Below are 60,948 nucleotides of genomic sequence, written 5' to 3'. Positions count from 1 at the left end.
GCATTGCATGTATCCTATATTAGCTTAGCAACATGCTTACGTCAATGTCTTTTGGAATCATAATTATCCTGTGCATGTGACTTATTTGTGTTGTGCACTGAGTTGCTGCCTATGTACAACATTTCATATCAGTCACTTATGAGGTTCAATGATGCGGTTAGGATGCTGCCTTAGCTCTCTGGTATAGTAGAGCAAATGTTTTTTAGGCTAAATTTAAGTAAAAGCATCTCTTAGCATATAATTAGCATGAACAGTACTTTCTTATGCACGCACCCACGCACCAGTTTCTTATATACAGACAATAAAACTCCTTTTGGAAACTTTTTGTCTTCGTTTTAAACAGCATATTTATTATTTTATAATTTCAAACCAAAAATGTCTTTGTGAAATGTTTTGCTTAAAATATTTGAATTTTTGAATTTAAAATATTTGAATTTTCTTGAGAAAAATGCTGCTTGGTTTGATCTAATGCATTGATGTGCAAACACTTTAAGCATGCAAGTGTCCAGATACTTTCTTGTACTGTTTATGGCATTTCAATGATATTATCAATGATTGGCGAGACACTCTCTTTTGGGTCTTTTGCTCCTGAAAAACCGATGTGCATGTGTTAAATGCTTCACTGAATCAGACCTGTCAAAACAGGGTCACACTAGGGTTTTCAAAGAATTGCAGATTGGAGGTGTAGATCTAGAAGAAGACACTCTTTGTGCAATGTCTTAGCAGGCATGTTAAGCGAGCGCATCTCATGCTGTTTATTTGAGTGTATCTGCCACTATTCCCACGACAGTAGAGAGAGTGCTTTCATAACCTCTCTCACATGGTTCCCCCCCCACATTCAGTTGAACGTCTGGACACACACAATGTGGACCTTGTTGTGACCGGTTACGGCTGCGTTTCAGACACTGGGTTGAATTTAATTCTGCATAAATAAAGAAAACATTTACGATTTTTAAAGGAATTCAAAGGAGATTAAATGCAGTTTGTTTGAATACGATTTTCAACCAAAAATACAAATTCTGTCATTATTTGCTCACACTCACCCAAATTAATCTTTTACAGCAGAATGTCCAAGCTGTTCTTTTCCATACAATTAAAAGGAATCGTGACAATTTCAATTTCAGTCTGTTTTTCACACAATGCTATTGCATGGCTTGAGAAGTTGTGTGGACTACTTTTATGATGTTTTATGGTGCTTTTGTTTGTCCTTTTGGAGCTCATTAAATGGAAGAAAGCAGCTCGGACATTCTGTTTGAGCTGTGCTTTGTGTTCCACAGAAGAAAGAAACTCATTACGGTTTGGAATGACATGAAGGTAAAAGAATTGAGATTTTCTTCAGGAGAACTAAACCTATAAACTTACAATTATATCTGATATGCACAGATGAGCCAATACATTATGACCAATCACACGCTGAACGTTCATAGTGCCTAGGATGACCCCTGTCCACCGTCGAAAGCACCTACAATGGGCACACGAGCATCTGAACTGGACCTTGGAGCAGTGGAAGAAGGTCGTCTGAGAGTCCAGTCTTCATTTACATCACGTTGACGGCTGTGTACATGTGCGGTATTTACCTGAGGACGTGATGGCACCAGGATGCACTGTGGGAAGACAACAACCCGGTGGAGGGCAATGTTCTGCTGGGAAACCCTGGGTCCGGCCATTCACGTGAATGTCAATCTGACATGTGCCACCTACCTAAACATAGTGCAGACCAGGTACACCCCTTCATGGCAATGGTATTCCCTGATGGCAGTGGCCTCTTTCAGCAGGATAATGTACCCTGCCTTAGTTCAGGAATGGTTTGAGGAACATGACCTCCAAATTCCCCAGATCTCAATCCACTTGAGCATTTGTGGGGATGTGCTGGACCAACAAGTCCGATCCACAGAGACCCCACCTCACAAATTACAGGACTGGAAGGATCTGCTGCTAATGTATTGGTGCCAGATACCACAAGACACCTTAAGGGGTCTTGTAGAGTCCATGCCTTGGTGGGTCAGCGATGTTTTGGGGGCACACGAAGGACCAACAGCATATTAGGCAGGTGGTCATAATGTTTAGCCTCATCTGTGTTTGAACAACGCAGGCTTCCCAAACTTTTCAGCCATTTAATTTCAATAATTCTTTAATGACCTTTCCAGTCTTGATAAGGATTTTAAATATTATATAATACATAATAGAACAATTTGCTCAGAATTCAGACACCACTTTGGCTCGCAAGCAAGTTTGAGCAGTATTTCACATAATTTAGAGCCGTGCAACACTAGAAAAATTTATATTAATTCTAGAAATGAATATACAGACATTTTAAAATTCCATGATATTTCCAGGTGCTTCATGATGGAGGGAGCCCTAGTTATAGGATAAACGACAAGTTTAGGACTGCTATTCAATTTTTTGTGATTTTTTTATTTTTTTTTACTAATTATTTAATAAATATCACTTTTCATTGATGCTGGAATGTTTCGTAAAAGAAAAATCAAGTACGTATGTTCAAAACATTAAGTGAAATTTTATTTGATTTAAGGGATCCAAATGTAAACAACTGCATGAAATTGAGAATGATTTGACAAAACCTCGGAGGAGTTTTTTTTTTTTCAGAATAACAAAAGAAAAACAAAGCATTCATCAAACTCAACAAAGAACAGGAAAACATGGCAGTAGTAACAAAGATTGCAGCAGAAGATTACAGTCCTTCTGTATTGTACATTGCTTTGAATAAAAATGGCCTCCTAAGATTATTTTGTTTCATTTAATCCCTCTTTCAACATGACATTCAATTCTGTTTTCTTCATATTTCATATAACTGTTCAGGCAAACATTGCACTTCTAATACTGTTTCTTTCCCTTTAGGCATTTGGTTACAGTTGATTTGAATACTATTTTATTAGATACCACGTTTTTAACATCCAGGGTTGCCAATTTCATTCAACACCGACGCTCAGTTTGAACATAGCTATGAGGAGAGAATATACTTCAAAAAATTGTAAGAATGGTTTTAAAATCATGACAAGTATGTATCAAAACTAGATGGAAAACATCCATATAAGTCTATGTCCCAGGACATTACAAAAACAAGCCATATACATGTTTTCTGAAACAGACATTGCACATTGTATTTCGGATCCTAGACACAAATGAACACACCCTATTTTTCAGAATAAACAATTCTTTTGGCATTCAGGAAATAAAAGACAATATTTTCCATCCAAAAATACAAAGGTTGGACACAAGCTGTCACATTGTCAAACCTAAACAATGCATATAAATAAAAACAAATGGTAGGCGATTGATTATTAAGTTAATAAATCAAATATACACAATGATTAATTCAAAAGTATGTACAAAATGATCTATACAACATCGACATCAATCTACATAGACAGTTCATTTCTTCATATAGACATTAACTTCTAAGCATAACCTGCCTGCCTTGAATGCATTAAAAAAGAGTGTAGAAAAAGAACAGAATAAATAAAAATGAACTGTTGGCAAAAGCGGGGGAACAGAGTCCAGTCGTGAACCTAATAAATGGCCGTTAAATACAATCTTCAAGCCTCAATTTTTGGAATTCACAAGAATTTTTGCTCTTTGTGGTGCAAGTTCTACAGAATAAACCAATGACTAAAGAAATTGCATGTGCTAATACAGTTTGCACATGTAGTTCAGTAAAACAATTAGGAGTGAATCTCACAAAAACAACCAAGAATATGCCCAGGTCAAATATTTGACCCTAAAACCAAAAGAAAAAATTGCGAAATCATAATTTGCATAAAGAAAATAATTATTATTTTGTAACTTATTTTTATGACAGTTAAGCACATTTTCATTAACGGTAATAGATGGAAAAATCTCATTCTTGTTACCGTAATGTGAAAAAAATATGATTTATTTTTTAGAGATATATTTTAGAGGTCGACCGATAATGGATAGCTACGGTGCGGGAAAGGGCCGATAACCGATTGATCGGCCGATTGTATGTCGAATTAATTAATAGACTATTAAAATGTTTTCATAGTTGGCACATACATAGAGGCCAGAGAGCAAAATGAATAAAATCCCAGATGTAGTTTATTTACAACCAATAATAATCCGCAAAAAAGAAGAAGATTGGGTGCATAACTCGGGACATTTAACACTAAACAAGCCTGAAACACACTGAAACACGGGGACTCTTATTTTTTAATTACGGAGACTTAGCTTCATTACAATGCTTTATTTTTAACATTTACCAAACTATATATGATTATTATTATTATTATTCAAAATATATGAAGTATGTGCTGAGGAGGGACGTTTCGACAGTCAAATTTTTCTTCGCATGCCCTCGCTTCAATTTCAAAAACGTAATTATCAAAGAAACACGGAGGAATAAAAAACTATCGCAACTATCGGCGTAGATTTGTTCAGATAACCGATAGTTCCAAAAAGCAACTATCGCCACTGATTAATCGGTAAAACCGATATATCGGTCTACCTCTGATATATTTATATCTCATATTAGTATTTGTTGTTCTGCGTTTTAATTATTCTATATATAATTAAAACTGTATTGTATTTATTTAATCAAATAATCTTTTTAAACAGTAAGATGTATTACAGTAATGAAAATCGAATTAGGATCGAACATTCAGAATAATGGAATTTAAACTCAAAATGGATAATTGTCATAAAAATAACGTCACCATAATAATGTCAAAATGCAAGAAACACAAAAATAGGCTTCATTGTCTTGAAGTATAATATGATCATTTTTTATTTCGAATTTTACAGTGAAATCTAATCAGGACATATTTTCGTGAGATTAACCCAATTAAGCGGGTTTTGGCCAAATACGTTCTCGTTCTTTTTTGTTTCTGCACAGGAGGTGACTTCAAAAAGTTAATTTCTTTTGACACTGACGCACAAAAATTTGCAACGACCAGTCTGTGGCGCACTGCACCGTGAAAATCACCCGCCCACAACACGTAGGGCCGACATCAAAACAAATACGGTCCGCCTTTGCTATCCGTTGACCTTTCGTGACGCTCTGGGGCAGTTACGTCAGTCGCGATTGTTATCAACCGCTCCTCGCGATCGCTATACGATATAGTCCATTTTGTGCAAGCTGTGTTGTGTCTCCAGTTCTCTTTGCTGTGAATCTGGGACCCTGTGCTGTGACTCCAGGTCTCGGTTGTCTCGTTTGTTCGCCCAGTGCGGGTTTTTTACATCCGTGCCGTTGGAGCTTAGCCTGTCGTCGTGGTCTACCAGCATGTAGGCGGGCTGATGCAGAAATCGTGCCTTTTGAAGCCGCTTGTTGGAGTCCTCGTCCCCTAGTCTGGAGGATTCCGAGAAATGCGTCCTGATTTTGGCGTTTACTGTATTCTTGTCTTCGCAGTAGTGCTCTTTCCCGGGCAGGCTGCCATTAGATGCGTTCTTCACGATGTGGTTCTTTATTTGATTGAGTTGCTCGCGAGCGTTGTTTACTGTGTTATCCTCCGTGGTTCCCATGGAAAACGGCGTGGCAGCGTTGATCGGTGTGGGGCTGGAGCTTTGCTTGCGTCGATGGCGAATGCACCACAGGAACACCGATGCCAGGGCCAAAACCCAGATCGCGGTCACTATGGAAACCAGCAGTGGCACCAAGTAGTCTACTGAAAAACAAAGATAGAGCAATTGAAAAACAAATTTGAGATCATTTATAATTTTCGCCATCAATCAATCATTAAACATTTTAACTAAGGGTGTTTTCACACTTGTGAATGTGCACAGTGAATGCAATAGTTAATAATGTAAAATTAAATGTTCACTTTATTTTCACATGTGTGTAATTAGCGGTTCAAGCACCCTATTGTTTTTGATTGGGTTTTAAGGGGTACAAGCACGAACAACATTTTGGGCCATAACTCCTAAACCGTATGCCTTATATTAATGGAAACCTTGGTCAAGACATACAAAGATGGTTATCTTCGATTTCCTCTCCATCATGAAAATTTTAAAATTTGAACAAATTTTGATTTTTTGGAAAAACCTTCTTTTGCAAACTAATCCCAGGCCATTTGCCTGATCAGAACCAAACCAAGGCAGAGTCCCAATATCAATAATTCTCTTAAAAAAGTTAAATATTCGATTAAACTTCGCAACACCAAAAAGTAAGTCAGGGGTGTGGTCTCTTTTACTTAAATGGTTATAAATCTTGAACGGAATGAGATATTTTGTACAAATTTAATTTCTGAGGATCCATGAAAAAATAATGGAAAACCAAAAAATTCAGTATCATCAACTATGGAACCAAGGGTCCGATCGACTTTAAAATTGGCATGCAGTGTCTTTATCCAAGGTGACACCAAGGCCTATGAGGATAGTTGCATATCTTGAAACACATGTTCGCCATCGACCAATCAGTTTGCAGCAGCTATTTGACAAGGTTAACAATTGCCGATTGGAACCAAACTTGGTGGGCATATTTGACTCTTGCCAAACACACTTAACTCATATCACATGATAGATCTCCTTATTCTGAACAACATTGCCTCCAGAACCATTGGTGCTAATCAAAAATGTAGTTACATATTTGACATTATTTAAAAAACCTATTGAACCCCAATAATTGCTGCTTTAGATAAACAATGTTTAAGAACTTCCTGTGGTCTCACCGCTTGGGTTCTGTGGTTGTCTGCGTTGCACACGGACCTCAGCAATGGAGCCGATGATACTGCTGTTAGCGCTGTGTTTGCTCACCAGATCGATGATTCTCTCAGTGATCTCTTTAACAGGCACACGGCCGTGTACACCATCCTCGGTTACGTACTACAAAATACAACCCTTGCGTTAAAATACAATTCAACTGCAATCAAATTCAGTAAACAGCTTAAAAGTATTTCTGATTTAAAACATTTTAGATTTTTGGTTAAGAACCTGTCAGAGTGTGTACATATTACTTCACTGGTGTAATTGCAGAGTAAATCACCACACCCATCGAATGCAGCAGTCGCCGTTGGACGTTTATAGTGCAGTGAGTGTATATATCCGTGAAAGATTACTTACGACAGCCACATGGATCTCGTTATTGGCGGCAGAAGAGAGCTGACAGCTCACAGAGATGGAAACCTCCGCCGAAACGTTCTTATCCACATACAGATGCCTCAACTCGCGACACACCTGCTCAACCGTTACTCCCTGATAGAAAGCAAAAGAGACTTTACTTCAACACATACACCCATCACATCCGAAGTATACAATTAAAAATGGTTTAATGTCAGAGAGTTGAGACAGATGAGTCTCCTTACCTGTGGCATAGTGTCCTTATTGAATGTGAAGGTGACGTTGGCACAGTCGCTATCCAGGTGGCACCGTGCCCGTATGGCTGGGCGGTGAGCAGACCAGCACTCACCCAGTGATGAACAGGGCTTCACGAAACACTGCTCGTCACGTACCGGTACACACAACTGACCCAGTGGGCAGTCACCTCGCCCAGAGCCAAGAATACGGCAAGGTTTTGGGCCACACCACAGCTAAAGAAGAGAACCAGCAAGTGTAAGTGTGAAATAATTAATTTAGGGAAGATAAAGGGAAATGGTGCAAATGTTTACCAATGTGAAAGATGAAAGATGGATGTGTGCAATCCTATTAAACTACTAAGAGTCCACAATTCTATCCCCATGTTGTTCCAAACGCTTTAATGATGCCTTTTCATGTTTAATAGTGCAAAAAATGAGTTCTTAAGTCTTTATTTATTTAATTAGTCCGTTTTTGAATGTTTTCCAGAAGAAATATATATAACAGCATTGTGAATCACGATTAATCGCAATTAATCATGGTACATGATGCATTACAACAAACATAAAAAATACAATCATCAATATATTTATACTTTGTCTTAAAGAACTTCAGTTTTTTTGCAGAGAGAGATGATTAGACACATTTTTACAGGTATAAATCTCAGATACAAGTAAATGCATATTAGCTATAAAACCAGTGGACATGCTGTAATTAAAAGTTGGGCAAAATCTTCTGGCTTTTTCCAGTAGACTTTTTTAATAATGGAATTAAAGGGGAAGATTCAATTCATATCAAGAGATTAAGATTCAACTTTATTGTCATTGTGCAGAGTACAGGTACAGAGCCAATGAAATGCAGTTGTTTTCGCATATCCCAACTAAGCTGGGGTCAGAGCGCAGGGTCAGCCATGAAACAGCACCCCTGGAGCAGATAGGGTCAAGGGCCTTGCTCAAGGGCCCAACAGTGGTATCTTGGTGGTGCTGGGGCTTGAACCCCCAACCTTTCGGTCAGTAACCCAGAGACTTAAGCCACCTTGCTGAGCCACCACTGGCCTAAATCGAGCTTTCATGGCAAGATAAACTTAAGTGTACATTGCCAGTGCATTATTAAACACTATACATACAGATACAATATAAATTGAATGCTTATGTTTAATTAGCTGAAGTTTAAAATCTCGAAACTACTGTTTTCTCTGGCTGCCGATCAGTCTCTATCGTACACATGCTGGGTCTCTCGCGGGCGGTTTTGCTTTTGACAGTGGTTCAGATGACAGTGAGCGTTTTCGAGCAATGTGAAGAGATGTGGCAGCTGGCCGTATCGCTCCCATGCCTGGTTAACTGCTTGCGGGTGAAGTCTCCATCCACCATACAGTAAATCTGCTCCAGTGTTTATTATACCCAGGACACGCTTTGCACATAACGAATAAGCATGCACCACTCCACATAATCAATGTCTGTGCTAGGGTGTACAGTCGAGTTTACGCCAATTTTAGTCACAGGAAGTGGGGAAAAACATAAGTGACATTTCAGGAAGTAAAAAAAAAAAATAGATAGATATAGATTCCTTTAAACAACTCCAACAATTGGGCTCACATTGACATACCTTAGTACAGGTGACAATGCCCTTGTGACAGTAACAGGTGTTGCAGTCGTCAGTCCACTTTGTTCCATCTCCAGCAATGCGACCTCCGACCACACAAGGACGTCCTGTAACTGGAAAAATAAATAAATAAATGAATCTGTCACATTCAATATTCAAGGGACTACCATCCTAAATGAACAGAAAAGCATATCAAATGGGAAATCTGGGCCATGTACCTTCCTGGCATCTGGGCCCAGTTCTGCCAGGTGGACACAGGCAGCGGTAGCCATTAATTTCATCGACACATGTGGATCCGAACGCACAGGGCGACGACTGGCACTCGTTAATATCTATGGGGTGAGACAAGAACAATATGACAATAGTCATAATTCTTCTAAGATCACCATCTCACATGTTTTTGTGACAATATTTATATTAATGCAAAATCATCAATTGTTTGCATTGCAGTGTAGCCTAGCTGAGGAGATGGTCAACCTAGCAACACTCACTGATGCGACAGTCCGGCCCTGCGAATCCACTGGCACACTCACATCGGTACCAGTTATCACCGTCAACACATGTACCACTGTTATAGCTGCACAAAGACAGTATATATGGTGAGATAAGGGGTCAAAGATCACAAGGACATACATTTCAATTATTGACAAAGATGTGATGTGTGTATTTCGAAGGCAAATTTAGTTTGAAGGTTGGCTTACCATGGTTGTGCGTTGCAATCGTTGGAATCTGTAAAACAAAATGGAGTTTGTTATTAAGTGGTATTAGCTTAAAGGAGAGTGTTTACAGAACAAAGTGAAATAAAACCCATCATATATGAAAAATACTCGGTACTGTCTCTTTAAGAAAGCTGACATATCTGTAAGGAGCGAGTGTAGACGATCGCATGTAAACAAGAGAGGATTCAAATGACTTTATCTCATCTGTGCTATGCATGATTAGAATAAAAAAATGTTTTTTATCAATAACTGACTGTAGAGAACAGAAAGGGTATTAAAAGGGAGATTTTTATTCAATGACAAATGGGTTGCGAGGATCTCGTCTTTGGACACACATTACACGGAACAACTTTTACTCTCCACACGCAGTGAATCTCACTACTGAATACTCCACCACTATACTACACAATTACTGCTGAGTGAAATGCAAACATTTATCAGCCAGTTGTCAAATGTATACATTTTAGTTGAAATTTGGTTGCAAATGCAACTGATTATCTCCCGTTTTAGTGGAGGGTTGCGCATAGAGTAAAAGATCGGTTGCGACGCATCGGAAAATCGATATACAGTAATTACCCACGCCTACTTGGTAATGCCTTTCATTTTCATAAAAAAAATAAAAATTTAATAACAGCATCTTTTTTACTGTAATACAGTAAAATGACTGTGTTATGGTAATGAGAATCATCACTGAAAACAAGGGGTTTACTTTGACTAGTAAATATAAAACGTCTGCACATGTTACAATAATGAGAATTGGGTGTTGAAATCTGCTGAAATATAATGTCCTAAAAATAATATCACAGTTCAAAAAAACTTAAAGGTCCTTAATGTAGGCTTTAAAAATGTCCTTTTTAAAAAAGTTTTATTGATTTGGGTTTAAATTAGTTCTGTCGATTTAACGCGTTAATTCAGTGCGATTAATTTTACAAAAAAATAACGCAATTAATCGAAATGCCCCCCGGACCGTAATAAGGAAGATTCCTGAGAAATTCAAGCTTGTAGTACCACCTGTTTACTCCAGAGGGCAGTAAGTGAAACTTCAGCTGTATGAGCAGCACACAGTTTATACAGTGATGAAAACACTTCAGCAGCAGAACAACACAAACATGCGTTACGCTCTTGCGTTCAAAACAATTGAAGGAGCGCAAATCTGAACTAAGAGATCTCAAGATGTGTTTAAAGATTGAGTATTAAACTATATTTAACTTGACACAGTGAACTAAACATTTTATGTTTATGAGGCAACGCACCCAAGACGCTACACAAGCATGTCTGACGCAGGTGTACATTGACGGGTCCTTAAACAAGCCCTCATAATAAATCTCTGATTGACAAATTCACTTGTGTAATGGATTACTGTGAACTGTATGCCAATGATTGACTTATGATCAATAATATGGTAGTAAACAATACATTGTATTCTAAAGCCGCTTTTTGTATCGTCTTATAAATGATGAACTCTTCTGCCACAAGAATGTAATGCATTTTAATTAAAGATAACTATGTATAATTATTTCATCATTATATATTGAATTATTGTTATATGAGGGGCTTTCTCAGCAAATATTTGTATATGCGACTTTAAATATGACCAGGACTTTTTCTTGTTTTTCATGTTTCGTAAGAATCACCCAATTACATTTTACCATAGATGCGTGGCAGGTCATAATTCCAAACTGAAATATGCAGACTTTTGTCCTATTTTCTGAACTAAATTTAGGGTTAATTATGCAGAATTATGCTGAATAGATTTAAACATGGTTCAATGTGTTCAACTACACCCGTATAGGTAGCTGTATGCATTATCAGGGCCTGCTACTAAACTAAAGAACGATGAACTACCATTGTGTATATTGTTTGGATGAGAACCTTAAGCAGTAGGTGAGAGTTGGAAACAGGAAGTAGACAGGAGTCAAGACAGGAAGTAGTAAGGAAGTGCAACAGGAAGTTTTGCCGTACTCTGGCTGCAGGTGAGACCCTCCCAGCCTTCTTTGCAGACACAAGTGAAGGTGTCATCTCGTACGACACACGTGGCTCCATTTTCACAAGGATTCGGCAGGCAGGTGCTGTTCTTAGCTAGAGAGTGAGGGAAAAAAGGATTATTGTAGCTGATTTAGAGCTTTGGTTGAAAAAATTGTGATTCAGGTTCTTAGTTGCTCACCTATATTACAGGTAGTCCCTTCCCATCCCGGGGCACACATGCATTTAAACGAATCGCCTTCGTCAGAACATGTGCCCCCGTTGTTACAAGTCGCCTCATCACATTGGCTCTCGCCTAGCAACAAAAGAATCAATCTGCTGTCAGACAAATGGATCTCCGTCAATTAGGGCTAGCCGATTGATTAAATATTAACAATACATTCACAGTGTTTTTGTTGGCGTTATAAAAGTAAGCAACGTTGTGAACTGTGTGATGATTTTAATGCTTTTGTATTTAGACATTATGTTTCCTAAAGAGCGTGCTATTAAACTTATCTCATGATATTTTCCTGTGAATCGGTTCAAACTGTCTATTTCAACGAATCAATTAAAAACTCTAATTCAAAAATGTTCTCAGATGATTTTAATACATTTGAAATATAGTTTTTTTTATTTATATTAAAATGTTTAGCTAAAATATATAATATAAGTATTATAAAATATAAAAATATTGCTGTAATTTACTGCGTATTGTTATATTGGTGCATATATTGGTGGCTTGATCATTTTTAACTAGATTTTTACAGTATTTTATTAACATTTTGAATGTAATAGTATACAGTGGCTGTTTGGGTGAATTTATGGTGCTTTTAAGCCATCTCAGAGCAATTACAAAAATAACAAGTTATCAAATATATCATAAAAAGGCTTAAAAGCATAGATACAATATATACATTTTGAGCTATATCGGCTAATGAAAGATAGCGGTTTGTAAATGAGGAGACGGTGCTTACGTGAGTGACATGTCTTTCCCTTCCAGCCGTTTTTGCACTCGCAGTAAAAGTCGTTCACCAGATCACGACACACACCTCGATCAAGACACGGGCTCATGCTGCAGTCGTCAATGTCTGTTTTGGAAATTAACAATGTTTAAATGCTAAATATAATGAAATAAGAAAATATCATATATTTTAATCATTTCACTTTCATTACCGGTAATAACATTATATACTTTTTCACATTATGTCATTATATTTTATCATTAAAATATATATATTATCATTAGTATTGGCCTAGCTGTATCCTAACTTCAGTGACAGACAAAATAAATCGATTACATTTGAACTTTCATTCATTTTTAGAAGGGTGAAATGTACTCACTGGTCTCACAGTTGGGTCCCTCCCATCCATGAGCACAGATACACTGATACACACTGATTTTATCAATACAAGTACCGCCATTACGACAAGGACTGCTTTCACAATCATTGATGTCTAGAGAAAACAAAGAGATAAAACGTGAGACAAAGTGTAAAAAAGATATTTTTTACACTTTGTTTAAAGTGTTTAAATTTACGTGAGAATAAATCGAATGAAATTTAACAAGATTTATTCTAAAAACAAGAAAAAAAACGATTTCCCAATGGGTCACTGCTACCGTAAAACTAATTCGGTGAATTTACAGTTGAAATTAAGCATGCACTGGTTGTCATATCCACACCGCATTGCACTTACTCTCATGGCAGTACGTTCCAGTAAATCCCTCCTGACATTCGCAGCTAAAATGTCCACCGGCGTGACTTCGGCAACGTCCGTGAGGACCGCACACATTAGAGGAGATGAGTCTCATGCCACCTGGAGTAGTGTTAGATGCCACAGCAACCGTGCAGCTGTCAATCACTGAGGAAGTGGAGAAGGTACAGGGTTAAATGAGGACAGATCTATCAAGTATTTTTGGCACAAATTAAACACACTAGACAAGACACTAAATGAACGACTAACGACAAACATTTGTGTACAGACTGAAGAAATGAATGCCATCATAAAATGTAACCAAATTTAGGCAAAAGATAAGCCATTTCTACTGTTGCCAATAACATATTTTTCTATAAAATTCACAATTACAACATACATTTCCATACATTTTCCCTGACAATTTTGGGCCTGAAAATCATATTTACTCTTGGTTGGTATTGGTGAGTTTGAATACAAAACCAGACTACTGACAGCTATACTTGAAGCAGTTAGCAACATGCTAAGCATTAGTGAAGTCGACATATAGTCTGAATAGCAGGGGGTTTTCCCCTCTCGGCTAGCTCACTTTGAGGTTTCATACGCATCATGTTACGAAATCCTAGCTGTTACTATGGTGACACAGCCCGTGGGGACCAATAGAGTAGAGTTAGTGATCGCTAAACGCTACGCCTTACACAATGGCATGACATCAAACACACCAAGGCCTTGAAACCGGGGATAGCCTTACGACTAAAAAAGACTTGACGTCTATTTCGAGTACTCGTTAAAACCTCAGAATGTGGCCAACCAGATTATCTTACAACCCTGCGCATGAGGGTCAAGATCTGGAGTCATAGTAGTTGAGTAGTTCATTCCATCAAAAAATGTGTCTTGTACCTTTGTCCTTTTCCAATTTTCACATGTATTTATTTGCTTTAAAGCTAAAGTATGTAATTTCTAAAGTATGCGACAGTAGCGCAACCGAATGGAATAGCAAAAATAACAATGTTTTCAAAACAGATTTCTGAATACGCCCCTCGTCTGCTGTTGTTCAAATCGTCAAGTAGTCCCACCCCCAACTCACGCCATTGGTTGAGTAACATTGTTGGAGGCAGGTCTAAACGGGTCACTCAAAACAAACACAGGAATTTTATATTATGGCCAAAATGTGAATACAAACGAGTTATAATGAGTTTATAAATTAGATAATTTTATATTATGATTACATTAGACAACAAGAGAGAATATCCTCCTCACAACTGCATAACTTGGAAACACAAATGATACACAATTCTTAAAGCTCAACTGGTTGAGCATGATACAAGCAACGCTAAGGTCAAGGGTTTGATTCCCAGGGAATGCAATGTACTGATAAAATGTATGGCACTGTTATGTAAATGTAATACACAAATTCACTGGGTTGTGTACCTTGGCAGGGTGTGGTGAGACAGTGGTCTTTGAGTTGGGAACAGTTTTTGCCCTCGTAATCTTCGGGACATTTACAGTAGTAATCTGAGGCCAAACTAAAACACTGTGCTCCATTCTGACACGGGCCACTCTCGCAGTAGTCTATGTCCAGCTAAAGACAAAATCACAACACATATTACAAAGTCATTGATCCCATGATGTCCGTGTGTTTGTGTGTGTGTGTGTGTGTGTGTGTGTGTGTGTACGTGCAAAGGAGTGTGTGTGTATTACTCACCTGACACAGAACACCTGAGAAACCAGGTGGACAGAGACACTGGAAGCCATTGACACTGTCTTGGCAGCGTCCGCCATTTAGGCAGGGTCGACTTGCGCACTCGTCCACATCTCTCTCGCAGTGTTCACCTGCAAAGCCTGGCGCACACATACACCTGTATCCATTTACCAGATCCTGAGAGCAGACAGAGGGAGAGAGAATGTGAACATTACGGCTGGACACATAATTACACGAGTATTCTACTACAGTTACGTGTTACAAAATTACTCATACCGCAATATAAATTTTGGTTGTACCATCCACAACTAGAACATCTTTTATTTTCTTGCAGAATAAGGGACTAGTAATCGAAAATGCATTACAACACATTTCATTAGATCTAATCAAACACGGGAGTGTCAGAACTAATTCGGATTTTACTTGCTGTGCTTTCATAGCTAACTGCCTCAGACAATATCCTAATGTACTCCAGATGTTTGAGATTCAGCCTACAGAGCCTACAGAGTGAGGGAAGAATACACTACAAAAAGAGGGAAAAAACAAAGAAAAGGAGACAAGAATGTCTATGGTAATCTGATATTTTTATACACCCGCTCTCTCTCTTTGACCACTTTTCTTTCTGTTCATTCTCTAACACATGACTCAGCTTTTGCTATTTTTAAATAAGAAAGGAGGGAGATGGGAACGATAGAGAAAGAGGGGTAGAGAGAGAGAAAGTCTGGGGGGTCTTTAACTTCTGCCAAAAACAATGGAAACATTAAAGAAAATGGGCTTACCTTACACAGTGCTCCGTTAAGACACTGGCCATGGCAGTCGTTGACATCTATGGGGGGTAATACATTAAAATATAATTTTACATTTCATAAATCACGGCAAGAAAGCAACACCAGGCTCCAGATCAGAGCCATTTCTTTGTAGGAAAAAATCTGTGGAATTCTACAGAATGGATTTAAACATGATAAAATGTGTTTAATGGACATAAAGGTACTACACTATTATTGGTAGCTGATTTGATAAGTATTATCAAATTATCCTAATTATAAAACAGACAGTTCCAACTCCAAGTCACATTCGAAATCTTAAAATGCAGATAACTGTAGGCCACAACAGTTGTTTTTGTGGCTGGTTGCCAGGGTGTTGCTATACCATTGCTAGGATGTTTCTGAGTGCTTTTATCAAGTTGCTATGCAGTTGCTAACATACTAGGGTGTTCTTAATGGTTAGCAGTACTGTATTTTCTGAGTGTTTTTTTAGTGCGTTGCTATGCTGTTGCTATTATGTTCTGAGTAGCTTTTAGCATGATGCGCTGCACTTGTTAAACGGTTGCTAGTGTGTAGCCTACTGAGTGTTTTTTAGTGTTACTACACGTTGATAGTGTGTACTGACTTGTTTTTAATATGTTGCTATTTGGTTGCTAGTATATTCCGAGTGGTTTTTAGCATGTTGCTTCATGATTGCTATTGTTTACAGAGTGATTTGTAACATGCTGCTACACGGTTGCTAGTATGTTCAGAGTGGTTTTTAGCATGTTGCTACATGATTGCTAGTGTGTACTGAGTGATTTTTAATATGTTGCTACCTGGCTGCTAGTATGTTCTGAGTTGTTTTTAGCATGTTGCTACACGGTTGCTGGTGTGTTCAGAGTGGTTTATAGCATGCTGCTACACGGTTGCTAGTATGTACTGAGTGGTTTTTAACACGTTGCTACATGGTTGCAAGTGTGTAGCCTACTGAGTGGTTTTTAGCGTTACTACACGTTGATAGTGTGTACTGACTGGTTTTTAATATGTTGCTATATGGTTGCTAGTATGTTCAGAGTGGTTTTTAGCATGTTGCTTACAGTTGCTTGTTTGTTCTGAGTTGTTTTTAGCATGTTGCTACACGGTTGCTAGTATGTTATGAGTGTTTTTTGCATGTTGCTATGTGGTACCTACAGTGTTCTGGGATGATTTTAGCATGTTGCTATCCGGTTGCTAGCATGTTAGGGTATTCTGAGTGATTTGTAACATGTTGCTACATGGTTGCTAGAATTTTCTGAGTGGTTTTTATTGTGTTGCTATGCAGTTGCTAGGGTGTTCTGGATGGTTGCTAAGGCATTCTAAGGTGGTTGCTATAGTGTTACCTACCCAAGTCTTTATGAAATATGACTTGAGTCCCTCCTTAATAGTAAGTATAGATGAAATACTTTCATCGACATATGAAAATCATAAGTCTGATACTTACTGATGTCACAATTCAGTCCCGTCCAACCCAGGAGGCACTCGCAGAAGTACCCACCAATCAGATTTCGGCAGGAGTGGGCATTGATACAGGGGCTTTCCTCACATTCGTTAGCATCTGCGCCAAAAATATAAAAATGAAACGACATGAGCACAGTTTAAATTACAATCAGCCAAATTCCATTATAGCTGAAGATTCCTTAAAAGGCAGAATTTAAATTTTTGAGTGAACTATCCCTTTAAGAATTGGCTACACTGTGTGTGGGTGTATAAGTATAAATGGACTGTAAATGCATTCTAGTACAAAACAGCGGTGGGGGTCTCATGGTGGTCTCTTACTTAAATTCCTCCCAGGCTGACTCGGTTACCTCTATAATTGGATTTTTGAACAAACATATGCTGACTCAAAGAAAAAGAGGGAGACAGGGAAAAAGGGGGCACTGCTTGAAAAAGAGGCACTGAGAGGGGTCACAAACCAATGAGACAGGTCTTTCCAGTCCATTGAGCCGGGCAGATGCATTTAAATCCATCCACCAGGTCCACACACAGACCGCTGTGATTACACGGGTTTGGACTGCAGTCATCTTCATCTGAGGAAGAATGGAAACCCAGAAAATTGATCAGGTATCTATAATGTTTAGAGTGACCATGTCCTCTTTTTCGGACATTTTGCAAAAATGTCAGTGATTCGGCTTTAGTTGCATTATGATGTGCATCTGGTCTAATACTTCATTGTGTGTGCGTATATTTGCATTGCTTTAACCCCTCTTTGTAAGTCCCGCCTTCTCGCACACCAATCAGTCGATTATAAGAGGCTTGCAGCAACTATTGGCCAAATTCCTGCCTGTCAATCTCTCAGCGAACACGCAAAGTGCTGTTGTGTTCAGCATCCAACAGTTGCTTGACAGTAGCAGCAAATGACAGCTGAGTGTAAACAATGCCCAAATGAAAGTGCAAATTTACAGAAGATTTGCACAAAAAATTCCCATGCTTTCATCCAGGTGGAGATCCGTGGGAAGCAGAAAGTATAGCATGTTAAGATGGCTCTTATGTGTCAGTTGCTAATAAAGGTGCATGTGATGTAGAAGCACACATTAGCTCTGCGATGCATAAAGGGTCAGCAAAAGGTGAAAGTTCATCAGGTAAATTAACGGACTACTTTTTTTTATTACATAGCTTCATTTTCCATGGCCATTCAAAATAATAATAATAGTAAATGAAGTTACACTCATTGCATCAAATATTTTATTTTAGTACATGGACATTCAAAAGAATGTTGGAAATGTTTATTTATTTATATATTTATTTATGTTATGCTAATAGTGTCATTCATAGTAACACTGTTTTGAACGCTATTAATCCACCCTTGAGTATGGTCACCCTAATATTGTTGAAATCTCATTTGAAACTCCAGAGTAGACACATATGAGATTACAAGGGCAGACATGCTTACTGATATTGCAGGACGGTCCGGTCCAGCCAGGCGCACACTGACACTCAAATCCCTGACTGGACTCCACACAACTGCCTCCATTCATACACGGCTCAGACAGACAGGCGTTATCCGCTACACAGAGAGAGAGAGACAGATGTTTTGATGTTGTCTCCACATTGAGATCAAAGCTAAACTGAAACACAGCTGCATTTTCTGATGGAAGGCACAAAATATACAGACTCTAACCCAAAATAAAACACATGGACCACACATTTGAGCCACACAACAAAAAACTGTGCTTCTTATGAGGGGAATCCAAAGACTGTTGGTCTAGCAGTATAGTATGTCCCTGCCTGCCACAGTATTAGGGATCTCAGGTGACTTGCCCACAGGTGTCTTTTACTATACATATGTTGTATTTTCATCTTTATATCTCTTTTAATAACCCTTGTAACAGTTCTTGCAATGCAGTACTGTATTAGTATTCTTCAAACGTTCTAGTTAAACCATGCTATGTTTCTTGCATCTATTTTATTTTCCAAAGACGCACAATGAGTGTCATGACAATGCCGATTTTATTTGATGTCATTTCACACTATGGTTTTCATTTATTTTTGTTGTTTACTCCATTTACACTATTGTTATTCTAATAAAGAATTAAATACAATAATTCAAATGTATAATAATAAATAAAGAAATTTCCCTGCCATTGCAAAGTGTTTTGTTTTGTTTTATTTTTGTTATTTTACACTTCTGTTATTATTGTTATAGAACAATTTTTGTTCTATTTTACTTGCTAACTCAATTGCACTATTGTTATTTTACTTAACAATATAATACAAAATACATTTTCACGGATGGTGAGAAATATTTAAGGCCAGTACATTTTCTAAATTCACCTGTCATTGCCAGGTGTTTAATATTTTTTTAATTATTTAAATTTGACACTATATTACTTAAATTTTATTGCATTTTTTTATTTTATTTTACTTGTTTACTCAATTGCACTATTGTTATTTTACATTTATTTTACTTATAATAATAAATACAATATAATACAAAATAATACAAAATACATTTTCATGGATGGTAAGAAATATTCAAAGCCAGTACATTTTCTAAATTCACCTGTCATTACCAAGTGCTTGATAATTGTTTTTATAACTATTTAAATATGTCACTATATTACTTCAATTTGATACCATTTGTATTTTGTATTTTACCTTTTTACTTAATTGCATTATTGTAATTGTACTCATAGGCGGAAATCGCGGGGGTGGTCGGGGGGTCAGGACTCCCTATCTGAGGGTTGTCCCCCTAAAATATCATTAAAATATGTGTATTGTAAATAATATAATGATATATTCTTAAAATAATTGTTTAAGAAATAAAATAATACAAATGCAAACGGGGCAACAACAAAAAACCCCTTGGTGTCTCCTTCAAAAATTGCTCTTGAGAATTGTTATGTTTATTGTCCCCCCCAACATTTTGATGAGATTTTCGCCCCTGATTGTACTTTTATTTTACTTAGAGTAATAAATAAAATAGACTAGAAATAATCAAAATAAATTTTCATGGATGTAAGAAATATTTGTTTTCTATTTTGCTTGTTTACTCAATTGCACTTTTGTTATTTTTCATTTATTGTACTTATAATAATAAATAGAATATAGTCAAAATAATCCAAAACACATTTTCTTGGATGGTAAGAAATATTTGAGGCCAGGAAATGTTCTAAATTCATCTGCCATTGCCAGGTGTTTATTTTATTTTATTTTATTTTATTCTATTATTTAAATTTTACAATATTTATATTCATTTTACACTTTAGTTTTCTATTTGACATGTTTACATTGCACTATTGTTATTTTACTCTTATTTTGCACTCCTTTAGCAATACGCTTACAGCTTACGTCATGCCAATAAAACGCCCTAAATCGATTGAGAAATTGAGAGGAGAATCAGTCTCAGTGTATCTTATCAAATAGTCAAGTCTTGGAGTTCACAGACAGTCAGGCAGGGTCATGTCTTGGTTTTCCCCCTTCAATCTCTCAGTAACTCCCTCCCTGTGTCTCGCTCTCTTTATCAGATAGAGCCAGTGGACTGAAAAGCCCCTTTTGGCCTTTCTCACACCAACCAAAGACCACAAAAAGAGAGAGAGAAGGAGAGAGACAGAGAGCTAGCGATATGTTCTGCAGCATTTATTTCCAATAAGAATAAACAGAAATTTAAGAATACAGGAAACAACTGAAAAGAGCATAACAACAAAATACCTACATTACGCCTCCTGGACAGACTGGTGATGTTTGTTTAACAGGAGACATGTTATGCCAAACCAACCCATCTTACACAGGATGACTACTCTTCCTTCCTCTGACCTACTCTTTCTTTTTTACCCAAAAATCAATTATTGCACACTGCATTCTTTGACATGGCTGGGAGACGGACTGCTTGATGGGTAATTAGAGTGTAGATGTATGTGTGTGTGTGTGTGTGTGTGTGTGTGTGTGTGTGTGTGTGTGTGTGTGTTTGCATGTTGAATGTATGTATCAAAATTAAGTTTTTGGCAGTTCTCCTCTCTAACTCCTTCTTTTACTCTTTAATTAACTAGATTGAAAAAGGGAAATACGTTACAGTGACAAAGATTTTCCTTTCCTCAATACAAAAGCAGCTTTAGAAGAACACAAGCATATAGATGACCTCAAAGCTAACAGACATGGACTAAAAGCTACAAAACAGTCATTTTGATTCCATTGGGTCTTTAACATCTTCTGAAAACCCAACATCAACCTTGTTTAGTCTGATAAATAGTCTTTCAGAATAATGCTAAACTCATGTCATGGCACCATCCCCAGTTTTACTCTATTTCCCTTCAAGGATTTTACAGGATGTGTACGGCGGACATCGCCCATGGGAGGTGTGTGTGTGTTTGTGACCCACCTCTCTCACAGTTCTGTCCAGAGTAGCCGTCAGGACAAGCGCAGTGGTATTTGTCTGGTCCAGTGTTACTACAGGTGCCTCCATTAAGACAGGGCTGTCGTGTGCGACAGGTGTTTAAGTCTACATGAGAAAAAGAGACAAATTATCCAAATGCCAGGTGGATAAACTGATCACAATACAGCAGAGCAGAATAAAATAGTATGGAACATAACAGAATGGAAAAGAACAGAATTGTATAGAATAGATAGGACAAAACAGAATAGATCAGAAGGGACAAAGCAGAAAAGAATAGACTGAATAGTAAGGACAGAGCAGAATAGAATATAATGGAACATAATAGAATAAAATAGAATACAATAGAATAGCAAAAATGAAAAATCAGAATGGAACAGAATAGAACAGAATAGTAAGGTCAAAACAGAATAGAACAGAAAACAATAGAAAAGATTGGAACAGAACAGAATGGAACATAACAGTATAGTATAGAATTATAACAAGTACTGAATACAATAGAGTGGACAAAGCAGAATAGAATATAATAGAATAAAATGGAACAGAATAGAAAAGACAAAACAGAATAGAATGGGCAAAGCAGAATAGAACAGAATAGAACAAAATGGAACATAATAGAATAGAACAGAACAGTAAAGACAAAGCAGAATAGAATAGAATAAAATGGAACATAATAGAATAGAACAGAAAGGACAAAACAGAATAGAAGACATAAAGCAGAACATAATATAATAGTAAGGACAAAGCAGAATAGAATATAATGGAACATAAGAGAATATATTGAAATAGAATTGAATAGAATAGAAAAGAAATGACAAAACAAACTAGAAGACACAAAGCAGAACATAATAGAATAGTAAGGACAAAACAGAATAGAATAGAACAGAATAGTAAGGGCAAAACAGAATAGAATATAATAGAGTAGGACAGAATAGAAAAGAAAAGACAAAACAGAATAGAAGTGGCAAAGCAGAATAGAACTAAATGGAACATAATTGAATAGAATAGAACAGAACAGTTAAGACAAAGCAGAATAGAATAGAATAAAATGGAACATAATAGAATATATTGAAATAGAATTGAATAGAATAGAAATAAATGACAAAACAAACTAGAAGACACAAAAGCAGAATAGAATAGTAAGGACAAAACAGAATAGAATAGAATAAAATGGAACAGAGTAGAATGGAATAGAATTGAATAAAAATGACAAATCAGAATAGAAGACACAAAGCCGAACAGAAAATAGAAAACAGTAAAGACAAAGCAGAATAGAACAGAATAAAATGGGACATAATAGAATAGAATGGAATAGAATTGAATAGAATAAAAATGGCAAAACAGAATAGAAGACACAAAGCAGAACAGAATCGAATAGTAAGTACAACAGAATCAAATAGAATAAAATGGAACATAATATAATTGAATGGAATACAATTGAATAGAAATGACACAACACAAGAGAAGACACAAAGTAGAACAGAACAGCAAGGACAAAAGAGAATACAACAGAACAGTATAGAATGGAATGGATCAGAATAGAATAGTACAGGCAAAGCAGAATAGAATAGAATACCTTTGTCACAGAGCTGTCCTCCCCAGTTGGTGTCACACAGGCATTGCCAGGGTTCGACACAGGTGCCATGAACACAGCCAGGGTGAGGAATACACTGATCACAGTACTCTCCCTGCCACCCATACAAACACCTGTAAAAGACACAACACCACCGTGAATATAAGATGTATGGTTTTGTGAAGCATGACAGGAAGCTACTGACATAATCTGTTCCAAGACCTAGTGAGCTGCCTTGCTGTCTACAGCCTACATAGGCAACTGCATTTTATGGCAGCATCCACCGAGGTGGAACCTGAAGAGTGACTGATTTGAAACACCTTGACTTACTATTGATTTCAACAGACTTTGATGTTAACATGTTGCTAGGCTAGGCTTTGGAACAGAAAGAATGAGATGTTTTATTTGTTTGTCATTAGCGACATATTGTGTGTAAATAAATGCCGTGTTTTACCTGCAGTCTCCAGGCACTTTACAGGAGCCGTGCTCAGTGCTGCAGCCTTGCTTACAGATTGCTGAGAAAATGAGAGAAAACAACAAGAGATAAAGAGGAATATTGTTACTGCTATCAGCGCCATCTTTGACCTTAGCAATTCTCTCTCATCACGCTATTACATTCACTAAGAATGTCATCTCACACACACACACACACACACTGCAAACATGAGAGAATATGGACGGGATGGTATGTGTGTGTAAATCAAAGCAATGTTGTGATAGAAAAGATCTTAAATAGCAATTCCAGTAATTACTCCAGAAAGTCTTTATCGGATCACTTCACGCTAAATCAACACATGCAAACTTTGGTGTGTCCAATGGAAACGGACCAACCTGAAGGCAGCATATCTATGTTACCTGTGTTGCATTCTGGTCCGGCCCAGCCCTCCAGACAGGTCTTGTTGCCGTTGTGATCACAGGTATAGTGTCCAAAGAAGTCATCTCTGGGCCGACAGAACTTATTACAGCCGAAGCCAAAGTAGTGTTCATCGCAGGTGACCCGAATCTGGTACTGGAACTGAGCCACGGGGCCGTTGTGTTTCAAAACCTGCCACTGACGGTTTGGGTTGATCATGCCAGACTGAACTGCTTTCTCTATTACTTGTCCATTAACACCTTTAGTATAGAGAGGGAGAGAATAGGTTTAATTATGTACAATATAAGGGTGCATAAATTAATTTCACTTTTGGGAGAGTGTACAATATTCTTTGTTTACTATCGTTCATATAGGCAAAGGAATACTAAAGTCCAGCACAGTGGTGAGGTATTTGGCCGCAGAGCTGTAAATTGTGAGAGGAGTGTGTGAAGTGTGTGTGGCTTGTGGTTTCGGTCTCGACCCAAACCTGTCGCTCAGAAGTAAAGCAGGACAGGCATCAGGCTGCCAAACCTGAGATGTCACTGTTAGCTCGAGTCTCTGTTTACCTGAGAGAGACACAGACCCTCACACACCCTTATGATGATGGAAATAACACACCTCAGTGCAAAAGAGAAAGGTGGACGACTGTCATGTGTTGATTCCTGCTAAAATACTGTTCATTGCATGCTGCACAGTTTACAATGAATACTACCTGCTGTTTATAAAAAAGAATGTCTCTGTTCCAAAACCTAGTGAGTTGACTATTTAGGCGGCATTTTAAGGTATAATAGAGCGCAACAGTCTGGTTCGGGAAGGAACCTTTATAAACCTTTAAAGGGACAGTTCACCGAAAAATGAATATTCTCTCATCATTTACTCACCCTCATGTCATCCCAGATGTGTATGACTTTCTTTCTTCAGCAGAACACAAAGGAAGATTTTTAGAAGAATATCTCAGCTCTGTAGGTCCATACAATGCAAGTGAATGTTGGCCTGAACTTTGAAGCTCAAAAAAGCATAGAAAGGCAGGATAAAAGTAATACGAACGACTCCAGTGGTTAAATCCATGTCTTTAGAAGTGATATGATAGGTGTGGGTGAAACAGATCAATATTTATGCCCTTCTTTACTATATGCACAGAGAATGTGAATCGCAAAAACAAAAGAAGAATGTGACAGTGAAGATGGACATTTATGGAAAAAAGGACTTTTACTTTTACGTTTCTTACCCAAAGATATAATATAGCTTCAGAAGACATGGATTTAACCACTGGAGTCGTTTGTATTACTTTTATCCTGCCTTTATTTGCTTTTTTGAGCTTCAAAGTTCTAGTCTCCATTCACTTGCATTATATGGACCTACAGAGCTGAAATATTCTTCTAAAAATCTTCCTTTGTGTTCTGCTGATGAAAGAAAGTCATACAGATCTGGGATGGCATAAATAATGAGCGAATTTTCATTTATGCATTAACTATCCCTTTAAAGACAAGCCTACCATGAGCTCCAAGGTTAATCAATGGCATATCCTTCTGCTAAAGCCATCATTCTAAGTTTTCTTTAATTCATCTTTAAAAAAAAGTGTTTAATAGTATTTCCTGGTGCACCACACTAGAACTACACTCCCATTAATTTAAATTTAAATCAAAGTTTGAGATTTGTTTATCATCTCGGAGTTGGTTGGTTCATGGCTTAGAAAACTTTTATGAAGGATTTCATTAAATCCCAATGGACAAAATGAATGGTGAAAATACTTCCGGAACCAAGAAGACTGAAAAAGTGGGCCGGCACTGTTACGCTATAGACTGCCTAATACTTGTTATATTACAGTAGTGTCTCTGTTTCAGAACCTAGTGGGCTGCCTACCTACAGTAGACAGCATTTAAGGCATCATCTGTAAATTCCTGACATGAAGGCTTTTCCTAAAATACAGCTGAAACAGCAATTTGGCTGGTTAGATTTAATGCTGTTTCATTTACTATTTTACTACAAAAACTGGACCCATGCTAAAAGCTACTTGACATGTTGATGTTAAGTACAAGTCGATATTTGCACTCCTGTTCTGATTTGGCACATAAACAAACACACACACGTTCACTCAAATCTGAATGGTGCAAATACTGAAAGTGAACTCTATAATCACACACAAACAACACTATTGCAACTAATGCCTCAAGTTTCCAACTTTTACATGAGTGTGTGTGGGCGGGCGTGTTTGGGTGGTTTATGAGGACTTTTCTAGGTTACAAACTGGTAATTACACGGGTATTTTGCAATAAATATGGTTTATGAGGCCATATTGTCCCCGTAATGCAAATCGCTTAAAAAACATACTAAAAGATGTTTTTTTTAAATGAAAGTTGTGTGTGTGTGTGTGTGTGTGTGTGTGTGTGTGTGTGTGTGTGTGTGTGTGTGTGTGTGTGTGTGAGACACTCACTGCCAGTACTTGAGTCATTATTGAAGTCCAAGGCCTCCACAATCAATGTATAGGACCTCTGAAAAGACAAATACAAACACATAAACAACTGCAATAAACATGACACCTGACACAATCTGCATAACATGACGTCTTATATTATTTTACAAACATCCTGTTGAATATGCATATCTGCAGGTGGACGTAATGGATATATATATATATATGTGCATCTTTACCGCAGTGAAATACTTCATAGATTATATTCGCTTAGCACTCATGTCAGAGCTGCTCAGACCAGCTGATATATGAAAACACAATTACGTTATGAATCAAACACTCAAGGTGCCGCTGAGTGAATGATTCTCAGCCCATCGCTCTCTCCTTTCTCAACACACTGAACTACTTTCACTCGCTCTCTCTCTTTCTCTCACCCCAGACAGCAATGAAGATAAGAAACAGGACCGACAGGAGAGAGAATGAATGCATGAGAAAATGTTTTATCAAGATGAAGTGTGAGAAAAATTAGCAAAAGAAGATTACATTTACATTTATGCATTTGGCAGACGCTTTTATCCAAAGCGACTTACAGTGCACTTATTACAGGGACAATACCCCCGGAGCAACCTGGAGTTAAGTGTCTTGCTCAAGGACACAATGGTGGTGGCCATGGGGTTAGAACCAGTGACCATCTGATTAACAGCCCTGTGCTTTAGCCACTACGTCACCACCACTCCAGCATAGATGAATGAAATACTGAAAAACAATGCGAAAGAAAATGGCTTAAGAATTCTGAGCACTGAGACAAAAGAGTGATTGTGAGACCGATGGGAACACAGATCAGAATGATCTACTGTATCAGTGTTCATTGAGCTGACCTCACAAACACAAATAATGTCTGCTCTTCCTGTCTCTGCAGTCTGAGGGATCTGTGGTTCTTTATGAGCTTTAATCCATCCACAAACACACAAATGATGAAGGTGAAGTCAGACGAGTGTGTGTGGCATGAGCTGAGAGTTGTGCTGTATTGCACTCAGGCCATCAAAAGTTCAAACACACACAGAGAGAGAGAGAGAGAGAGAGAAAAGAGAGACAGCAAGACTACAAGATTCCTTCGAAAGTGACACATTGGTGTTTTGAACTAGAGAGAGAATGAGAGAAACATTAAGCACCTCTTGGACAACATTGACTTCACACAATTAGACAGATTATTTTATTCAATATTAGTGCTGTCAGTCGATTTAAATTTTTATTTGGGATTAATCTCATAACTGTTTGTAGTTAATCGCGATTAATCGCAGATTTTGAAAGTGCTGAAATTTGACACTAATTCTACTTCTTTTTCTGTGAAACTGCATTTATTTCCATCTTAGAAAAAAAAAGTAACAAGATAATGCTTTATTAACATTTTCCAAACAAAGCCTTCCACAGTATAAAGATAGAAATGCACTAAAATAGCGCCAGTTCAAGTCACATTAAACGTTTCCCAAAGTCTAAGCGGGAGTTTCACTAATTGAAATAACTAGACACCAAATAGTTTGCATTTTCATTGCAATGGGCATTAAATCTCTTAAACTTGCATCCTACGCAATATTAATATGCAGGTAGACTGTGGCTATCTGCTTTCCTACCGCAATCGTGAAGCTGCGTTCATGTTTAGAGTCAGGGCGTCAGCATCAAGTGCCACTTTGAACTCCACATGAAAAGCGCTTGTGTAATGACTCCGGGCGGACATATCTATATACTGTATATATTTTAGATGTACCAATATAACAATACATAGTAATAAACAACAATTTCCTACATACATTTTTACCTAAACATTTTACTACAAGAAAAATAACACACAAGTTCTTAAAGGTCTACGGTTCCTCATAAAATTGGTTAATGGCCTTTTCCACCACCTCAGTTATCTGTATATACAAAATCCACTATTGGTCGACCTCTACTGCAGAAGTTCTCTAATCTTCAGCTGCTCCAAGTTCACTAACAGCAGGATGCTGGTTACCTAGAAACCACCCTAAACATCCACACACACACACACTGCATTTATTCATACAGACCCGACCGCTGCTGATGATGTGAAAATGAACAACAAATGGATTGGAACACACACAAGGTCCCCCTCTGCTTCTTTATAAACTCGCTTTGTTGAACCATTGTCCCACAATCCCCCTTCGCAGCCTGAGCAGAGTTCAATTGCTAGGTAGGCTTGTGATGCAAAAGAAAGCATGCAAGATGACAATGTCTAATTAATTACCATTCAAAGCTGCTCTGAGACAGGTCTAGACCGCTCTGATAGACGTGAGCAGGGGGTTAGATGTTTGATGCCCGGCTGTCACGGTAACTAGGGCTAATTGGACTATCAGACTGACTGGTTTGACCTCTTATTTCTGATGCCTCGGTCTGAGCAAACAAGGAACATTTCCACCACTGACACTCGAAGATGTTCTGTTCTAAGTAGTAGTTAACTGATATCGGATTTTCAATGGCTGAAGCCCATTTCTAGAGAGGCTGATGGCTGATACATAATACAATATAATGACAGCAAATGAGATATATACAAAGTTGTTGACAATTTAGTTTTTAACCCAATATTTTAGGACATTTATAACAAAATCTTGAACACTGACATTAGGATAGGCAAACTATAAATTCTGTAAATTAAGCGAAATGGTTATTGGACAATGGCAATAATCTTAAAATAACCAAATGACATATGGTTTATTGGCCTAACCAATACATCGGCAATATTTGGCAATTTTGACACTAGGCACATTTACACACACACACACACCAATACGCTGATAATTTACAAAAAACAGCTTATTCAAATAATCCGAAAATGCAAGAAAGTCACGTTTAAATGAGATGTGCCCAAACGCTTCTTGGGGTTTCAAAACCGAATGAACTGCCTACCAAGATAGCATGTCTTGGCCTCATAGGAACATAACTTACTCAGAACACACTTATGATGCAACTAAATGTTGTCTAGGTAAGCAGGTCACTAGGTTTTGAGACAAAGCCATTGAGAGATGGGGAGATAAAACCCCCTACTATGATCAATGGTGGCTTTATCTGGCCCTGTATTTTTGAGAGAGCCGTTTCCTGGGGCCATTGTGTGTAAAACAGCCTCTGAATGTCCATCAGTAGGCACTGGAGATAAACACAGGTGTTTTATAATGCTTTGTCCTGCTATTCTGAGAGGATATTGGCCGAGTGGGCTGACTGGGGTGGGGTAACATGACCCCCATCCCCCCAACCTGGATGTCATCACAGAAGAATGTGATGGCACAGAGTGGATGAATGATCCCAGAACTGGCACTCACAACACAACGACTTGTTAGCAAATGGTCAGAATCCCTGGAAATGTAAACTGAATATTTGCAAACGAAATGGGATGCCTCATGGAAGTTTGAGCTAATCCAAACAAAGATGATATTACATAAAGAAGACAGTGCCTAATCTCAGTATCTGTGTGTTTTCTCTAGACCGTGTAAAACTGTTTTAAATTAGAATAATTTTGGTGAATTCTGTCCTCCAAACTTAACGTACAATATCATCATAATTTTGAATAGCAAAAACAAGGTTAACTAGATTTTAACTCAAAGATGTTTCATGGCAAAGGTATTTTACATAAATGTCAAGTTGGGGCAAGTTATTACTTTTTATTGGGGCAAGTTGTCGCATGTGTTTTATCTGTTGCTTTTTTATACAGTTACTAACAGTTATTGTCAGCCAGAACAATTTTGGTATGTTACCTTTTTCATTTTTGCTATTTCGTGCATTTTGTGTTTGTGTGTTTCTCGCTCTCGGTGGGGCGCGTGGGTGAGTTGTGCGTGGATGCTGCAGAGAGTACCGTGAAGCCTCCACATGCGCTATGTCTCAGCGGTAACGCACTCAATAAGCCACGTGATAAAATGCGCAGATTGCCGGTCTCAGACATGGAGGCAACTGAGGTTTGTCACTACGCCCCCACAAGGACTTAGAGCGCATTGGGAATTGGGCTTTCCAAATTGGGGAGAAAATAAATAAAATTTAAAAATGTTATCATTTTCATTGAGCCGATATAATTTATTTGGATTACGTAATGTACTATAGTAGTTTTAACGTAACTTCATAAGGTTCATCAACTCGATTTACTACGGTATATTTAGTACATTTTCTTATGTTGGACCAACTTCATTTATTTTATTAATCTTTGTATATACTAGGTGAGCAAATGTTGCACTGTCAATTTAATAACAACTGCTCAAAGAACTAAGCAGCACTTTAATCAAGTGGAAACTGATTCATGTAGTCCCAACTCAAATGTATTAAGTAAACTTCCACTTTACACATTTTAAGGGATAGAACACAATAAAATCGAGTTTTGACAAAATGTTCTAGAATTGTGTTGTTTTAGTTCATTTTATTAAGTCAATAAATTTATTAAGAACAAGCAGTGGCTTTTTAATAGTATGGCAGGTTCCTATTTTGATCATTTAACCCTTAGAGTTGGGGCATGTTGTCACAAAAGGTCAACGCGTGTTCAATGAACTGTATTGGGGTTTTTTACCCCTGAGTATTTATTGATGATGGAAATGTCCAATAGCTTCTTGTAAACAAAAAACGTTAAAGAAATAAACCCAGCGTGAGAAATATTCACTGGGGGTAATTCGTGAGACGACTAACTTCGGTCTATTAATCCTATTTTTGGGTGAGTCCTGTTTAATCAGATTAATATTTCCCAATTTTACTTGGCAAACAAAACAGCGCTTTCTGTTCAACTCACCGGCCACGCGAAGCTGAAGGGCAGCACAATCCTCGATTTATCGTTCGTGTCGGCCAGCGGTTTGACAGAAAACATATTCCCACCGATAACGGGAGTAGATCCGCTTCCGTAGCTACACGGGCCTCCCGAGAACACCCGTGACTGATACTCCTTCAAACACACTCGGAAAAACGTATCGCACTCATCCGCGATGCATCTGCGGTCCGCCGGGTTCCGCGGGCCGTCACAGCACGCGCCGTTCTGCAGCTCTCCGTTCACATTCTGCATTGACAAGACCTGCAACTCGAAATGTCCCGATGCCTCACATACCTGCAATAACAAAAGAGGGGTTATATTAGTTTAAAGTCTTTGTCATATGGATTAAAAAGCATGGTAGGAATTAAAGCACATTATATATGACATTAATAGTGCAATAATGGTCTCTGCGTACATGTGTATGCGTACTTTGTTGTTTTGTATATTGTTTACTATCTATCTATCTAATCCAAAATTGCAAAATGCAGATATTTGCATGAAGTTCAACTTTCAAAACTTTAAAAGTTCAAAGCAAAAAACAAAACAAAACAAAAAAATGCAAGAAAAAAAAAATCAAAAACCCCTGAAAAGCATCTATTTTAGAGCTACATGACATCAGGCTAACTGGAACATCTCTCAATAGGTTAATTGGCTTTAATTAATATATATACGTGCTCTTATTGCATTGCATAAACTGTTTCATGTAATATTGAAAAGCACAACCCCACGTACCCTCATCCACAGGCACCGCAAAAGCACATGAACGGACAGCAGCGCAAAACTTGGACTCCGTCTCCGAATCATGCCTCCTCCGTCTGTTCGGACCGTTCGCTGCGAAACTAGAAGTTCAGCCGACACACGGCTCTCATATAGTGCCACATGCACAAGGACACAGCCGCTCAGATCCAGTAAAGAGATCCCCTGATGCCCCTTCGGATGCTCTATTATCCACCAGTCTATTCTTTTATTGTCCTTCTGTTTTACAACAATGCCCACGGGTTGGGAGAAAAGCTGCGAATGCGACTGGCCGAGAGCTTCATCTATACAGCGCGTTCACGGAGGAGGGGCGTGACTAACACTTGGTACATATTCATGAGCAGGCGGGGCTATAAGCAAAAGCAACAACCACCTTGTTTCCTAATGCAATTTATGTTGTCAATTGTTTTTTTAAAATCAGGTGAATATTAAATCGGCATCAGAATAAATAATAATAATACAAATAATAATATTGTAGCCTGGTAATATTTATATACTGGTAAGATATGAAGTATTGGATATATGAATATTGATGTATGTGTACCTTTATTATTTACATTTAAAATGTGTGAGGGTAGGCTACAAGATCACCTCAAAAAAGTCAAAGTAATATTTACAATAAATAAATAAAAAAATAAATACATCTTGGGATGGCTAAGTATTCATAAACTTTCTTCATAGTAGACGCTCATAATTAATTTTAAGTGAATGAAAAGAATGCTCTGAAGGATGTGTATAGAGTCCGTTTTATACTGTCTTAAAGGAACAGTTCACCCAAAATTAAAATTATCTCATCATTTAGTCACCCTCACGCTATCCCAGATGTGCATGACTTTCTTTCTTCTAATGAACACAAACTACGATTTTTAGGCTACGTCTACATTAATCCGAATATGTTTAAAAACGCATTTTCGTTTTCGAAACGCTCTGTGTCCACACTGCCATTTTCAAACGTTTTCCAAAAGTTGCTCGTCCACACTGAAACAAATGAAAACTCTTAAATCCCCTTACTTCACATGCAAAAAATCGCCGTTGCATGTACGAGCTGAAATGCAACTGTCCTCCTGTTTCGAGGCCAGACATCAATTCAGAGTAATCTACGCATCGCCTTTGAAGGAATGGATTGTGAAGGCTGTACAAAGCAACATTTGTCTTTAGCAACACTCTCAAAGTGAATAACAGGCACAATAACGTTGCTACAATGCGGGCCACCATCTTGATTGTTTTGGGTTGAATGGGTCACAAAACGCCATCTAAGTGTGGACAGAAGGCAAAAACGTAGAGAAAAAGATGTGTGTGGACGTAGCCTTAGAAGAATATCTCAGCTCTGTAAGTCCTTACAATGCAAGTCAACAGGATCCAAAACTTTGAAGCTCAAAAAACACATAAAGGCAGCATAAATGTAATCCATAAGACTCCAGTGGTTAAATCCATGTCTTCAGAACCAATATGATAGATGTGTCTGAGAAACAGATCAATATTTATGCTGAAAATAATTGACTTAAATATTGATCTGTTTCTCACCCACATCTATCATAATAATTCTGAAGACATGGATTTAACCACTGGAGTCATATGGATTACTTTTTACAATTTTCAATTTTGGGTGAACTATTTCTTTGTTTTCCCAATTTTTTGTCCACTGTAAAGACATACTTGTCAAGTCTTTGTTAGCTGAACAACAGATACCTAAGGTAAACAACAGTATGTCCCATTGCACAGACTGTGTAGCTGCGTCCAAAATCACATACTCTCAGAGTACATGCAGCATTTGATGAAAAACGCACAGTAAAAAAGTATGTTCTTTAGGTTCATACCATGCATTTACAGTTGAAAAGAGCCACCAGACTCGTGGTTCTCTGTTGTTGTTTTTTTAATTCAGAGTTTTGAATGACATCTCCTCATCTCCCGTGGGATTGTGGGATAGAAAAGGATCCAGTGGATGGGCACTTCAGAATCTCTACGGATGTAGAAGCATCCGGGTATTTCACCCCTACACTTTTATGTGGATTCGAACACCCTACTCCACTGGTGTACTGTGTTTTCCATACTATATGGTACAGAAGTATGCATACTCTGATGCAGCATATGTCTATCTTTAAGCCTTGTTTTCATTCGTCTAAAATTAAAAATGCTCTCTACTCTGACTAAGGTTCATTCAACACTAATAGCATAAACATGATCTCTCACTGTGTTTTCCCCATAGACATTATCTTGAAATGTCTGCACGCTGAAGTCTGTCAGGCCGAATCGCATTAAGCATCACTCTCTGACCTAATGCCTTTGCCTTATTGCATTTCAGCTACTTTACTTGATTGCATTCTCATGAGGTTCATTCGCAACACATTTTGGCACAAGTTGACATTGTGACAGTCCCGTTAATATACATATATTATTCATGAGCACAAACCATGAGTATCATAACACAGGACCCCTGCTAGTTCCCCACAGAAACAGCCTCAGTCTTTTCACGGGCCTGTAATGGCAGCTGCTCGGAGAACGACAAACTGCTCTTTTCAAAGCTAAACGTGAAGCGTTAATCATCTCCCAGTCCATGTTAGGCTGTCTTAGGAAAGTCCCTGATGAAAAGAACATGGAAGAGAAAGATAGGATCGGGAGGGGGATCTCCTGCGGAATAGAGATGGAGGGAAGGAGGGGTGGATAAAGGTGGGGGTCTTTATATTTAAGCTGGGTCTCAGCTGGGTCTCACTCCCCTCAAAAAGCTATCATGAATAGATTATGGCACAGGCCTAAACAGGAGCCGCCCACCCCCTCCCATTGGGACATGCCCCCCTAAGCCGCTAGCCTCTGCAGGATGACAAGAACAGCATTTCATTAACTGAAAACAAGGAAAGGAAGCCATAATGAGGCAAAGATAGGCTCCACACTTAGAGCAGAGAGATAGAGACTGAAATGAAGAGATTTGTTTCATTCACATATTTAAAATGTAGGTTTATCTCATGAATAAATAATTAGATATAACAAACAATCAGTTGTGATCTTTATACATGTACAAAAAGGAAGTTTGCTGCTTGTTCAATTAACTTTTTGTCACAACCTGATTTAATTCTAGTATCCACTTACATTTGTAAAATGGAAGTTTACTTAATCGATTTGAGTTGGGACAGCTGGTGTTAATGTAGCATTGATGAAAGACGAAAGTTTAAAACATTTAGTGTTATTTAGTGTTATTTTATGTGTTGTTGAGAAAGATAAAAGGGGGGTTCTTCTTAGTGTTTAATGTTTTGTTATCTTGAGATTCAGAAGAGTTTCTGTTTTGTTGGGATTTTGGGGGTTACCATTATACTGAAGAGTGGAGCTTGAGTCAACAATGAGGACAGGTAGATGTCACACATGCAACTGATTGCTCACTTTGTTGAAGAAATGCTGGGCTAACCATAGGATAGATATTACACTACACGATGTAGAGCTTCCAACCAGCATGTATTTAGGATGCTAACATTCACTTGCACAAGTTAGTACATCTAGAAATAAAAGAGATTAATTTGAGTTACACTGACATGTCTAAATTTGTTGGGTTTACTTAATTCAACTAGGTTCTTTCTTCACAAAGTGTTTGTGTTGAGATTTCGTTGCAATTTAAAGTTAAGAAAACTCATTTCAAACATGTGAAACCACTGTCCACTATTGAATCAATTTCATCAAGTTCGCTGTCCTTTTCTGCATATCGCGGCACCATTTTGTGGTCCGTTTTGCATAACTCAGCGTCTCATTTTAGCATATCGCGGCCCATTTGGCCCGTTTCAAGGCCGACCAACCGGCCCACTCAGTTCTCCCGATGGCCAGTCTGCCCCTGATCGGCCCCAAAGTGAGTCGGCCCACTGGGAAAATGCCCGGTTTGCCAGATTACCAGTCCAGCCCTGGGTCCAACGCTGCTTTACATTTGCAATCTAGGTGAAACCAGGCTGCAAGACCAGTTTATTTTGGTTTAAGCTGTTTATCTAGCAGCGCTATCAAGGTGTTGCATCAAGTAATATAAGACTCTCCCAATTCCTCAGAACTCAAAAATGTGGTGACATCATTAAGCATCACCCACGCATTATCAAAACTGATATTTGCATCATAATAGGCCTGCATCTACAGGCAGATATGCATTATGTTAGGCAGCCAGCATTGCCGTGCTAAGTCACTAATATGTAACTCTTTCTCCCTCATGCTTCATGAGGCATGCAGTTTTATTATCCAGTATCTTTTCGCCTCATCTGTTCATCCGTGACTGATGGTTGGGGTTTCCTCACCCTTGTGAGAAAAACTTTATCAGTCTGTCTTGTTGGTCTGTTTGCATGTCTATTTTCAGTTTTTAAGATTGATCATTCATAACTGAGATGCTTTAAAGTAATGTCACACTCATTTTGTGTTTCCGTGTATGCATGTTTGTGTACTAGCAGAAGTTCCCACAGTCTTTCCTCTACTTTCTTGCTGTGACCTGCGTGTCGTTTCCCTGCAGGAGCAGCGTTGCGAAACACATCAGTGAGATTGAGAGAGAGAGAGATGAAAAAGAACAGTTAATGAGCAACTAATGTTACATATTAGACCTGTAATGGCTCAACTGTCCTTCAGATCTCTCATAGACCCATAGTAAATGAGTGTGTATGGGTGCTAAAATGGTTCCTAGACCTTTAACATAACCTTTTTCTTTTTCTCTTTTTTCAATAAATATAATTCTGGTTTTAGACTGGGCAAGTGCTCCACTCTCAGTGTGTGTATTGAGCCAGAACTCTTTCAAGGGATCTGTGGAATGAATGAAACATGGTAAAACCTGTTAAATGGAGCTGCACGTACACTCTTATTGGCAGCTTATTACATAATCAAATTTGGCAACATATTTAATAAACGAACATGTAAAACTTTGTGAATGACAGGTGATCCAATCATGACCTTATATTTGGATATCTGTTGAACCAAATCTGACCTAAGATGTGCAGATTTTTTGATTTTACATGGACAGATCACAAGTCAGCTCTCAAATATTTTGACTCTTTATTTTACACATGGATTGAGGTTTGTTGTGGTCCAACCAGGGCTGGATGGGAAGAAAAATCGGCCCAGGATTTTACATAGCAACTGGTCCAAAAGTTGAGCGTGGGGCGGGAGTGTTCGCTGTCCTTTTCTGCATATCGCGGCCCCGTTTTGTGGTCCGTTTTGCATAACGCAGCGTCTCATTTTAGCTTATCGCGGCCTGAATTCGACCTGTTTCGCGGCCGACCCACCGGCCCGCTCAGTTCTTACGATAACCAGTCTGCCCCTGATCGGCCCCAAAGTGAGTCGGCCCACCGGGAAAATGCCTGGTTTGCCAGAATACCAGTCCAGCCCTGGGTCCAACACTGCTTTACATTTGCAATGTAGGTGAACTGATCAGAGATCAGCTCTGTGTTAGCACCTGTGCATCTGCTATCTGTGTAAACAGAGCAAGTGGACCACCACCTGATGGGAATTATCTTCCTCTGGTCTGCTGGCTCAGCTCAGCTCCTCTGCATCTTGGGCCAGAAACTGATCAGCAGTGTTTGAGTGCGTGCAGAGGAAAGTATTAGAGTTTGTTTGAAGGGAAAACACAACTATTGCAAATCCTTCTTTGTTTTCTGGAGATTAAATAGCTCAACAGAAGCCAGACACTGTAAATACTTTCAACTGAACCATATGAGTAACACATTTCAAGTCACTGTAAGCTTATCCAGATGTTGTTCCTTTTAAAAATGTAGTGAAAAACTTTCGCAGCTTCTTTAAAAGATTCTGAAGTGTCATGATCGATAATCGCCTTGTTATATTTACAGCTGTGCTTGTAGTTGACAATAATTGTGAGCTAATAGATTCACTTAGTTAAAAGGAATTAAAGCAAAACAATTCAAAGCAAAACTTGATTTCATTGCATTCGATACATTTATATTTGTAAAATTGAAGTTTACTTAATCCATTTGAGTTGAGACAACATTAATAATTGTATAAGTGTTAATGTAGCATTAATGAAACTGGGCAGGGGATTTCCATTTCTCATTTCGATAGGGACAGTAAATGTTAAATGATGTGTTATTTCTGGGAAGCTCAGCGAGTACTGACACCCCTGGAGTCGCGATTTTGAATCCAGGGTGTGCTGATTGACTCCAGCCAGGTCTCCTAAGCAACCAAATTGGCCCGGTTGCTAGGGAGGGCAGAGTCACATGGGGTAACCTCCTCGTGGTCATGATTAGTGGTTCTCGCTCTCAATGGGGCCATGTGTATGCATATGTATGTATTTCTTGAATATCATGTTTGACAGGCGTGGTGGTCACCATTTACTTTCTTTGTACTGAACAGAGCAGCTTGAATATTCTGCTCTAAACAAATTTAACATTTTCACCAGTCTATCAGGGTCAATCTCACACATATCTTTGTACAGGCATGCAGGTAGCCAAAAACAAAAGATAAGAGAGACTCCCTATGAAAACATAAGGAAATGATAAAGACATTGCTGTGCAATGCAAGACATAAATAAGAAAGAACATGGAATAAATAAACACAAATGTAGTGCAAAGTTCAAACATTTATGACACTTTTAACAAATGATAAGTTGGAAAACAAGTCCCTCCTTTTTGAAAATGTGGATAGGCACACATAAACACACATTTGCCTAGCTTTCTAATTAACTTTAATTTATTTAGACCTACTAAAGATTGACCTTAAAGTCAACATGGAGACCAAACTGACCCTGCCTCTCAAACTACCTTCTTTTTCGGCTGATGTCACCAAGCCCTCTTGATTTTTTTTACTTATTCCCTCCAACCACCTGGGTCCATTTTGGTATGTAACACCCACTTTTTTCATGATCAAATCAATTCCTGGAGCATAAAAGGCCCGCCCTCATTTTCTTTGCATTAAATATTCTGTTTCACTCTGATGTACGGCAGATTAAGGAAGTAAAATGAATTGCAAACCTAAACTCTAAAATACTTGTTGCAAGTGAACAAGGACATTATATAGTGTCTATGTGAACTATTAATCCTTATAAGGATGTTCCCAAAGCTAAAGCTAACTAGCTTACTAGCTAACTGCATCTTGCTAACTTCTGGGGAGATCATCAAAAGTGTTGCTATGTGAGAAACACACAAAGCTCAGTCATTATGACTGTGTTAATGTTTAGAGGGCTCCTGGTCTTTTGTTCCCTGCGGTTTTTAAATAGCACGCTGGTTTATCACTGTACACAGATCAAGAGGCAATGGAGTGTGTGTGGGACCTCAAGGGTGTGTGTGTGTTTAGTCAGTGAATGAATGTGTGATTACTGTATGTTTCTACTAACTGTGCTGGGAATGCGTGTAGCCAGAACTCCCCCTCATTTCTTTCTCTTATGTGCTGTACACTATCCATACGATCTTGTGTTATGTGACTTACAGAACTTATTTTGAGAGAAAAATTACATACATAAATATATAATTTTATGGGATAGGCCAAGGGCTGGGCAATATGTCAAAAAGTTTCAATCCAATCCAACAAATTTTTTTGGCAGTATAAAATTAACCAACATTGCAATTACCTCAATTACATTAAAGTGCTTTTTAAGTGGCCATTAGAGATCATGAGAAAAAAGAAAATTCTTTCATCATTTACTCACCTTCATGCCATCCCAGATGTGAATGACTTTCTATCTTCTATCTATCTTCAGAACACAAACAAAGATTTTCAGAAGAATATTTCAGCTCTGTAGCTCCATACAATGCAAGTAAATAGTGACCAAATCCTTGAAGCTCCAAAAAGCACATAAAGGCAACAGAAAAAGCACATAAATGCACAAGACCCCAGTGGTTTAATCCATGTCTTCAGAAGTGATCTAATCAATTTTGGTTGAGAACAGACCAAAATATAACTATTTCTTCACTGCATCTTGCCAGTGCAGTCTCTAAGCACGATCATGATTTCAAGCTCGATTATACTTCCTAGTTCCTGGCGCTATAAAGTGTAATCGAGCTTGGAATCATGATCGCCATGGAAACTGATTGTCAAGATTTATTGTGATACATTTGTTATATTTTTGGTCTGTTCTCAGCTCTTCAGAAGATAAATTCAGTGGATTTAACCAATGAGTCTTATTGATCACTTTTATGCTGCATTTATGTGATTTTTGGAGCTTCAAAGTTTTGGTCACCATTCAGTTGCATTGTATGGACCTTCAGAGCTGAAATATTCTTCTAAAATCTTTGTTTGTGTTCTGCTGAAGAAAGAAAGTCATACACATCTGGGATGGAATTAGGGTGAGGAAATGATGAGAGAATTTACATTTTTGGGTGAACTTTTCCATTAAGTTTCCCAAAGCGTGCTTTAATCCTCATTAAAATGCTGATGGAATTGGTAACTTTAATTCATTTGCATCATCACTCAAAAATGTTCATTGAACACACATGGCATTTTACATGCTTGAAAATGTTGTTGTAAAAATGATGTGTAGATATGACTGCCATTACTATGACATTATTATGTATTGCTATGCTTCATTTTATTGAATAAATTAAAATAATTAAATATAATTCCTTCCTTCTGTTCATTTAGAAAAATAAGTGTGGAAAACATGCCTTTAACTAGATTTTACTGTATTTAATGTCTTGCATTTAACAAAAATCTCCATTTAAAGCCATTTCAGAACAAATACTTAAATCTAATATATATATATATATATATATCGAATCATCATAAGGTTGAAAAGTATCAAGATTAGTTTTTTGCAATCGCCCAGTTGTTGATATGTCTTTAAGCTGAGATCTATAAATATGAAGTTACTGTCCGTTTCACATCAGGTGCAGTTCCCATGAGATTTTGCTCAATCTGTGACCTGGTAAAAAGACAGCATGCCATGAAGGCCAGGTTTTGTTTGAAGATGTTTTGGTGCAAAGCTCCCATCCGTTCCCATCAAAGCGGTACACAGGACTGGCTCAATCCGGAGCAGCTCTGAGACCCAGCACCATGGGCTCTGCAGCTGCACTCGGTGGGATGCTTTTACTTATTACACAGCAACGAGCAAATAAAAGAAAAGGGACATTATGATTTACAAACACTTGCAGGACAGTCAAATTATATTTGTGAAGAAATATAGAATCTTTATATGAGCTTTGCCATGATTTCTTTCTTTCTTTTCTTTTCTTTTTTCAATTTTCACCCCTTTTTCTCTCCAATTTGGAATGCCCAATTCCCAATGCGCTCTCAGTCCTTGTGGTGGCGTAGTGACTCACCTCAATCCGGGTGGCGGATGACGAATCTCAGTTGCTTCTGCGTCTGAGACCAACAATCTGCACATTTTATCACATGGCTTGTTGAGCGTGTTACTGTGGAGACATAGTGCGTGTGGAGGCTTCACGCTATTCTCCGCAGCATCCACACACAACTCACCACGCGCCCCACCGAGAGCGAACCACATTATAGCGACCACGAGGAGGTTACCCCATGTGACTCTACCCTCTTAGCAACTGGGGCAATTTGGTTGCTTAGGAGACCTCAGCACGCCCTGGAATCGAACTCGCGACTCCAGGGGTGGTAGTCAGCATCTTTACTCACTGACCTACCCAGGCCCCCTGAGCTTTTCCATGATTGAATGTGTGTGTTCACTTGTTTTGCTATATTTGTGAGGCCCAAAATGTACTTATGGCGATGTGGCCGTGGCTGAGTGACGTCTGTGGAGAGTAAGCCCGGGAAAGGAAGAACAGTAAGGATTGACACCTGGGGAAATTATCTCTGTTTGTGTTACAGTGAAGTACAGGAGAGAGATAAAGAGCAGCCAGAGTTTCTGTTGGGAGAAAGTAGAGATTTATAGTAAAAAAGGATCTGAAATTTGAGTCCTATAAGTTACTTTTATGCTGCCTTTATGTACTTTTTAGAGCTTCAAAGTTCTGGCCACCATTCACTTGCTTTGTTTGGACCTACAGAGCTGAGATATTTTCTAAAGATCTTCATTTGTGTTCTGCTGAAAAAAGAAAGTCATACACATCTGGGATGGCACTAAGGTGAATAAATGATGAGAGAGTTTACATTTTTGGGTAAACTATCCCTTTAAATGCATGAATATATTTCTTCAAAAGTTTAGGTATGCAAGGAAAATACAATCCTAGGGGGAATTTGGCCAGGACACCGTGGTTACATCCCTACTCTTTACAAGAAGTGCCCTGGGGTTTTTAATGACCACAGAGAGTCAGTACCTCAGTTTAACGTCTCATCCGAAGGACGGTGCTTTTTTACAGTATAGTGTGCCTATCACTATACTTACAGACCACACAGACCTGCTGCTAGAGCGCCCCCTGCTGGCCTCCCTAATACCTCTTCCAACAGCAACCTTCATCCAGGTACTGGCCAGCAGGGGCGAAAATGTCATAAAAATTTTGGGGGGGACAACAAACATATGAATTCTCAAGAGCAATTTTAGAAGGGGACACCAAGGGTTTTTTTGTTGTTGCCCCGTTTGCATTTGTATTATTTTATTTCTTAAACAATTATTTTAAAAATATATCATTATATTATTTACAATACACATATTTTAATGATATTTTAGGGGGGGGACAACCCTCAGATTCCCCCGCAATTTCCGCCTATGCTGGCCAGGATCAACCCTGCTTAACGGCAGTGGACTTGAGCTGCAGGTTGATATGGCCGCTTGAGATTAGTCATTCCTGTGAGTTTACCAGAGGTAAGGGCGTTTCAGGTTAGAAACTCAAGTATGCAAATGCACATTAATTTATACTCAAGGGTGCAGTAGATTTACCTTCAAATGTCTGTGCTGTTGAACTGGCTTTGGCTGTGTCTCGTTTGGAAGGATGCGTCCTCCGGAGGTTCGAATGCATCCTTGGATTGTAGCATTCGTTCACAGGAATTCGGAGGATGCATGTGGTGTATCCTTCATGGGCACTCACAACCCACAATTCTTTGCTTCAACGGAAATGTAAAAAAAAATATTATATTAAAATCTATTTTCTTTTCTCTTTACATCATTATAACTCACCTAAAATGTACCTCATGCATTCCCTTCTAGAGGGACTTTGCTCCCTTCTCACTCAAAGTGCTTGTTAAAGAGTGCCGTGCTGTCATAGCAAACATGTTACTATTTTTACAATGACAGCACTCCAAAGGTAAATTTTAGGAGCGTTATAATGATGTAAAGAGAAAAGAAAATAGATTATCCAGGTGTACTTCAAGTCTAATACTTTATTTGAATGATATATTAATATAATTATATATATTATATACTCTGCACCCGTTTACTGAGGTACTTCAACTTGGGACTTAACATTCCTTGCATTTGAACATCATTTTTACGGGCAAATTGGAGTTTTTTCTTTTTTAGACATTTCCGTTGAAGCAAAGAATTGTGGGTTGTGAGTGCCCATGAAGGATACACCTCATGCATCCTCCGAATTCCCGTGAAAGAAGGGAGGATTCCAAGGCTGCATTCAAGTTTCCTTCTGGCTTTTATGAAACGAGACGGCCTCGATGACGTATGCGGCCTCCAGAGGATGCAGCCTTCCAAACGAGACAAAGCCATCATGTTACGTTACCGTTCTGTTTGTCCTACGAAGGCCGTCTCGTTTAAATGTGGCTTTAAAGGAGGACACTCGGTATACTGCAGCCTTCAAAGGATGCGTCCTACCTAGCACGCAGCCTTGAAATGAGACACAGCCGTTATTGTGGAGGCAGCAGGGCTGGATGGGTATTCTGGCATACCGGCCATTTTCCCGGTGGGCCGATGCACTTCGGGGCCGATCAGAGGCGGACTGGCCATCGGGAGAACCGAGCGGGTTGCGATAAATAAGCTGCCGTGTTATGCAGAACGGACCACAAAACAGCATTGCGATATGCAGAAAGGACAGCGAACACCCTCCCACTCAACATTTGGGCCAGTTGCTATTTAAAATCCCGGGCCGATTTCTCTTCCCAGTCCAGCCCTGGGAGGCAGCTAGCTAAAAACGAAATGAAAAATGCAATGAATGTCTAAAGCAATTAATTAATACCTTTGTCAATTTGTTAATGCAAACAAAGAAAAAACACACATAACAGGAGCTGACACTCTGAAATGTATCACAACAACAGTTTTAGTGGGAACAATACTGCATGTTGAATGTCACAGCTTATTAAAAGTCATATCTAACCCAGGTCATCTGCACAAAAAAAAGCAGTCACACCATCCTTACGCAGAAGCGGCCGCCGACCGCGAGGGGAGAAGGGGCTCCTAACCGACCACTTGGAGCGGTCAGGGCCGCTGAGAGAACGAGGGAGGAATGCGACAGGGTGGAGGGCGGGGCCGGGTCGTGATTATACCCACCGGTCCCTTATCAGGCTAATTAAGCCTCCGAGAGGGATAAAGGCTGACTGTGGATGGTGGTGCGGCAGAGAGAGATCGTTTACGGTCAGCTGACCGACGTGTGTGTTGGTGTCGTTTGTTTAAGTTGTTCATTAAACTATTATTTATACTGTCAAGCCGGTTCTCACCTCCTTCTTGCCCTTGTTCCCTTCACAAATGCGTACTTGATTAATTGCATTCTGACACATTTGGGAATGCAATAACACAGGAAATCGAACTTGCGGAGCTAGAAGCGTTTGCGTTCACATACTTGCACAGATCTTTGGGTCTAAGAACACCTCTTACCCATGGTAAAATTGCTATAACACACAGCCTCTAATCAGGGGCACATTAACGCATGGGCTTATACGGGCTGAAGCCCAGGGGCCTACAACTTGAGACTGCACAACAGTTAATGTAAACCAAGGCTCAACAACTTAAAGATGGTCTTAGCGGACCACTGAGCCCATTGGCTCAGGGGTACCTTATAGCACCCCTGCCTTTAATAGGCAGCTGCCTTCTAAGGACCCTCATAATTAGTATTGAACCAAGATGCATCTCATCGGTCAGGCTGAACTCTTTGGTTTATCATGAAGCTCTTGAAGATATCAGAGATGATGGGTACCATATTGTTCAGTGAGTTAGCAGAGGGGCACCTGCAAGTCCGTCTGTGTAGAATTGAGAATTCCAGATGTTTCCGTGACTTTTACCCTAATAGACCTGCTGCATGTTTTGTTTTGTGTGAGTCATCCAGTGCAGGCAAAACAACGGGAATTCAGGGAAAAACAAGCATCGGCTAAGAAGTGTAATTAGCCAGAAATCTAGATGCCATTGATAATTATATTCAAGGATCGTTTGAAACCATGTTAATCATTCATCAACTTTAAAGGAATAGCTAATCCAAAAATGGAAATTCTGTCATCATTTACTCACCCTCATGTGGTTCCAAACTCATATGACTTTCTTTCTAATCTCATGTTCACATGAGAACTTGTGTTGTTTTTCTGCTAAACAACAAAAGTTTGCACATGAACACACAAGCTAATGTGGAAAATTTGCCAATTGTCCTACATAATACGGAATCGTTACGCATTTAAGGGACTTAAAATTGTATTCTGTACAAAATTCGGACATGATGCCGTTTGTCCTATATCTTAGTATCTTACACCTAAGCTGCTGAGATAACTTAAATCTCCACAGGTAATTCACCTTATTCATGCATATTGCCACCTTCTGGGCAGGGGGGAGAATTTATTATTAAAAGAAAATATTGAAAAAGGACTTAAATATTGATCTGTTTTGTATTCTAAATAAAATACGTTTTTGCATGTATAAATAGCAAAAAAATCATTATATTATAGTAGATGTTTCACAGATTTTTTTTGGAGGGCTCTTAACAATGTGAAATGCTTGTTTTTACATATAATTGTGTGTTTCCATGGATCAAACTCACTATCATTGCACTCATATCGACTTGGTGGATAGAGCAGTGTTTACCATATGACAGAATGAGCAGACTCAACAGCTGTGACAAACATGTATTTATGGGCCTGAAGTTGTGTGTTTGAGGCCGCCGCTTTGTTAATTGGGTGTGCGTGTGTGTGTGTGTGTGTGTGTGTGTGTGTGTGTGTGTGTACATTAATGACCAAACAAAATCTTATTTACCAATGGGAAACTCCTAATTCTATTCTACCTGAGTTGAGCCCTTCGAAAGGGTAAGCCAACATTAAAAGTAGTGGCAAACAACTACAGAAGATGAAAGTGAATGCTTTTGTGAAATGTTTTCAATTTCATTGCTGTATTGAGCTTCACAGAGCGGATAGCATAATGTAAACTAATGCTTTGAAGCCATCTATATTCTAGTGTACACCTAAAAAGACCTAATCACAAAATGAACTTTTAGAAAATACTGTATCACAGCCTTTAAAATTTACAGTGATTCTCTTCTGGGTAAACAGACCATACATTTATTTGATGGACAATCTTGTACTAAATTTGAGTCCAATCAAATGCTCTCTAGAATGAGAATATACCTCCTACTAATATAAAATGCAAAAAACTAGCGAATAGATTCTAAATGTGAATTAAAGCTATTGGCTATTTAAAAAATAGGGATGAGCCCTTTGATATGCCCCACTCAAACTTCAACACCAGACATAAAACTGTGCATGTCAAATGATTTCCAGACTGATCACACTGTAAATTCGCCAACAGGAGGTCGATAATGTTTCTGCTGAAACAGAGCTGGACTGGGAAGAGAAATCGGCCCAGGATTTTACATGGCAACTGGCCCAAAACTTGCTGTCTTTTCTGCATATCGCGGTGCAGTTTTGTGGTCGCAATATTGCGATGGCTCATTTTAGCTTATCGCTTCCCATTCAGCACGTTTCGTGCTGGCTCGGTTCTCCCGATGGCCATTCTGCCCATGATCGGCCCCAAAGTGCGTCAGCCCACCGGGAAAATACCCGGTATGCCAGATTACCAGTCCAGACCTGTGCTGAAATCATTTTGTGTTTACTGAAATTTTAATTACTGCCCCAAGTGAAAAAAAAGAATAAATAGTAGTAAGAGTGTGGTAACATCCCACAGCAAGAACTGGCAAATCTGGTGCAGTCCATGATGAGGAGATGCACTGCAGTACTTAATGCAGCTAGTGGCCACACCAGATACTGACTGTTACTTTCTTTTTTTGCTGAGTTTATTGCCACTAGTTTTTCCCACACATGTTACACATCAGCCTTGGTAGCAGGTGAGTTAACCTTTAGCTCTCTTTCGGCCAACTCCAGAAACTCGACCCATTTTTCAACATCGTCCATTCTTGTGATCAGGGTGGAAAGTTTCACCTCCATTGCACTGCATGAATGTTTGAGATATCCCGACCTACTTCATGAAGCTCGCTGCCACTATCAACTGGACCTCCATCATCCTGATCCTGCAAGGCATCCGACACGTAAGTGCTTTTTAATGTCCCCACAGGCCGACGATTTCGAATCCTTCGACATCCTACCCTCCCAGCACAGTTTAGGAAACAAAACTATTACAGTACTCACCGGTTAATATTGCTTTAAAGGATAATTGCAGCAAAGTTTGAACAGAGTTCACATTTAAGCGACCAATCCTTGCATAGCGTCGCGTGACTCCGCTGGAAGTGTTTTTAAGGTGAAATGTCCAGGGGGTGGCGCCAAAAGCAAGTTATATTTTTTGTTGTAAATTATGCAATACAGTTAACAGGAATGCAAATTTTATTAACCTTATCCAAACCCCAAACCTAAAACTAACCGTCAATGGAGTAAAAATAAATCGTGCTTAAACGTTTATGTAAACGCTACTACTTCCTGGTCACGGAGATTTGCTTGCATAACGAGATATCAGTAGCACCATGTGAAAAGGTGTTCACGTTCGAACTGATGCATACCTGTGTGATGGGGATTGCGCTTGTCAGTAATGTAACAGAAAGTGGAGCACATGAAGATTTGGAAGCAGCGTGTCGATTTTCAGTGTTATCATGTTGACAATTTCATGGGGTCTTTAAAGTGTTTTTCCCTGAATAGATTTTGAGTTCAGAAATATACTTTGTAGAAGAATAAAGGGTTCTGATGAGAAAAGTTTATATTCTTGATTGTGCATCTTCGAATGCAACTAAGGAAATGGCTGTTGGAAAGGTGTAACGGTACAATTTACCACGACAACTGATTCTTACTTCCCTCTCTCTAGCTTTTATGCACTTTCTCATTCTCTTCCTCATTTGCCTGAACAACTCTCAAAAGCTGTGCTCAGTGCAATATTTTGATGTCCAATTTTGATAGGATGGATGTATATCTTCATTGGAGTAAACACAGACACACGAAGGGGCAGTTTCACCAATTTTCTAACACACACTGATACATCTGAGAGTGTAAATGTTGGTTTTGGTGGTATTTCAGTGCACTACACACACACACACACACACACACACATACAGAAGGGCAGACAAAAAGTAGAGGAGGTAAAAAAAGAAGGGTTTAGAAATTCGCTGAGCTCTGCCCGATTTCATTCTTCCTAGGATGTCTAGTCTTTTTTCCTCGGAACCACAATTCTTCCTTCTTCACTCCCACATAAACACACTTATAGGAATGTTTAACCGCATGACCATGATTTAGATTGCTTTTAACATGATACACATATCAAACAACTCTTCTGTGGCCCACAGCTGTCACGCTTTGAGTTTTTATATTGTTTTATGCGATTGTGATTGTGTTTTGTGTTTGTGTGTCTGAGAGCGAGGGAAAATATGAGAACTGAGCATAAAAACAGAGCGATATTGAGGCTGACAGACAAAGAGCAAAGAGAACTTGCTAATTGAATACAACTGTGTTTACGAGCGCGGGGGAAGCACGCTGCACGTGGCACAACGCGAGTTACACATGGAGAGGAAACTGCTCAGCGATGACTCAGGGCTGTGCAATATTGATTGCCATGGCAACCTCTTACATTTTCACTATGGGATGGTAACTGGAGCCCTGGAACGCTGACATCATCATTTGAAATGTCACTGAATTCAAACTCAAAAACTTTTTACCTGAAAAATCTCAGCATATTTCCAACAGATACAAAATCACATGCGGATGAACTGTACCTTAGAAAATGGGATCTGTTCCAAAATTTAATGACCTGACTTGGTGTGCACAGCCTTACATTGACAGCTAAATCAGGGTTTCCACAGGTCTTAAAAAGTCTTTATTCGCCCTTCGGCATGTTAAAGCCTTAAAAAGGTCCTAAATTGGAGCAACAAGTCTTAAATTCATAATGGCATGGCATTAAATGTTGTATGAGAGATTATTTTATCGTTGCGTTTAAGTAGGGTAACCATATGTCCCGTTTTTAAGAGGTGTATCCCAGTGTCCCGACAATTCTCTTAACTTAGGGCATAGCCAGGAAAGTACTTTTGGGTGGGCCTCAACAAAAATGAATGGGCCCAGTTTTCGCCAATTAATTTGTTTGACCAAATTTTCCTTAACAACAGAGAAGCAGTGCATTTAAACAGATCTTTCACACCCTTAGAAATCAGAATCTGTGCATTTCTAAACTGTTTATAAATATTTATTTTAAGTCAAAGAATAATCTCTAATATTCTGGAGATTATTGGATACGCCACTGCTCTAAACAATGTAATTATGTCCCAGTTTCAGCTGGTAGTCTCACAGATTTTCTTCTAATTTTTGACGATACTTTTATTCTAGTTTTTCAGCAAATCCGCTGAAATGTATCTGGTTACCATGGCAATGACGTCATGCGATTGGCGCTGTTCTTTGTCGGTCTGTCAGTCAGTGCAAGTAGAAATGCACCAATAAAAATGTTTTCAACAACGAGCCAAAATGTGGTTAAATCTACAAGCCAAAATGGATGGAATAGGCAACATGGAATTTGTACATGAAAAAAAATACATTAAAATGTGGTTAAATCGTCCATCCATCCATCCATCTTCAACCGCTTATCCGAAGTCGGGTCGCGGGGACAGCTGCTCCAGCAGGGGGCCCCAAACTTCCCTATCCCGAGCCACATTAACCAGCTCTGACTGGGGGACCCCGAGGCATTTCCCAGGCCAGTGTGGAGATGTAATCTCTCCACCTAATCCTGGGTCTTCCCCGAGGCCTCCTCCCAGCTGGACGTGCCTGAAACACCTCCCTAGGGAGGCGGCCAGGGGGCATCCTTACCAGATGCCCAAACCACCTCAACTGACTCTTTTCGATGCAAAGGAGCAGCGGCTCTACTCCGAGCTCCTCACGGATGACTGAGCTCCTCACCCTATCTCTAAGAGAGAAGCCCGCCACCCTTCTGAGGAAGCCCATTTCGGCCGCTTGTACTCGTGACCTAGTTCTTTCGGTCATGACCCAGCCTTCATGACCATAGGTGAGGGTAGGAACAAAAATTGACCGGTAGATCGAGAGCTTTGCCTTCCGGCACAGCTCTCTTTTCGTGACAACGGTGCGATAGAGCGAGTCCAATACCGCCCCCGCTGCCCCGATTCTCCGGCCAACCTCCCGCTCCATTGTCCCCTCACTCGTGAATAAGACCCCGAGGTACTTGAACTCCTTCACTTGGGGCAATACCTCCTTCCCTACCTGGAGTACGCACTCCATCGGTTTCCTGCAAATCGTGAAAATACAAAATATAAAATAAAAATGTATTTTCACAAACTATATACACTCACCTAAAGGATTATTAGGAACACCTGTTCAATTTCTCATTAATGCAATTATCTAATCAACCAATCACATGGCAGTTGCTTCAATGCATTTAGGAGTGTGGTCCTGGTCAAGACAATCTCCTGAACTCCAAACTGAATGTCAGAATGGGAAAGAAGGTGATTTAAGCAATTTTGAGCGTGGCATGGTTGTTGGTGCCAGACGGGCCGGTCTGAGTATTTCACAATCTGCTCAGTTACTGGGATTTTCACGCACAACCATTTCGGGTTTACAAAGAATGGTGTGAAAAGGGAAAAACATCCAGTATGCAGCAGTCTTGTGGGCGAAAATGCCTTGTTGGTGCTAGAGGTCAGAGGAGAATGGGCCGTCTGATTCAAGCTGATAGAAGAGCAACTTTGCCTGAAATAACCACTCGTTACAACCGAGGTATGCAGCAAAGCATTTGTGAAGCCACAACACGCACAACCTTGAGGCGGATGGGCTACAACAGCAGAAGACCCCACCGGGTACCACTCATCTCCACTACAAATAGGAAAAAGAGGCTACAATTTGCAAGAGCTCACCAAAATTGGACAGTTGAAGACTGGAAAAATGTTGCCTGGTCTGATGAGTCTCGATTTCTGTTGAGACATTCAGATGGTAGAGTCAGAATTTGGTGTAAACAGAATGAGAACATGGATCCATCATGCCTTGTTACCACTGTGCAGGCTGGTAGTGGTGGTGGTGTAATGGTGTGGGGGATGTTTTCTTGGCACACTTTAGGCCCCTTAGTGCCAATTGGGCATCGTTTAAATGCCACGGCCTACCTGAGCATTGTTTCTGACCATGTCCATCCCTTTATGGCCACCATGTACCCATCCTCTGATGGCTACTTCCAGCAGGATAATGCACCATGTCACAAAGCTCGAATCATTTCAAATTGGTTTCTTGAACATGACAATGAGTTCACTGTACTAAAATGGCCCCCACAGTCACCAGATCTCAACCCAATAGAGCATCTTTGGGATGTGGTGGAACGGGAGCTTCGTGCCCTGGATGTGCATCCCACAAATCTCCATCAACTGCAAGATGCTATCCTATCAATATGGGCCAACATTTCTAAAGAATGCTTTCAGCACCTTGTTGAATCAATGCCACGTAGAATTAAGGCAGTTCTGAAGGCGAAAGGGGGTCAAACACAGTATTAGTATGGTGTTCCTAATAATCATTTAGGTGAGTGTATATATATACATTAAGATACAAAAGTTTGCATGCCCCTTTTACTCTTGTAAGTTTCAACACCCCTTTCAGAATGTATACAAACAGCCTTTAAGAGATAAAGTGTCAAAAGCTGGACCTCATTAGCCACTGAAGAACTCAAATGTGCAGAAGATGCTGAGAAACCAAATAACTGTGAACATCGTCACTGATCAGGACAAAGCAGGGACTCGTGAACAATTATTACACAAACATGGGAATGTCAACTTCTGAACAGGATCATGTGTGTAAATTCAGTTGCTATTTTGTCGTGTGAAATTTATGTGAGGGTCTGCAATGTCAAATAGCTTCTTCGTGGCACTACTAAATAAAAACAAAATGCAATTTTTATGGTCCCTCATTTAGAAAAAATAAATAAATAATTGAGTAAACATACTCAAGTGTCCCGTTTTGAGATTTAAAAATCTGGACACCCTGTTTAAGTTATTTTAGAGTGAAGAATAGGCCTAATTTCTGCGCCACATGCTTACATTAGATCGATAAATTGTGGTGGCATGTGCTGCTTCATCTTTCAGTTAGTGACACAGCGGTGTCGTAGAGGAATATAGCGGATACAATGGGTCTGATCAGTAGGTAAAAGTTATTTCCATTTCTGGTGGTTGGGAGCAGAGGTTTTCAAGCCTGAAAATACCTTTTGTAAAATGTATTAAAAAGTAATGAAAATCTATTGAAAGTTGCTTTTTTAAACTTTGAAGTGTTGCTATAAATGTGACTCTTCATGCTCCTTAGACATTAAGAGAACATATTGACGTATTGCGTTCTCTTCAATTAATTCCTTATATTTTATTTAGTTGGTCTTAAAAAGGTTGTAAAATGTCTTAAATGTAGCTTCATAAAATCTGCAGTAGGGCTGCAACTAATGATTATTTTAATAATCGACTAATCTAACGATTACTGGAACGATTATTCGGCGATTATTGCAACGATTCATCGTTATCTCTTAACCAATTATTCAGCTTGTGCACTGAGATAAAAGGTTGTATTAAATGTGCTTACTAACAATAAAGAGGACAAAATCATCTTTTAAAAATACCTTTAAATGACATTCACTGAATTAAAGGAACAAAATACTTCATTAAGTTTAATTCAGTAAAAAATCTCACACCTTTCTGTTCACTTCAATCAATCTTTAACTCACAAATAATCAAAATATCTCTTATTAATAAAGCTGCATATTGGCAATTTTCTTCACGATAAGATACACACAGTGACACATATATTATGATTCAATATGTCACGAGCCATCACGTTACAATCTAGCTGCTGCAAGTGCGCGCTCGAGGGACGAGCATCACCTCGACCGAGTGTGCAACAGCCAAGTGCAGTTTTTAATCTCTCCCCCTAAGATCGGGTCAATTCACGCGACTCATATAAGCGGTTCTGACCACTCATAGAAATGCAGTTTCGAGTTTGTACATATTTATCTTGCTTGCTTATTATTTGAACATTAATAAAGGATGCATTAAACATATAACGTCGGCATGTTTCCTTTAAAGGAGCTCGACACACAAGTATTGCTTAAGTGGAACGGCAGCTCCGAATCCGCTTTATTTCACAAAGAAAGTGCTTCTGTATTTACTTATTTTGTATTTTTGTATAATTCCCTCATACTGTGCAATCTACATCCGCTGAAGCTGATTGGAAAGTTTGGAGTGCATCTGGACTGTGAGCTGTCTTCCTGCTCTCGCGCGCCATCATTAGTTTCATTTGATCTCATGAACAAATGATTATTCGACAGCAACAAATTTTGTTGACAATTTGTTAATGTCACTGATTCACTTGAGCCCCTGTTCAGAGCACCTTGACTGCAGTTTAATTAGGTTGCAGCTTAGAAAGCTACTTAACTGATCCTAACTCAAATGGAACCTTATAAGTGACTGATTTGGGACATATTAAGGCAGCAACTTAAAGTTGTAACTCTACAGTGCATCATAAAAATAGCTCTTCTCTTGTGAAGCACATGGGAGACTCGACTTACAATTTATTTAGTGTTAGCATGTTGCTAAGCTAATGATGCAATTGTCTACCCCGGGGTCGGCTACCATTGGTACGTGGAGGGGTAATCACTGGCACGCCAGCAACACACCGTGTTTTCATGAGCTGAATGGGAGGCTAACCAAAAAGTAACTGCAGTTTACCCAACAGACTTGTGCAGTGCTTGCAAGCCATTTAAGCATCACGAGCCAACAGCGTTTCACTTTCGGTAAATGCACCCTTTTTGTTTCGGTCAGTCTGCGCGGATGACAGCCTCATTCCGTGTTTCATTTGTTTCTTATTGCATTCAGAACAACATGTGATTTAATAAGGAAAACACAAATATTAATCCTTGAGGTTTTCAACCCAGCATACAGGTACACCCTCCTTAAACCACAGCCACACTCAAAATCTTAAAAGAGAAAATTAAAAACACATCGTGGGATTAAAAAAAAGAGTCTATTCAAAATATGCATTAAACCTGAACATTTATGTTTTGGATTTTGGAGGTGTGATTCACTGAAAAGGGCTAAATAGGCCTAGTTGATCGGCTTGTGATGCACGAATGGCAGCACGAGTCTCGTCACACTTTAACAGTATTTAGCTTCCCATTCAGCATTCAATTTTACTCCAATAGAGAAAAATAAACGAATCGACAAACGATGTTATAACAACCTTATAATGAAGTTTCACCCATAACCCAAACCTAAACCTAAACCATGATTTAAATAGGAAAATAACATTTGTGTACCATGGAAGAAAGAAATAATTTGGGTTTGGAACAAGACGAGCGAAGCGCATATTGACATCAGTCTTTTGATTTGCATAACTAAATATGAATGAGTGAATAAATAAAGGGCTGGATAGGAGGCTAGCTAAAATGTTATGCTTGTACTGTATGGAATTGAAATTCTGCTTGTTGATTGGTTGGTCTTATTGGGAATAAAATTCGTACCTTTTTGTACAGATTTACATTTACATTTACGCATTTGGCAGACGCTTTTATCCAAAGCGACTTACAGTGCACTTATTACAGGGACAATCCCCCCGGAGCAACCTGGAGTTAAGTGTCTAGCTCAAGGACACAATGGTGGTGGCTGTGGGGATCAAACCAGCAACCTTCTGATTAACAGTTACGTGCCCACTACGCCACCACAGATTTTTTTTCGAAATCTTAGATTTTTGATAATGAGTTATTACATTTGCACTGTAGTAAACTAAAAGGAATGCTAATAGATGAACTAATAGAAATTATTATTCATAGTGTATTTGACAGGATGGGCTCTGTGTGTGTGTGTGTGTGTGTGTGTGTGTGTGTGTGTGTGTGTGTGTGTGTGTGTGTGTGTGTGTGTGTTGTCTTCTGTTCTCTGCACACTGTGAAGTGGTGTCTCTGTATGCCCATGCAAGGTGTACCTATATGTCTGTGTCTTTCTCTGCACACTGTGAAAGATGGTCTTAGATTGTGACGGCATACCTGTGTGTGTTTTTCATGCACACTGTGAAATGTTGCTGGAGTTTGCAGAGGGTGATTTCAATTTGCATTCTGAAAATATCTCCACAGACCCCAGACAGGAATGTTCTCCTAATAATAACCTTTAAAGACAGTTTACTTCAACAATTAACACACCTTTACTAGGCATTGTTTAGCTTTACTAATAAATCTATCTATTATTCTACTGTAAATGTAACTGTATTATTATGAGAACTATATATTAAATCTAAATTACATGGTGAGAAGATATCATGCGTTTATAGTATATGAATGACTAGAAACTAAAACAGCTTTATATGAAATCAGTTACTTAAACATAAAGTAATCTTGTCAGGCTTTCTAGAGTCATATACCATAAGCATCTTAAGAAGCATCTTTAGCTCAAATATCTAGACTAAAATGAAATAGCCCTGAAAAACACAACTGTGAAATATTTCTGTGGCTTGTATGCAGTTGATAGAGCGTGTCTAATCCTTTCAGTGGCGTGAGGCTGTTTCCTGTGATTTCAGAGTTTTTGAGCTTTTGCATCGGGGTATAGAAACAAGTAAACCTACTGCTCCATTGGACTGAATCTCATATTCATTCGCAAAACCTGTCAAGAACATATTCAGGTCACATTTCACCCCAATATCAAAAATAAGAAAATATTATATTTTTTTTGTTTTGTTTTTTTGTTTGCATTGTGACATTATTTTCATAACAATTATGTACATTTCCCCCTTTTGGGAATCACCATTACCCCAATTTAATGTGCTGACTAATTGCGGTATTAAGAATTTGGAGGTCTTATGTGGCAGGGCGGAGGGCGATAAGCCCGAGAGTGATAAAGGCCGACTGGAGACAGCAGTGCGACAGAGAGAGAGATTTACAGGCAGCTGTCCGACACCTGTGTGTGTGTTTGTCTTTTGGTTCAGTTTGATATTAAAATAGAATTTATATCGTCAAGCCGGTTCTCGCCTCCTCCTTTCCATTAATCCCTTTCACTGGTGCTGAAACCCGGGAAGGAGGAGGGATGCGCCGTAGTGGAGTTCTCGCCGCTGCCATACACACCAAAGGAGCAGCCGCAGCCATCTGCCGGAGGATGGAGGAGCCCGGCTGTCAGGAAGTGGAGGAACGGCCGCTGACCGCGAGGGGAGGAGGGGCACCCAACCAAGCGCCTGGAGCGGTTACCGCTGCCAGGGGCGGGGGAGACCCCTACCGTCCACCAAAAATGTGGCGTGGCGTTCCGTCCACCAGGGGCCTGAGGACTGGCTCCGATCCACCCGGGGAGGTACGGTTGTCATCCATTAGAGGGTGGAGGAGTGGGCGAGGACCAATTCTCTCTACCAATGCCGCACCGTGTTGGCCTTTTCCCTCTCTTTTTAAATGTTTTGTTAACTTGGCATGATTGCCATTACGGCATGTAGGTGCCACATTTTTTTGTTTCCCTTCCCTTGTCCCTTCCCCTGATCCAGGTAGACAGGGATGCCCCCCCGATCCAGGTAGACGGGGATATTTTTACATAGCATATTACCACATATATCGTTCACATAGCGCCTAAATGGACATCATAGAACAAGTGAAAGCTCTGATTCTCATAAATGTGAATGTATAGTTAATTTTGTTGCCCTAATACCACAGTTTGAAGGATTTTCAAAAGAATCACAAAGTGAAATATAATTTCTGTAAGTCATCAAATACAAACATCACTTTTATGCTCTGATAACTGCTGCTATAAGCCCCAAGCAGCCAACTATTACCTTTGGCTGTTTTCTAAACAATTAGCCGTTTTTTACTTGTTTGTGAGCTTGCTTGGCTGAATAATCCAATGTTGGATCTTAGATGTCCAGAACAAAATATGCCTTCCAGAAGGAAAAGCATGCATAAGAAATAATCAAAACATAGTGCATGACAGTAGTTGACCTTAATGAGAAAACTGACCATAGAAGAAGAAGCTTACACTTATGCCACTAGTGCCCCTTGTGGCAACACTGTGAATGCAAAGTGTACTTCTGTTATAAATTGCCCTCTGAAACATTTTAAAATGCAACAATGTACATTCTATTCTTATACTTTGTACAAATCATTTAGCAAAAATAAAGGTATCGTAACATGTTTCTATGAGACAATGTTGCTTAGTTTTATGCAAAAATCTTAAATCTGATTGGTTGATAAAGTAATAACACACCTCTCTCCAACAAGCTGCATAATTTGAGGAATCATTCATGTCCGTAGCATAAAAAGTGTTACATGCCAAAGGTGAAATACTTTGGGTTAGGGGTCTTGGAAAATCCCCAAACCTAAGTATGAGCAAAAATAATAATATTTGACTAAGCTAGCACCACTAAGGCCCAAAACATTATCTACACATGTATGTCAATGTAAACTCTTCTAGCTATTCAAGTTTGTACATTGTTGCATTTTAAAATGTTTCAGAGGGCAATTTATAACACAAGTACACTTTGCATTCACAGTGTTGCCACAAGGGGCACTAGTGGCATAAGTGTAAGCTTCTTCTTCTATGGTCAGTTTTCTCATTAAGGTCAACTACTGTCATGCACTGTGCCTTTGAAGGCTGCGTGTTAGGTAGGACGCGTCCTTTGAAGGCTGCAGTATTCAGAACGTCCTCCATTAAACAAGCCTTGTTGTGATTTTTAGACATTTCCATTGAAGCAAAGAATTGTGGGTTGTGAGTGCCCGTGAAGGATACACCTCATGCATCCTCCGAATTCCCATGAAGAAGGTCGCATTCGAAGTGTCCTACTCACTTTTATGAAATGAGACAGCCTCGATGTTGTAAGTGGCCGAGAAATGTGACCTCTGGAGGATGCAGCCTTCCAAACGAGACACAGCCATGGTGGTACAACACCAACTTTATAAATGATAAAACATCCGTGCATAGATTTGAAGGTAGTTCCTTCACTCCCACCTAAACGCGAAGGTTTGTTACCGGCAGAGCAATGCAAGAGTTAAGTATGTTCAATGGAACTGCGCATTTGTGTCTGGTCTAATAATATTAGGCTCTGAGGATCTTATTAATATAATTTATTGAAATATAAGAGGCATAACTAGCACTAATATTTCAACCAGTAAAAATACAAAAGCATGTGTTCAGACTGCCCAATCAAAAAAAAACATTAATATGTCAAGGTAAGAGGAAGTCACACAGCAACACAGGAAGTACATAAGTGAATATGGTCTGAGTCTGTGAGGACTAACGACCATTCGGCCTGTTTCCCATTATAGCCTCTCAAAAACAAATCAAATCTGATTTTGGATACAGTGAAGAAACAAACACATTGGACAACAGTTTTCACATTCTTCAGTGTATGCCAGATGACTCACCTGACAATTTAAGTAGAATATCAATTCCTCTACACTGATTGAATAATGGATGGAGATCTTTCCCATGGCTCGCTGTGGTAATGATTTCTTCATAAAGAGCTGCTGTGAATGCACAGTTTCCACTCAATGTGCCATGCACCATCTCCACACATGGACATGAGTTCAGGCCCTCCGGTGAGCGATGGTTCTCCTTTTTATATTCATTCTTTATTTCCTTTTTCTCTCTTTACTTCCACCTTAAGTGCTCCCACCAGAGGAAAATAAGTTTGAATGTCATATTTCAGAACATGTACATTTACAGTGGATTTTTAATGCTGGTTTTAAGGGTCAAACCTTTTTTGTTAGAACTTCAGGCTCTCCAAAGTTGTCTCCAAAAAACTGTTAAAATGAACAATTGGATATTCTGTTAAAGGAATAGTTCTCCGAAAAATGAAAATTCTCTCAAAAAAACAAAGTAAAACTAGTGTAGTTGATACAGCTCGTACGCTATTCGCTTTGTGTGATGAGCAGACAAATCAAATCATTGTTCAACTCCCATGTACAGGGCGACTCCATCAATAACATCAAACCTAATTGGTTTTTACTTCACAACATAATGATGTTTGGCCACAAGATGCATGAAAAACAATGTTTGAATTTACATGATTGAATCATGTACACTGGTTCCACATGAATCAATTAAGTTACATCAACAAATTTTTTTCCCTCTTGGTCATCATTAATTCTATGTCAGAATACATACTTTTGATTAGAATCATTTGACAATGATTTGATTAGCCTCAAAGGGATTTTATATGTGTCCCCAACATAATTTATTTCTAAAGGTTTATATGAAAAAAAAATTTCACATTACACATTGAGACTCACTGAGCACTTTATTGGGAACACCTGAACACCTACTTATTCATGCGATTATCTACAATAAGCCAATCGTGTAGCAGCATTGTAATGTCTAAAATCATGCAGATACGGGTCAGGAGCTTCAGTTAATGTCCACATAAACTGAACATAATGTTCAGTTAATGTACCAATGAGTAAAAATATGATCTCAGTGATTATGATTGTTGGTGCCAGATGGGCTGGTTTGAGTATTTCTGGGATTTTCACACACAACAGTCTCTAGAATTGACTCCGAATGGTGCCAAAAACAAAAAACATCCAGTGAAATGCCTTGTTGAGGAGAGTGGTCAATATAGAATGGCCAGACCAGTTCGAGCTGACACAAAGGCTACAGTAACTCAGATAATCACTCTGTACAATTGTAGTGAGCATAATAAAATCTCAGAAAGCACAACACGTCGAACCTTGAGGCAGATGCGCTATAACAGCAGAAGACCATGCTAGAAATGTTAATAGGACCACAGAATTCATAATAAAGTTCTCAGTGAGTGTATGTCATGTGGTTATGCTAGTTAGCTAACTTTAGGCTTGCATTAGTACAGTATATATTAGCATGCTAAGTAGCTACTTGAGTAAAGCAACATACAAGATGAAGTTTGTGTACCCATCCTCAGTCTAAGCAAAAACTCCACTCTTCACAACAGTGGTTAACATATCAGAATCGGTTGTAAACCTCAAAGTAACAACATTAAACACTATTAAGTCTCCCCTTTTAATGCACAAATTAATTAAAACTCTCTGCATCAAGTTCCATTCAAAGCATGCTGGGAACTATAAATCCCCTACCCAAATCTCTATGCTCATGTTGTTGAACAGACTTGATTGGTTTACATTCACCCTACATAATGTAATCTAGTAGAGTGCACATTTAAGAGAATAACATTAAGAAAAGAAAACAAGTTTAAAAGAGAATCACAATTTTGTTGTATAGATCACAAATAATATGATTTAGTCAATTGGACAACCTGCATTTGATGGAAGGAAGAAAGTCATACTTTTTCAATTGGGGTCAAAATAACAGAAATTATTAATGTTATCCTTTCAGTCAGTGAATTGGTTTATTATTGGCTGGAAAACTATTTCCATTCATGCATTTGGCAGACACTTTAATCTAAAATGACTTCCAGTGCACTCAAAGTATACATTTTACCAGCTCAACAGCTTCCTGGGAATCAACCCCATGACCCTGGTGATGTTGGCGCCAAGCTCGTCAGTTGAACTACAGAAACATTCAACATTTCCAGCATGTCAACCAATTCAGAGGCTCCAGCTGATGTTGAAATGATGTTGAAAGAATGTTGTCTGCCCAATGAGGAGGCACAGTTCCCTCGATGGCACCACTAATCAACCCGTGAACAAATACACAAACAGAGGAGCAAAAACGTAATGTGGGTGGATGTGGTCTGAATATTCAGCCAGGAAGGGGACTTGAGGTTTTGCAGTCCATGAATCCATTTGTCTGTTCTCTCTCTTTAGCAACTCCAGTCTCGTTGATTCTGAGCTCATAAGGAGCTCCTCTGTATGTCAGTCTTAGTCTCAGCTTTAGACACAAGCCAGCAAACCATTCATGGACACA

The 60,948-nt window shown here is 38.9% G+C and overlaps 1 protein-coding gene across 2 annotated transcripts; it reads right to left on the bottom strand.

Annotated features, from left to right (window-relative positions):
• Positions 1-2,498: 2,498 nt before the first annotated feature.
• On the bottom strand, positions 2,499-32,204 carry LOC127643447 (protein jagged-1a). Of its 2 annotated transcripts, none has more exons than XM_052126212.1 (26): positions 31,913-32,204; positions 31,166-31,474; positions 26,413-26,470; positions 23,981-24,238; positions 23,580-23,640; positions 23,129-23,259; positions 21,541-21,660; positions 18,616-18,729; positions 17,639-17,752; positions 17,167-17,280; positions 15,720-15,766; positions 14,944-15,117; positions 14,670-14,820; positions 13,242-13,406; positions 12,888-13,001; positions 12,521-12,634; positions 11,749-11,862; positions 11,547-11,663; positions 9,567-9,594; positions 9,357-9,442; positions 9,084-9,197; positions 8,869-8,978; positions 7,275-7,499; positions 7,033-7,164; positions 6,642-6,795; positions 2,499-5,639 (listed from the first exon to the last, which is right to left on the bottom strand). In XM_052126212.1, exons 1-26 carry the CDS (start codon positions 31,982-31,984, stop codon positions 5,086-5,088), a joined length of 3,750 nt encoding a protein of 1,249 aa, XP_051982172.1. In that variant the 5' UTR covers positions 31,985-32,204; the 3' UTR covers positions 2,499-5,085. The 2 variants fall into 2 exon arrangements, with proteins under 2 accessions (XP_051982172.1, XP_051982173.1); XM_052126213.1 differs by having other exon boundaries at positions 2,499-5,636.
• Positions 32,205-60,948: the final 28,744 nt, after the last annotated feature.

This window comes from Xyrauchen texanus, chromosome 5, assembly GCF_025860055.1.
Source record: "Xyrauchen texanus isolate HMW12.3.18 chromosome 5, RBS_HiC_50CHRs, whole genome shotgun sequence".
NCBI classification, from domain to species: Eukaryota; Metazoa; Chordata; class Actinopteri; order Cypriniformes; family Catostomidae; genus Xyrauchen; species Xyrauchen texanus.
Note: the sequence above shows the minus strand (reverse complement) of the source record. Positions and strands in the feature narration are given on the sequence as shown.

Excerpts from the sequence above, each read along its gene's own strand:
- LOC127643447 (XM_052126212.1), bottom strand. The coding sequence starts at position 31,984 with ATGATTCGGAGACGGAGTCCAAGTTTTGCGCTGCTGTCCGTTCATGTG. Across the intron at positions 13,407-14,669 it reads TCTCACCACACCCTGCCAAG|TGATTGACAGCTGCACGGTT; the intron begins GTACACAACCCA and ends CCACTTCCTCAG. Across the intron at positions 5,640-6,641 it reads ACAACCACAGAACCCAAGCG|TAGACTACTTGGTGCCACTG; the intron begins GTGAGACCACAG and ends TTTGTTTTTCAG.